The sequence below is a fragment of the Carcharhinus amblyrhynchos genome, chromosome 26, assembly GCF_965287045.1.
Source record: "Carcharhinus amblyrhynchos chromosome 26, sCarAmb.v2.hapA, whole genome shotgun sequence".
NCBI classification, from domain to species: Eukaryota; Metazoa; Chordata; class Chondrichthyes; order Carcharhiniformes; family Carcharhinidae; genus Carcharhinus; species Carcharhinus amblyrhynchos.
In genome coordinates this window covers 9,821,668-9,893,756 of record NC_137349.1, presented here as the reverse complement: position 1 = coordinate 9,893,756, position 72,089 = coordinate 9,821,668, and the positions used below count along the sequence as shown (strand labels likewise).

Genomic DNA, 72,089 nt, shown 5'->3' with positions numbered 1-72,089 from the left:
GATGTCACTGGCTGGCCAGCATTTTTTATCCATCCCTTAGTGCTCTTGTTTAGAGGCAGTTGAGTGTCAACCGCATTGCTGTGGTTCTGGAGTTACATGTAGACCAGACCGGGTAAAGACGGCAGATTTCCTTCCCTAAAGGACATTAGTGAACTAGGTGTGTTTTTCTGACAATCAACAATGGTTTCATGATCATCAGCAGATTCTAAATTCTAGAGTTTTTTTATTGAATTCAAATTCCTCCATCTGCCACGGCGGGATTCGAACCCAGGACCTAGAACAATAGATCAATGAAGAGAAACAATTTTCTTTGGCGAGGGTAGGCGATGGGTGCTGGCAAGAGCCCTGCATCACCTATTTTCATGGAAGTGGAAATCGGGCATCTCATTGGACAGCCACAGGCCTTGCCTGGGATCAAGGACCCCAGGTGTAGAAGTCCCGCTAACTGAGACGTGCTAGCCAATTAGAGCCCGACAAAGCTATATTGCTCAGCAGCGCCACTGGGAGGCAGTGGCTGTTGACAATAGTGTAAGAGCATGAGATATAGAAACAGAATTAGGCCATTCGGTCCATCAAGTCTTCTCCACCATTCAGTCATGGCTGATATGTTTCTCAGCCTGATTTTCCTCCCATTTCCCCATAACCTTTGATTCCCCTACCAATAGGGGAGGAGATGGCCTTGCGGTGTTATCGCTAGACTATTAACCCAGAAATTCAGCTCATGTTCTGGGGACCCTGGCTCGAATCCCGCCACGGCAGGTGGTGGAGTTTGAATTTAATAAAAAATATTTGGAATTAAGAATCTACTGATGACCGTGAAACCATTGTCAATTGTCTGAAAAACCCATCTGGTTCACTAATGGGCTGATTCACTTAAATCCTTTAGGGAAGAAAATTTGCCATCCTTACCTGGTCTGGCCTATACGTGACTCCAAAGCCACAGCAATTTGGTCGACTCTCAACTGCCCCCGAAAGGGCAACAGGGGATGGGCAATAAATGCTGGACAGCGACTGACGTCCATGTCCCACGAGAGAATTTAAAAAAATCAAAAACCTATCTATCCCACACATCTTTGGAGTGTTGTAGGAAACCAGAGCACCCAGAGGAAACCCAAGCAGACACAGGGAGAACGTGCAGATTCCGCACAGACAGTGACCCGAGTCTGGAATTGAACCCAGATCCCTGGTGCTGTGAGGCAGCAGCGGTAACCACTGTGTCACTGTGCTGTCCCTGGTATTGACATGTCAGGAATGCATTCTTCATAAAAATGAAGTGTTAATCTGGAGCTCCCACCCCCTCCCCCACTAACTCCCCGACAAGCCTGCTGAGGCAAGTAGGGCCAATTGAAAGTTTCATAAACTGTAATTGTTAGATTTGTGTTAGATAAAGGTGGAATTTGCAGATGGAATTTAACCCTAAAAAGTGCGACGTGTTGCACTTTGGAAGGAATAATTTGACAAGGAAGTATACTATGAAAGGTCTGACACTGGGAAGTTCCGAGATACAAAGGGACCTCAATGTATCTGTCCATAGACCTCTGAAGAAGGAAAGGCAGATTAATACGGAGATAAACAAGGCACATGGCACACTCGCCTTTATCAATCAGGGTATAGACTACAAAAGCAGAGAGGTCATGATGGAGTTGTATCAAACTTTGGTGAGGCCACAGCTGGAATACTGTGTGCAATTCTGGTCACCACATTGTCAGAAGTATGTGATCACACTGGAGAGGGTGCAGAGGAGATTCTCCAGGGTGTTGTGTGGGATGGAACATTTAAGTATTCCATCCCACGGTAGCACGATGGTTAGCGCTGTTGCCTCGCAGCTCCAGGGACCTGGGTTCAATTCCTGGCTTGGGTCACTGTCTGTGTAGAGTTTGCTCATTCTCCTCGTGTCTGCATGGGTTTCCTCCAGGTGCTCTGGTTTCCTTCCACAGTCCAAAAGTGTGTGGGTTAGGTTGATTGGCCATGCTAAAATTGCCCCTTAGTGTTCTGAGATGCATAGGTTAGAGGGATTAGTGGGTAAATATGTAAGGATATTGGGGTAGGACCTGGGTGGGATTGTGGTTGGTGCAGACTCAGTGGGCCAAATGGCCTCTTTTTGCACTGTAGGATTTCTATGACTCTAAATTATAAGTAGAGGTTGGGTAGGCTTAGGTTGTTTCTCTGGAAGTAGAGAAGACTGAGACAACCTCACTGAGATGTTCAAGATTATGAGGGGCATGGACAGGGTGGATAGGAAGCAGCCATTTCCCTTAGCTGAAGGGTCAGTTACAAGGGGACACAAATTAAAAGTGAACATGAGAGGTTTAGGGGTATTTGAGGAAAACTTTTTTTACCCAGAGGGTGGTGACGGGCTGGAATGTACTGCCTGGGAGGGTGGTGGAGGTGGGATGCCTCACATTGAAGTAAAAAGTACCTGGATGAACAATTGTCACGCAATAACATTCAAGACCATGGGCAAGTGGGATTAGACGGGCAGGTCAGGACATTTCTTGTGTTGGTGCAAACTCGATGGGCCGAAGGGTCTCTTCTGCACTATAGTATTCTGAAATTTGGTGAAAGGTTTTAAAGGTTACACAACAAAAGCTTATAAATGAGGTTGCAATGCCAATAATCTAACGTATTGGCAAAACATGCTTTGGGGGCTGAATGGTCTCCTGTTCCTCCGAGATATTTTAAAAGAGATGGAACTTGCATTTATTATCCCACTTTTTACAAAAGAGGAGGTAAATAGGATGGATAACCAGATAAGAACAGACCAACTGTTGCAAAATGGAATTCGAATAGATTGGTACTTGGCGGGCCGGTGCAGACATGATGGGCTGAAGGGCCTCCGTCTGTGCTGTAAAATTCTATGACTCTATCGTCAAAAGTATAGGTTTTCAGAAGTAACTTAGGGGAGAGATGGAGGAAGGTTGAGAAATTTAGTGGGGGGGATTTCCAGAACTTTCTGCCCAAGCAGCTTGAGGGCACAGCCCCCAGGAACAAAACTCAGGAACGTGAAAGAGGCAATGATTGGAGGAGGACATATCCTGGAGGATTGGAGGGTTAGGGGAGGTTACGGAGGTAGGGAATATTGGAATTTGAGAATGAGAATCAGAATGTACATATACTGAAAGAGCTTGATTGGCCACTCGTAACAAAGCACTAACATCCCTCATCTCGACAGGCAGAAGAAATTGGTTTCTCCAATGCCGTGACTGGTCTGTTCCTGAGCTCAACACAGAATGTATTAGATCATCAACAAAGATGATGGAGGAGAGCTAACTCCCTGTTTGAGAAGTCTCACAACACCAGGTCCAACAGGTTTATTTGGCAGCGCAGACTTTCAGAGTGTCGCTCCTTCCTCAGGTGAGTGGGGTGTTGTGTTTCACAAACAGGGCATATACAGACACAAACTCAATTTACAAGATAATGGTTGGAATGTGAGTCTTTACAGGTAATCAAGTCTTAAAGGTACAATGTGAGTGGAGAGAGGGTTAAGCACAGGTTAAAGAGGTGTGCATTGTCTCCAGCCAGGACAGTTAGTGAGATTTTGCAAACCCAGGCAAGCTGTGGGGGTTACAGACAGTGTGACAAGAACCCAAGATCCCCAAGATCCACACACATGAGGAGCCCAAGTTCCTCATGTGTACGGTACTTGGCTATCAGTTTCTGCTCAGCGATTCTGCATTGTCGTGTGTCATGAAGGCCGTCTTGGAGAACGCTTACCCGAAGATCAGAAGCTGAATGCCTGTAACTGCTGAAGTTTTCCCCAACTGGATGAATGAAAACCGCTCGACAATCACCAGGCAGGAGTGTTCTCCATCTGAGAGCAGCAGGGGACAGGGAATCAGCTTTCACTAGGATGAAGGGGAGGAAATTCAGCCAGAATTCCCACCTATTGTGTCAACTTGTGATGCCTGATGTTGGCTGTGTGTGAGAGTGTGTATGTGTGATTCAGTGCATGTGTGATGAGTGTGTATGTGTGATTGAGTGTGTGTATGTGTATGTGTGTGTGTCCATGTGTTTGCTTGTTTTTGCAGGCGTGCAGAGTGACTGTGTGAGTGTGTGTGTATATGGAGTGAGTGTGTACTTAAATGTGTTTGCATGTGTAACTGTATGTGTGTGAGTGTGAGTGCGTGCATGTTTGTGTGAGTGCATGTATGTGCATGTGTGTGTGTGTGAGTGTGAGTGCTTGCATGTTTGTGTGTGTGCGTGTGTGTGAGTGTTTATGAGTGTGTGCATGCAATCTCAGTTTGTGACAGTGATGTCACCAGATTCAATACTCTGTCCACACCAAGTCTGGACTCGTGCAGAAAAGTAAGAGTTTAAAATAAAGTGCCTTCACGTGTGTTCCTCACATGTTCCTCAGCTGACACTGCACAGTGAATGATGACAATTAATCCCACACCCCTGCTTTTCCCCATGTCTCTGCAACTTTTCTTCACCTATTATTGATGACAATGTGAAGTGTTTTACTGCTGGGGAGTGTGAGGACTCGCGGCTGGGTGAGGTTTGTAGAAGCACACAACAAAAGGAAGGCAGTGGTATCTGTGTTCAGCTCCCTGAAAAGCTACCCACATAATCCCATTCTTACAGCGATAGAATCATAAAGAAGTACTACATACATAGTGAAGCCATTCCGCCCATCAAGTCTATGCCAGCATTTTCAAAGACCAATCTTATTAATGCTACACCTCTGCTTTTCCCCATGTCTCTGCAACTTTCCTTCACCTATTATTTATCCAATTTCCTTTTGAAGGCTGCTACTGAGATTGTATTTACCTCCCGACTGTCAGGTATGATCAATAGGGAGCTGGGGGCTTGGCGGTAATGTTAGGGGACTTGTAGTCCCAGGGATATGGGATCAATTTGTCTTGGGCAGTTACTTGGGGTCAAGGATGACTTGTTTCCGTTGTGATGTTCTCGGGTAAGTGAGGAGACCAATGCATGTCACAGGCAGGACAGACGGTGGTTTGAGGAGTGGGTGGGGGGGCTGCCTGGGGGCCAGGCGGTGGGGGTGGGGGTGGGGGGGTGTCTGTAGGGAGTGGGTGGAATAACTGATTGGTTTCAGTTTGCTCTTGGCGACGAATCTCAAGGTGCTCAGTTGCTTCCTGGATGTTTTTTCTCCACTTTGGGCAGTCCTGGGCCGGGGATTCCCAGGTCTCAGTGGGGGATGTTGCACTTTCTTCAAGGAGGTTTTGAGGGCATCCTCAAAGCATTTCCTCTGCCCTCCTGGGGCTCGCTTGCCGTGTAGAAGCTCCAAGTAGAGCGCTCGTTTCAGGATTCCTGTGTCAGGCATGTGGGCGATGTGGCCTGGCCCAGCGGAACTGTTCGAGTGCGACCAGAGCTTTGATGCTGGGGATGTCAGCCTGAGCGAGAACACTGGCGTTGGTGTGCCTATCCAGCCAATGGATTTGCAGGATCTTGTGGAGGCAGCATTGGTAGAACTTCTCCAGGGTTTTGAGGTTCCTGTTCATAATCCACATCCCTGAGCCATATAGGAGGGTGGGTGACACTGCTACTCTGGAGACCATGAGCTTGGTGCTGGGTCTGAGGTCCTGTTCTTCAAATGCTCTCTTCCTCAGGTGAAAGCGCGAACAAAGTGGTGTTGAACCTCATTCTTGATGTCTTATCTGATCAAATCCCACCTTAGCTATTGGAGAAATTTCAGTTCAATTAAAATAAGTCTGTAATTGTAAAAATTGCCTCAGTAATGATGACCTTGAACTATCATTGATTTTTTTGTTGTATAAATCATCTGGTTCACTAATGCCCTTTAGGGACGGACATCTGCTGTCCTTACCCAGCCTGGCCTACATGTGACTCCAGAGCCATAGCAATGTGATTGACTCTTAACTGCCCTCTGAAAGGGATGAGCGAGGTACTCGGTTCTGAGGCAGTTAGAGATGGACAATAAATGCTGGCCTTGCCAATGACGCCTATTTCATAAAAGAAAAAAGAAAAATAAATCTGTAACAATTTGTTGTGTTAAAAAAATAGATTTCCCTCACATTGCCTCAAGTTCTTTAGCCAATCACTCCCAATCTGTACCTTCGGGATTATCAATCCTTCAACTTTGAAGAACCATCCAAAACAGAAGGTTAACTCTGTTTCCCTCTCTGCAGGAGCTGTCAGACCTGCTGAGATTTTCTAGAATTTTCTGTTTTTACTTCAACAATTGGAAACAGTTTCTCTCTATGTCTTTCTATTAAATGTCCTTTTAGCTTCTCTGGAGAACAGTCTCAATATTTCCTGTCTAAACCACGTAAACCTTTTCCCTTCTCCTTGAACCACTCCAGTAAATCTCTTCTGTACCGTCTCCAAAGCCATCATCCTCTTTCGAATGTTCGGTGTCCGTTCACACACATGCTTTTCTCATTGTCTATCTAACCGTTTCAGCTTGAGACTCCACACAGAAAGGATTCGAAGGTCAGACCAGCCTTTAATACTGCTGCCTCACAGCACCAATGACATGGGTTCAATTCCAGCCTTGGCTCACTGCCTGTGTAGAGTTTGCATGTTCTCCCTGTGCCTGCGTGTGTTTCTTCTGGATTCCCCGGTTTCCTCCCACACTCCAAACATATGCAGTTTGGGTGGATTGGCCATGGTAACTTGTTCCTATGTGTCCCAAGTTGTGTAGGTTAGGTGGTTTGGCTGTGCTAAATTGCTCCTTGGTGTCCCAAGATATCTAGGTTAGGTAGATTGTCATGCTAAATTGTTCCTTAATGTCCAAAGATGTGCAGTTTCGGTGGATTGGCCATGCTAAGTTGCCCTTCAGTGTCCAAAATTGAGCAGGTTATGTCAATTGGCCGTGCTAAATTACCCCTTATGTCCAGAGATGTGTAGGTTAGGTGGATTAGCTGAGGTAAACATGCAGGGTTGCGGGGTTAGGGTGGGGGGGGCAGATCTGGGTGAGATGCTCTTTTGGAGAGTTGATGCAGACTTGATGGGCTGAATGGCCTTTTTCTGCACTGTCGAGTTTCGATGATTTTGTGTTAGTTAACTAGAGAGGGGAAGCTTGTTGACAAGGCAATAACATGTGAAAGATTAGTTTTCAAATTTCACAGTATTGTCTCAGGGGAATATCACCATTTAGCACTTGGTGAAATGAAACACAAGTAATTGCGTGTGGTACACGAGGGTTTGGATCTTAATCATTAATGACAGTAAATGGAAGGAATAAGTGTGACTCGTTTGTTTGAACTGTACTCTGTTTTGTCTCAGTTAATCTCTCGTGTCCTGGTACCATTCACTCATCTCTTGATTTGTTTCTGATGTTTAAACCTTCCACTCTTTTCACTGGGCATTATTTACTCCAACTGTATTTCAAATTCTATAAAGTTTATTAAAGTTTATTTATTAGTGTCACAAGTAAGGCTTACAGTAACACTGCAATGACGTTACTGTGAAAATCCCCTAGTCACCACACTCTAGCACTTGTTTGGGTATGCTGAGGGAGAATTTAGCATGGCCAAACAGCAAGTCTTTTGGACTGCAAGAGGAAACCAGAGCACCCAGAGGAAACCCATGTAGGCACGGGGAGAATGTACAGTCTCTAAACAGACAGTGACCCAAGCCAAGAATTGAACCTGGGTCCCTGGAGCTGTAAGGCAGTAATGCTAACCACAATTCTCATGCAATCTCATCCTTGCTTTCAAATACCTTCATTGCCTCACTCCTTCTGATTTGTATCATCTACCTACAACCCTCTGAGATCTCTGTGCTCCTCTATTTCTGCTGTCTTGCGAATCCTCCAATCTCGCCCAACTACCAATGGCTGTGCTTTCAGTTGTCGAAGGCTTTAAAAGATTCCCTCAACCGCTCCAGCTCTATCCCACTTTCTTCCTTTAAGATACCCTTCAAAATCTTGGACAAGATTTTTGTTGGCAGTTCAATCTCCCCAGTCCAAAGATGTGCGGAGTTATGTTGATTGGCCATAGTTAATTGCCCCATAGTGTCAGGGGGACTAGCAGGGTAAATATGTGGGGCTAAGCGGATAGGGGCTGAGTAGAATTAATGTCTGTGAATGGAAGGAATAAGTGTGACGGGGGTGGGGTGGGGGTGTGGGTCTGGGTGAGATGCTGTTTTGGAGAGTCGGTACAGACTTGATGGGTTGAATGGCCTCCTTTTGCACTATAGGGATTCTCTGATGCGATGATCTCACTTGCTGTCAAATTCTCAAGTTTAAAAGTTTAAAGTTTATTTATTAGTGTCACAAGTAGGTTAACATTAACATTGCAATGAAGTTTCTGTGAAAATCCCCTAGTTACCAAACTCCGGTACCTGTTCGGCTGCTGAGGGAGAATTTAGCATGGCCAATGCACCTAACCAGCATGTCTTATTTGACATATGTGTGATAATCCCCCAGACCCACATTGACCTCCTGGTGGGATCTGTGTGAGAAAATAGAGTATCAATAAAGAGTTAACTCAGAAAGGATGGCTTAGCATGACTTGACAGGGGTTACGGAGGATAACATGACTCGAATAAAATGAAGACAAATAAAGAAAGGAATATTCTCGGGTGAGAAAGCTAAAACCACATAAGTGATGTAACTATGGGTGTAATTGTATTCTGGTAAAGACCTATTGGTAAACAAGATAGGAAATCCATTGTATTAAGGAATATGATTGGATCTGTAGAGAATTGAATACACTTGTATGATTTATCTATATAAAAGTTGGCTGATGTGATTAGATCCGTACAGAATTAAATATACATGTTACATATGATCTGTATAAAAGATGGCTGTAACAGAACAACTGGGAGTGGATTCTTCTGATCATCCCCAGTGGCCATCATAAGCGCAAAGTAAAGTAACATTGTGTGGATTTGCTATGATGTAGGTTGTTCTTTAAAATTTTCTTTAACACATGGAATATAAGTTCCCATGTTGATAGACAACTGCCTAACCAGGTACAACTTGTGTCTTGAGCCCTTGTTAAGGCAGACCCCTGAGCGGGTCTGGTGTTCTATTGTCTGGGATGGGATCTTTGTAAATGTACCACGGAGTTTGTGGTTTAACTTTTACTTTGATGAATAAAACATCAATCCTTTCCAGTTGGCTTCCTGAATTATTACAACATGCTTCTATGAAGTGCCTTGGGGTGTTTGATGTTAAAGGCACCAAATCAATGCAATTTTATAGTTGTTGCATCCTGCCAACCTCTCTTGAAGCACTTGTATATGATTTCTATCCAGTTTTGCTGCGGTAAATATTGATCTTGCAATGTCTATCGTGATTGCAGTGGGGCCTCAGACTAAGGTTGGGCTAGTGCAGGGGGGTTTAATTTATGAGTTTTGATTATTTAAGTTAAAGTTTATTTATTAGTGTCACAAATAGGCTTACATCAACACTGCAATGAAGTTACTGTGAAAATCCCCTAGTCACCACACTGTGGCACCTGTTGGGGTACACTGAGGGAGAATATAGCACTTAACCAGCACATCTTTTGGACTGTGGGAGGAAACCGGAGCACCCGGAGGAAACCCATGCAGACATAGGGAGAATGTGCAGACTCCGCATAGACAGTGACCCGAGCCAGGAATTGAACCCAGGTCCATGGCGCTGTGAGGCACCAGCGCTAACCACTGTGCCACCGTGCCGTCTATGAACTAGATTCTTGGTGCATTAAAAAACTAGATGGATTGGGAGGGTTGATGGGTGGGGGCAAGAGGAAGAGGGGAGATAGGAAAGAAGGAGCATAGTCTGACTCAACACAGTTTACCCGTTGGTTAATTAGTCCTTGCTGGAAGTGAAGGATTGCGGTTACTGACAATGTGCAGGAGTGGCGCGGGACTAGGGAACATGCAGGCAGGCTGCAGCTAATGATGCAGGATTTCAGAAAACCGCTCTCTGCTCATTGATCAATGGTGATGTTGGTCAGAGAGTCAGCAATTAAAAAGGGAGAAGGGCTTGCATTTTTTATGTAATTGGCGAAAGAGCCAGAGGTGAGATATCAGGGGGATCTTATTTAACACACGGACTTCTTATGATGTGGATTCACTACCTGGAAGGGTGGTGAGATATCAAAACAAGATTGAGGATTTTTTAATTGAAGTTAAAGAAACCTATCAGACCAGGCACCAAAATAGCTTGTATTTTGCTGACTATCTGATGGCCACACTCATTAATTATTGTCCTGTTGCAGGTAGTGAGGAAGCAACACTTAACTTGACAGCTGTTCTGTGGAAAAACACATAGAATCCCTACTGTGCAGGAAAAGACCATTCGGCCCATTGAGTCTGCACCATAACCCCACATTTTTACCATGACCAATCCACTTAACCTGCACATCTTTAGATACTAAGGGGCAATTTAGCATGGCCAATCAACCTAACCTGCACATCTTTGGATACTAAGGGGCTATTTAGCATGGCCAATCCACCCGACCTGCACATCTTTGAACTATGGGAGGAATTCAGATCACCAGGAGGAAACCCACGCAGACATGGGGAGAAGGGGCAAACTCTGCACAAGCAGTCACCCGAGGCTGGATTCAAACCCAGGTCCCTGGTACTGTGTGACAGCAGTGCCAACCACTGTGCTGCCATGTCGCCTCATGAGGCAAAGGAAAGATGGATATTTATATAGAATGGCACAGTGGCACAAAGGTTAGCTTTGCTGCCTCACAGCGCCAGGGACCTGGGTCTGATTCCTGGCTTTGGTCACTGTCTGTGTGGAGTTTGTACGTTTTCCCTGTGGGTTTCCTCCGGTTGTTCCGGTTTCCTCCCACAGTCGAAAAATGTGCAGGTTACGTGGATTGGCCATGCTGAATTGTTCCTTAATGTCCTGGAGATTAGCAGGATAAATATGTGAGGCTCCAGGGCTAGGGTCTGGGTGGGAGCATTGTCAGTGCCCACTCAGAGATGACTTACTAATTAATCAGCACCCTTTCCTCCTGTGGTAGAAAATATTGAGCTTGTTTGAAATTGAATACTCTTGCACTTGTCCTGATGAGTGCATGTTGAAAAACTTCAGCAACACCTCTCTCTTTTCAGCAATATCTAACGTAATTGAAAAATCTTTGTCGGAGCTCAGAATCATTGGCTGGAATTTTCCAGCTGTTCATGCCTGGATAATTTTCCAGTCCTGCTGACAGCGTACCCCCCCCCTACCGTGGATTTCCTGGGAAACCTCGTTGACAATGACGGGACCAGAAGATCCTGTCGGCAGCCAACGGTGTGCCACATCTGCTGCCACAGGACATGCGGCGGAGGGCATGAAAAATTCCGATCTAGAAGTTGTCGTCTCTGCCCCCCCCTCCGCCTCGGGGAGAGATGATGTTTTCAGGAGAGGGAAAATGAAGGACAGATCATGTTGACGGTTTTGTGGTGTTGCTCAGATGGAGAGGATATGTTGGAATGTGTCTGAGATAAACGCTCGCTCCTTCCAGCTGGGAAAGTCTTTGGTGTCTCTCCAACAATCCCTCCACAGTGACACACCTTGGCTTAGAGGCCCAGGCAGACTCAGAACAACCTGGGTTGACCAAATGGCAGCTTAATGTCACTGAGAGTCGCACCATCATTCATAAACAGCTGCTGGGCTGTACATTTTATTTTACACGGCGTTTTTAACAGTCACCCTTAATATTTATCAGATTTCAGCGGGTGTTCATTCTGTTTTACATACTGAATATATACACCAAGCATTACAGAAATCCAGTCAACCTTCATTTACAGTTGCCAAATAACCGGATCTGCGCGATACCCTGCGAGACCTTCACTTAATAAAGATTTGCATTTATATAGCGCCTTTCATGACCTCAGAATGCCCCAAAGCACCATGCAGCCTGTGAAACACTTCTGTAATAAAAGAAACACAGCAGCCAATTTGAGCGCAGCAAACTCCCACAAGGATGATCTATTCCTGTGATATTGATTGAGGGATCATTATTGGTCAGGACACCGCAAACGAACACCAGGAGGGAAAAACTAGAACCAGAGGGCACAACCTCAGGCTAAAGGGACGCTCCTTTAAAACAGAGATGAGGAGGAATTTCTTCAGCCAGAGAGTGGTGAATTTGTGGAACTTTTTGCCGCAGAAGGCTGTGGAGACCGGGTCATCGAGTGTCTTTAAAACAGAGATAGATAGGTTCTTGATTAATAAGGGGCTCAGGGGTTATGGGGAAAAGGCAAGAGAATGGGGATGAGTGAAATATCAGCCATGATTGACTAGCGGAGCAGACTTGATGGGCTGAACGGCCAAATCCTGCTCCCATGTCTTATGATCTTATAGTCTTATGGTCTAACTCCTCCTCTCTATCACAACTAATGCAAAATACCTCTTGCGCATCCTCCTGTTTAATGGGAGTGTTGAGCACTGCCCCCCCTTATCCCTTCACCATGGCTGGTTTTCCCCAGGTGGAGAGAGGGGTTGCCAATGCTGGCATGTTTCTCTGTGGTGTTGTGGGTGAGCAACACAAATGGCCATAGCCTATGGCAGGACTGGAAGATCCATCCAGCAGCCAGTGGCGGGCCACCTCTGGAAAACCTGGCCTGTGGGCGGCAGGGGTGTAATGGTGGAAGATTCCAGCCAACATTTGTTTCTAGAAGATTCCATGAGTCCTGCGGCGGGAGGTGTCAGCCCAGATTTCTGCGCTTAATTTTCTAGAGTGGGGCTTGAACCTGCAGCCTTTTGGGGTGAGCGTATTACCCTGAGCGGACATTTGAATGACACCAGATTTGATGCAGTCATCTAAGAATCACATGACATCTGGAAATTATTAGAGTCCAATTCAAAACTAGCCAGCCCTTCCACCTAACTGATGTTGGCACTGTGGTGTGGTCACTTTCTCTCTTCCCCAAGACTAACTTGTTTGTGTTGAGGTGAAGGTTTCCACCCAGACCCCGTTCAACACCTTACAATGCCACTGTGGCCACCATCTTACAATCTCGTCCACCCATCAACTGGTGTGGTAAGGTGGTTGGTAAGATTGCGCGCTGAGCGAGAAAGTTGGTTTAGTGTACGTTTTGAATGGCTGTGAATTGGGAGAGGGGAGTGCGCAGCGGGACCTTGGGTGTCCTTGTGCTCCAGTCACTGAAGGTAAGCGTGCAGGTTCAGCAGGCGGTAAAGAAGGCAAATGGCACGTTGGCCTTCATTGCGAGAGGGTTCGAGAACAGGAGCAGGGATGTGTTGTTGCAATTATGCAGGGCTTTGGTGAGGCAACACTTAAAGTATTGTGCGCAGTTTTGGTCTCCTTTTCTGAGGAAGGATGTTCTTTCTCTCAAGGGGGTGCAATGAAGATTTACCAGGCTGATTCCAGGGATGGTGGGACTGATGTATGAGGAGAGATTGACTTGGTCAGGATTGTTTTCACTGGAGTTCAGACGAATGAGGGGAATCTCATAGAGACTTATAATATCCTAACAGGACTAGACAGGGTAGATGCAGGGAGGATATTCCCATTGGTGGGGAAGTCCAGAACCAGGGGTCAGGGTCTGAGGATTCGGTGTAGACACAATAAGAAATCTCACAACATCAGGTTAAAGTCCAAAAGTCTCACAACATCAAGTTAAAGTCCAACACGTTTATTTGATAGTAAGCCCACAAGCTTTCGGAATGCTGTTCCTTCATCAGGTGAGTGGGTTTACTATCAAATAAACGTGTTGGACTTTAACCTGGTGTTGTGAGACTTCTTACCGTGTTTACCCCAGTCCAACGCCAGCAATCATGATTCGGGGTAGACCATTTAGGACAGAGATGAGGAGACATTTCTTCACCCAAAGAGTGGTGAGCCTGTGGAATTCATCGCCACAGGGAATAGTTGATGCCAAAACATTGAATGTATTCAAGAGGCAGCTGGATATAGCACTTGGGGTGAATGGGATCAAATGTTATGGGGAGAAAGCAGGATTAGGCTATTGAGTTGGATGATCAGCCACGATTGTGATGGATGGCGGAGCAGTCTCAAAGGGCCGAATGGCCTCCTCCTGCTCCTATCTTCTATGTTTCTATGTTTTCGTACCTGATGCAATTGTACCCAGCACTGTTTTGCATGACATTAAAGCACGATCGTTTACAGATTCATCGACACATCACCTTGCTGCTCGGACCTCATACCGATGAGAACCTCTGCTGTTCTCCACCAGTGGAGAGTGGATGCAATGGTCTTGCTGGAGGTATCAGAAACCATTAAGACCCCTAGGATAGTCAGGGGCATTGCCAATTGGGCAGTGATTGCCCACTAGGCACCATAACTGTGCCAAGGCAGTGCCAAGAGGGTAGTGCCTGATTGCGGGTGGGGCTATGGCAGGGTGAGGCAAGGGGGGAACTCTGCGGGGGGTGGGGGTGATCAGCAGGCCAGGAATGTGCGCAGCAGCAGGGGGGAGGAGGCAGGGGGAGCTCTGTGTGGGGTGGGGTAGTGATAAGCAGATTAGGAGTGTGTGCACTGGTGCGGGGGAAGCTCTGCAGATGGGAGGTGTTCGGCGAGGGGGAGTGATTGGCAGAAAAGCAGCTTATGCAGAGGGGGCTACAGAATCGGTCATGACTGGGAGCTCAATGAGAGGGTCCCAAAGCCCCAATGTTGTGTTGCCAATGGCGGGGGAGGGGGTGGTTACACTGCCACCGATGATGGTGGAGGGAGAGGGAGGAGGGGAGTGATGCCGTGTGGAGATAGAGGTTAGCGGGGATGGGCGTTGGCAGGTGGGGGCTGGGTAGTCTGTCACCAACTACACTGGCAACTTAAGGCTTCTCCCCCAACTGGTGTGAATCAGACTTCTGTCCAAAACAGTGAGAGTGACGTCAGTTTGCATCATTGCACTCACCCTAAAACCAGGTCTGAAACACACCTGTTATCTCGCCTTGTCGAGAGATTTCTTTTCTGAAGATCATGACCTGTGACCTCTTTCTCTTTGACCTTTCTCCATGATACAACAAACACTGGCCAACATCTGGAAGGGCCAAGTGTTCTGAGCGCCAGTTAGCGCCACAGTGTTGGTGACCTTAATGTGCCTTCTCTCATCCCATTGGATGAAGACCCAGTGTCAATACATATTTCCCCGGACAAAATTAATCATTCTGTAAACAGTGTCTACTTGAAGAGTCAGCTGTTTGTCAATGAACATTTTGCCATGTTGTTCACATTTTTAACATGTGGCTTTGGTGAGGCCACACCTAGATTATCGCGTGCGGTTTTCGTCTCCTTTTCCGAGAAAGGATACTCTTGCTCTCGGGGGAGCGCAGGGAAGGTTTACCAGGCTGATTCCAGGGATGATGGGACTGATGGATGAGGAGAGATTGACTAGATTAGGATTGTTTTCACTGGGGTTCGGATGAATGAGCTAGGTGGGTGGGGGGGGGGGGGGGGGGGGGGTGGGGTGGGGGGTGGTATCTCATAGAGACTTATAAAAAATTCTAACAGGGCTACAGAGGTTGGATGCAGGGAGGATGTTCCCGATGGTGGGGCAGTCCGGAACCAGGGGTCACGGTCTGAGGATTCAGGGTAGACCATTCAGGACAGGGATGAAGAGGCATTTCTTCGCCCAAAGAGTGGTGAGTCTGTGGAATTCATTACCACAGGGAATAGATGATGCCAAAACATTGAATGTATTCAAGAGGCGGCTGGATATAGCACTCGGGATAAACAGGATCAAAGGCTATGGGGAGAAAGCAGGATTAGGCTATTGATTTGGACAATCAGCCATGATTGTAATGAATGGCAGAGCAGGCTAGAAGGGCTCTATGGCCTTCTCCTGCTCCTATCTTCTATGTTTCTATGTTTTAATAATTCTATCCAGCCCCATCCCTCATTAGAGAAAAAGATTTCAGCAATTTAATCAATCCTCATGATTTACTTTGCTCTGTCCTGTCCTCCTAATAGCTTATCTTCCCATTATGATGGTATCTTTTCACTGTGCAGAAAGACGGCAGTGGGACCAGTGGCATTGTCACTGAACGAGTAATCCAGAGACCCCAGCTAATGCTCTGGGGACCTGGGTTCGAATCCCAGCAGGGCAGATGATGAAATGTGAATCCAATGAAAAATCTGGAATTAAAAGCCTACTGATGACCATGAAACGATTGTCGAAAAAAATCCACCTGGTTCACTAATACTCCTTGGGGAAGGAAATCTGCTGTCCTTACCGGTTCTGGCCTACACGTGACTCCAGACCCACAGCGATGTGGTTGACTCTCAACTGCGGTGGTTGAGGGTCGACCTGATATAAGTCTACAGGGTCATGAGGGGCAGGGACAGAGTGGATGTTCAGAAGTCTGGTTGTGTCACAGCTTGGCATGGTTCCTGCTTTGCCCAAGACCGCAAGAAACTACAAAGGTTGCAAATGCAGCCCAGTGCATCACGCAACCCAGCCTCCCATCCATTGACTCTGTCTACACTTCCCGCTGCCTCAACAAAGCAGCCAATATAATTAACGACCCCACGCACCCCAAACATTCTCTCTTCCACCTTTTTCCATCTGGAGGAAGATATAGAAGTCTGAGGTCGCGTACCAACCGACTCAAGGACAGCTTCTTCCCTGCTGCCATCGGACTTTTGAATGGACTTACCTTGCATTAATTTCATCTGGCTATTTAGCCTTGTGAGGCATCGCGGTCGAGTCTAATCCTTCCACCACTGGATGCTGGGCTACATCTAGCTATGTCGTTAACACTGCATTCTGCACTTCCTCATTTCCTTCTCTATGAAGGGTATGCTTTGTCTGTACAGCATGCAAGAAACAATACTTTTCACTGTATGTCAATACATGACAATAATAAATCAAATCAAATCAAATTAAAAAGCTTTTTTCCCAGGGTGGCAGAATCAATGACTAGGGGGCATAGGTTTAAGATGTGAGGTTTAAAGGAGATGTACGAGGCAGGTTTTTTACACACAGGGTAGTGGGTGCCTGGAATTTGCGGCTGGGGTTGGAGGTGGGGTAGTGGAAGCAGATACGATAGTGAGTTTTAAGGAGCATCTTGACAAATACATGAATAGGAGGGGAATCGAGGGATATGGTCCTCGGAAGAGTTGGGAGTTTTAGTTCAGACGAGCATCATTGTCAGTACAGGTCGAAGGGCCTGTTCCTGTGCTGTAATTTTCTTTGTTCTTTGTCCTTTGCGTCTCTGTGATGGTCCAGCAAGCTATTCAGTTGAAGGAGAGCTAGGGATGGGTAATGAATGTTGGCCCAGCCAGCGACAACCACACCCCACAAAAGGATAAAGAAAATAATGGAAAGCAGAAGTCTCATTTCTGAGTGAACAAGCTGAGGAAGAAAATCATTTTCCATCTTTGGCAACAACTAGCAACATCTAGACGTATAATCAAATCTAGCTGCAGTATAGGGTTCCCTTGTACACTGCTTCCATAATCTGCCTTGATTCCAAAATGAACATGCCTGTCCCCCATGTGATATGTTCTATCCTGCACTATTCTGATTGAACCTGTCAATAGTTGGTGGATCAAAGCTCCCTCGTGTGTTAAGGGTCACACTCGCTATGGGTAGGGTGAAGATTGTGTGTAAAGTACATTCTGTGCTCCTGCAGCTAGTGGACACAAGAGATGCCACCCTGTCAGTCTAGGTTGGATTCAAACCCAGGCTCGATAATTAATGAGACACGAGGTTCTTTTGTTCAGTTCGCTGGGCTTCCATCTCCTAACCCTTCCTTTCCTGAACGGAATTCCCCAAGCCCATTTGGTGACTCAGACCCTCGTGAGTTTAACTCCCTCAAAACCCATTCATTTTCACGGAGTTAAAATCGGCCCATCTGTGTTGGCGTGCACCAGCTGGCTATTTAGCCTTGTGAGGCATCGCGGTCGAGTCTAATCCTTCCACCACTGGATGCTGGGCTACATGGAAGAGTGCTGGGTCGTAGGAATATTGTCACTTATGGCTTGACTGAGAACATCTCGCTTAGCACGCGCCCTGGGGTGCACATGCAGCTCAGTGACGACCAGGGATGACTTTCTGCTGGGGAGTCTGGTGACAGACCTCCAATCATGACACCAGAATGGCCCGTATTTACACCGATGTGTGAAAGTTCAGCCCTTTGAACATCAGTGCTTGCTGAGTTTATACTAAATCCCTTAGTCAACTGAGGTGTTATTTCAAACACTGGGAGATGGTGACCCACTGGTAAATGTCACTAGAAGCCCAATCTCTGGGCACCAATCTTCATATCCCACCCACCACCAAAGCATCTGGTGGAATTTAAATTCAATTAATGAATCTAGAATTGAGAGCTAGCCTCAGTAATGGTGATGATGGAAGTATTATTGATCGTTGTCAAAACTTAACTGGGTTACTAATATCCTTTAGGGAAGGAAATCTGCCATCTTTACATCGTCTGATATGGAGATGCCGGCGTTGGACTGGGGTGGGCACAGTATGGAGTCTCACAACACCAGGCTAAAGTCCAACGGGTTTATTTGATAGCACGAGCTTTCGGAGCTCCTTCATCAGATGAGTGGAGAGTTGGGTTCACAAATAAGGTATACACAGACACAGATCAATTGCAAGATAATGGTTGGAATGTGATTCTTTATATTGTCTGTACCTGCAAAGACTTGATTACCTGTTAAGACTTGCATTCCAACCATTATCTTGCAATTGAGTTTATGTCTATATATGCCCCAGTGAAAGTATTTTTTTATCAGGCATATATAGACATACAGGACAGTGTTGCTGGAATCAGCCTCAAGTACAGAGTGGATGGGAAGCTCTTCAACCTGAGGAGACTCCAAGCTATTACCAAAATGAAGGAGACTGTTCTGAGAGACTTCCTCTTTGCCGATGACTGCGCCCTGTATACTGGCTCAGAGCCAGAGATGCAAGTCAGTATGGACAAATTTTCCACGGCTTGTGACAACTTTGGGCTCACCATCAACATTAAAAAGACTGAAGTCATGCACCAGCCTGCTCCTCATGCACTGTACACGGAACCCATAATCACAATCAAAGGGTAGAAACTACAGGCAATGGACCAGTTCACTTATCTTGGCAGCACCCTCTCCCAAACAGTGACTATTGATACAGAAGTTAATTGCAGAATAGCAAAGACAAGCTCTACTTTCGGTAGACTGCACTCCACTGTATGGGAACATCGAGGAATCAGCCCAGCAACAAAACTGAAGGTCTACAGCGCCGCGGTACTCACTACCCTCCTGTATGCCTGTGAAACGTGGACTGTGTACCGAAGGCATTCAAGACAGCTCAATCATTTCCACATGACTTGTCTTTGCAGAATATTATGCATCCGATGGCAAGACAAAGTACCAGACACTGAAGTTCTCTCTAGAGCAAGTCTATCATCAGTCCACACACTGTGATGAGAGCACAGACCCGGTGGGCAGGTCATGTCATCCGTATGCTAGACAAGCTCATACACAAGCAGCTCCTTTTTGGGGAACTCTCTGCTGGAAGACGCTCAAATGGAAGGCAGAAGAAACATTACAAAGACAGACTCAAGGCCTCCTTGAAGTTGCCTGACGTAGACACGACCACCTGGGAAACGCTGGAACAAAACCGCCCTACCTGGCGCTGCCTCATCCACAAGGGCTGTCAAGCTCACGAAGCAAGGTGCATTGCTGAAGCACAACTTAAGCGCGAGCTGCGCAAGTCCAGAGCCACCAGCGCAACAACTACAGTGTCTACACAAGTCTGTCCAATATGTGCCAGGACATTCCGTGCCTGAATTGGCTTGATCAGTCATCTTCGGACACATGACTAATGGTGTCGAGGTCCTCATTGGTGACAATGGACGAACAACATATATGCCCCATTTGTGAACTCAACTCCCCACGGATGAAGAAGCAGCGCTCCGAAAGCTCGTGACACCAAATAAATCTGTTGGACTTTAACCTGGTGTTGTGAGACTTCTTACTTTACCCGGTCTGGCCTACATGTAACTCCAGAGCCGCAGCAATGAGTTTGACTCTGAATTGTCCTCTGCAATGGCCTAGCAAGCTACTCAAGGGCAATTAGAAATGGGCAATAAACCTCCAGCCAGTGATGGTCACATCCCATAAAGGGGAAAGAAAAGATCTGGTCCTCCTATAAAATAGTGTGTAAAAGGACTTCAATTTAGACAAAAAGTTTAAGAGGTTAATTTCAGAGTAACGGAGCTCCTAATTTTGTGGTGTTGATTCCCATTCTCTCAGGAATGGTGACATTTGGAATTTTGAAAATCATCCCATTGCATTCAAAAGCATGCACGTTAGTCAGAGAATAATTGGATACTGGAAGCGCTCCTAATCTATAAACATAATCACACGTCTTTTGGCCTTGTACATTCATAGTGTTCTAGCTTGAGATTGTGGAGAAAGTGAGTTATTCAAGGATCTCAATCAATTTTTGCTTTAAAGCTTTGACATTCTCAGAGATTTCCAAAGTCCAATCATCTTTCTCCCCTCTCTCTCACACTCTATCTCTCTTTCACTCCCTCTCTCCCTCACTTTCTCCCTGTTCTCTCTCTTTTTCTCCCCCTCTCTTTCTTTCTCTCTCTCTCACACACACACACTTTCCCTCTCCCTTTTCCCCCTCTCTTCCTCTATCTCTTACATTCCTTCTCTCTTTCTCCCTCCACTCTCTAGCACAATCTCCCTCTCTCTTTCACTCCCCTTTCTTTCTCCCCCTCTTTCTCTCCCTCGCATACACTCTCTCTTTCACTGCCCCCCCTCCCTCCTTATCCCCATCTCTTACTCTCACACACACAAACTTTCCCTTCCCCCTCTCTTTCTCCCTCCACTCTCTCACTTTCCCCCTTTCCCTCCCTTGCACTTTCCCCCCTCACACACACTCCCTCTCTCTTTCTCCCCCCTCTCACACACACTCCCTCTCTCTTTCCCCCCTCTCTCACACACATTCCCTCTCTCATGCCCCCTCTCACACTCACTCCCTCCTTCTCTCTCCCCTCTCTTACACATTCCCTCTCTCTCTCTCTCTGCCCCTCTCGCACACATACATTCCTCCCCCTTTTTTTCCTTCTCTCTCTCACTCCCTCTCTCTCTCGCACACACAGACACACACACTCCCCCTTCCCTCTCTCTTCCTCTCTCACACACTCTCTTTCTCCCTCTCTCTCACACTCCCTCTCTCTCTCTCCTCCTCTCTCTCTCACACAGACACACACTCCCCCTTCTCTCTCTCTTCCTCTCTCTCACACTCTCTCTCTCTCTTCCCACCTCCCCCCACACACGCACTCCTCCTTCCCTCTCTCTTCTCACACACTCTCCCTCTCACTCCCTCTCTTCCTCTCTCTCTCTCACACTCTCTCTCCCTCTCTCTCTCTCTCTCACACACACACACACACTCCCCCTCCCTCTCTCTCCCTCTTTCTCACACACACACACTCTCCCCCCCACCTTTCTTTCTCTCATTCCCTCTCTCTCACTCTCTCTCTCTACCCCCCTATCTTTCTCTCATTCCCTCCCTCTCACACACTCTCTCTCTCCTCCCTCTCTCTCTCCCACACACTCTCTCTCTCTCCCTCTCTTTCTCACCCCCCCTCTCTCTCTCTCTCCCTCTCTTTCTCCCTCCCCCCATCTCTCTCTCCCTCCCTGTCTCTCACACACTCTCCCTTTCCCTCATTCCTTCTTTCGGAAACAGTAGACCCCATAGAGTCGGCGTTTCTTGTCCGGGAAGCCGAAACTGCGGATGCCGGGCTCCTTGCCGCCGCACTTGGCTCGGGGGTTAACGATGGGGTAGCGGACACTCCCGTCTGCCAGCCAGCCAGCCTGGCAGCGATCGAGTAGCTGCACCTTCCACGCTGCGTACAGCTGGCCCACCCTGGCGATGGAGGCCCCGTTCCTCTCACACGCCTTCACCGCTTCACCGTAATTCAGCTTCCGATAAGTCCTCAAGAAGTAAACATTCCCTTCACAGAGAGAAGACACCAAGTTACAATAAACATCAGCACCTGCCCAACAGGCTTGCACTTTTCAGGTGATCTCTGCCCTGCAGAGACAGCAACAAAAACTTGCGTTCGTATAGCGCCTTTCACATCCCCAGCGTAGTCACTTCTTTTGAAGTTTCGTCGCTGCTGTAACAGCCAATTCCCGCACAGCAAGCTCCCACAAGCAGCGACAGGAAGACAATAGCCCAGTGATATTATGGCTAGACTATTAATCCAGAAACTCAGCTAATGCCCTGGGGAGCCGGGTTCGAATCCCACCTCGGCAGACGGTGGAATCTGAATTCAATAAAAAATATCTGGAATTAAGAATCTACTGATGACCATGAAACCATTGTCGATAGTCAGAAAAACCCATCTAATTCACTAATATCCTTTTAGGAAGGAAATCTGCCGTCCTTACCCGGTCTGGCCTACATGTGACTCCAGAGCCACAGCAATGTGGTTGACTCTCAACTACCCTCGGGCGACTAGGGATGGGTAATAAATGCTGGCCCAGCCAGCGATGCCCACGTCCCATGAATGAATAAAAAAACAGCAGTGTGACGGTGACCAGGTCCTCTGTTATCGGAGCTGTGGGCTGAGGGCTCAATACTGAGCGAGACACAATGGAAAACCTCCCCGCTCTCCTTCGGAATCGGTGCCTTAGGAACATTGACACCCCCCCTCCCCCCTTCTCTACCCCTCTCCCCCTCCTCCCCTCTCCCCCTCCTCCATGCCCCTCTCCCCATCTCCTCATATCTCCCCTTTCCCTCTCTCCCCCTTCCCCAACCCCCCTGCTCCCCGACGCCCCCTCCTCCCCGCCTCTCCCCCTCCTCTCCCCTCCCCCCCTGCCCAACTCACCCCTCCTCCCCAACTTGCCCCTCCTCCCCCCTCCCCACTCCTCCCAACTCCCCTCCCTCCTTCCCCTCCACTCTCCCCTTCCCCTTCCCCCACTCCGCTACCTTCCCCCCAACTCCCCTTCCCCCCCCCTCTCTCCTCCCCTCCCCCTCCCTCCTCCTTCTCCCCTCCCCTCCCACTCCCCCCACTCTCCCATTCCCCCCTCCCCCCACGCAGACACGGGGAGAACATGCAAACTCCACACAGACAGTGTCCCGAGACCAGGATTGAACGCGGGTCCTTGCGCGCTGTGAGGCAGTGGTGTTAACCTATGTGCCACCGTGTCACCCCACAAGGGAGAGCTTGCAGTTGTTGAGTTCCTGACCCCGCTCCTCAATTTATCTTGCACTGGAGTGTTCCCCTGGGTTTTCTCACCGTGAATAAATGGCCCCTCACCTTTGAGGTTGGAAGTGAAGCAGAAAGCATCGTATCGCTCGGTGTCCTTGTGCCGGTAGCCGTAGTTCCTGATGCCAGCGACCTGGTCTGACCTGCCGCACTTGAAGCGGGGTTTGGAAATGGGGTATTGGACAGAGCCATCGTCCAGCCAGCCTGCGTTACACCAATCCAGGCCTTTCTGCCACGCCTCATGCAGCTGCTCGTACGAGGCCAGTATCCCATCCTGCTCTGCACAGGCCTTTCTGGCGTCTTCAAAGTTTAATGTGTAACGTCCCAAGCGCGGATGGTAGGGAAACACCACACCTTTAATTGAATGAGAGACGCCGTTACGCACAGGGAGGCAGACACAGAGGCCAGGGGCAAGTCCTCCGCACTGGTCACTGAGTAATTCCCATCATCTGAGTGAGGGACATCACCCCTTCGAATATCAAATTGACGTGTAGGATCCCGATGGGACTTGACAGGGTGGATGCTGGGAGGGTGGCCAGAATTTTCCGGCTGTTCACATCCCACCTCCCGTCAGCAAGGATGGAGGATTTGGTGCCCAGCCAAATCCCTGCTCACCGCAGCGGGAGCCAGAGAAAAGTGAGAGCGTTTGCAACTAAAGCCTTCAGGAACTAGAACCATAGAAATGTTACAGCACAGAGGAAGGCCATTTGACCCATCTTGTCAGGATGAGGACAGAATCACAGAATACTACAGTGCAGAAGAGGCCCTTCGGCCCATCAAGTCTGCACTGATGCATGACCTGCCCACCTAATCCCACTTGCCAGCACTTGGCCCATAGCCCTGAATGTTATGGCGTGCCAAGTGCTCATCCAGGTACTTTTTAAAGGATGTGAGGCATCCCACCTCCACCACCCTCCCAGGCAGGGCATTCCAGACCATCACCACCCTCTGGGTATCAAAGCTTTTCCTCAAATCCCCCTAAACCTCTCACTCCTCACTATTAATTTATGCCCCCTCATAACTGACCCTTCAACTCAGGGGAACAGCTGCTCCCTGTTCATGCCCCTCATAACCTTGAGCATCTCATTCAGGTCACCCCTCAGTGTTCTCTCCTCCAGACACGCACAGGTCTAATCCCACCTGTCTGCACCCGGCCCATAGCCCTGTAGCTTATAGCACTTAAGGTGCTGATCCGGGTACCTCTGAAAAGAGTCTAAGGTCTCTGCGTCCACCACCAATTCAGGCAGTGAATTCCAGACACCCAAACACCCTCTGGGTAAAAACGTTCTTCCTCATGTCTCCTTGACACTTTCTGCTACTTATCTTGAATCTATGTCCCCTGATTCTTGAATTCTCTGCCAAGGGAAACAATTTTATTCCGTTCGCTCTTTGTCTTCCCCTCATCATTTTGTACAACTCAATCAATTCACCCTTCAGCCTTCTTTGTTCCAAGGAAAATAATCCCAACCTCCCCCAATCCCTCCTTACACTTCTCTAACCTTGGCGACATTCTTGTAAACCTCCTCTGTACCCTCTCCAGAACGATTACATCCTTTGTGTAATGTGGTGACCAGAACTGCACACAATACTCCACATGTGACCTCACCAGTGTTTGAGTAATTCCAACATTATGGCCAGAATTCTCCCAAAAACATTCCAAGTTCCCAATTCAGAGGAAAATAGGAATAACTCCCACTGATTTTTTAGGGCAATTTTCAGACTGAATCTCCCACACTTAGTGTGTCACAGAGAGCCCCTCGCTGATTCTCTCTGAAAATCAGGGGCAGGGCCTATTCCCGTCCGAGAAGCCGGCAGTGTAGTGCTGAGTGAGCCACTGCGCATCCGCCAATTTGTTGGCACTGAGACTGGAACATGCGCAGTAACTCTACAATGGAAGCCTCCCGATCGCTTGTAGACCATCCCTCCTAACCCCCCCCCACCACTGGCCTCATTGACCTCCACGGGCAAGCCCCAATATCCCACTCTCCCACCCACCCCTCCGGCCAGCCCTGGTCCCCCCAGCAACTCCGACCGGCCCCTAACCAGATAGCCAGCCCTGATCACCATCCTGTCTCCCTCTCCCGGTGATCCTGAATGCTGAGGGATTTAAATCTGAGGCTGAAGGATTTTTGTTGACCAGGGAATGTTGCGGAATGGTGGATACCTGGAGTTTGGCCACAGATCAGCCACGCGGGGCTGACTGATTGCCGATGTATGTACTCTGTGGTTTGGTAAAGGAACAGGGATGGGTAATAAGTATTGGCCGATCCTGTAAAAGCTGCTTTGAATGAATGAAGAGATCAGTGCAGCAAACAGATGTCAATAGAATCATAGAATCAGTGCAGAAAGAGGCCATTCAGCCCATCAGGTCTGCACCAACCACAAGCCCATCCAGGCCCTATCCCCGTAACCCCACATACTTACCCTGCTAATCTCCCTGACACTAAGGGACAATTTAACAAGGCCAATCCACCTAACCCAAACACCTCTGAAATGTGGGAGCAAACAGGAGCACCCAGAGGAAACCCAATGCAGACACGGGGTGAAAGTGCAAACTCCACACAGACTGTGACCCAAGGCTGGAATCGAACCTGGGTCCTTGACGCTGTAGGGCAGCAAGGGGATGGCAAGGTGGCACAGTGGTTAGCACTGCTGCCTCACAGCGCCAGGGACCTGGGTTCAACTCTAGCCTTGGGTCACTGTCTGTGTGGAGTTTGCATGTTCTCCCCGTGTCTGTGTGGGTTTCCTCCGGGTGCTCTGGTTTCTTTCCGCAGTCCAAAGATGTGCAGGTTGGGTGGATTGGTCATGCTAAGTTGTCCCTTAGTGTCAGGGGGATTAGCTAGGGTAAATTCATGGGTTATGGGGGTAGAGCCTGGGTGGAATTGTGGTCAGTGAAGACTTGATGGGCTGAATGGCCTCCTTCTGCACTGTAGGATTCTATGATTCTCTCATTCGATGATCCTATGCTAACTACCCTGCCGCCCATTGTGGTGTCGAATTAAACTGAAGTCGCACCTTCCAAATTCAATTTGACGATTCCTGTGTCATCCTCGAGCTCATCGATGACTTCACATTCATATCTCCCATAATCCTGCAGTGTCACGTCCTGCATGATGAGGGATGCATCGCCCTCTCCGTCCCCTTGGAGCCACACTCGGCCCTTGTATATCCCAAACGCTTTCTGAATCTTGCCTAAGGCCACAAAGACATCGGTGCTCTGCAGTGAGTCAAACTCCTTGGTCCATTTGATGCGGATCTTGTCAGGGTCCTGGCTCTCCGGCTGGTAGTGGTATCTGCAGGGCAGGATGATGGAACCTCCTCGGTGAGTGAGGACCTTCCCCGGGGCCGTCTGAACCACCACGAGCCCACTCTCATCGCCTGCAGCAGGTTTGGAGAATGCAACAACTCTTAATGTCAGCAAACACATCAGAGAAAACCAATCCCAGAGATTATTCCAGCATCCACTTCCCAAAGGCCGCTCCAGCCCACACAACACGACCTCCAGCATGGACAGGGCAAGGAGGCAGGCCGCAAATTTTCTCTCTCTGCCCCCGCTTCCTGCCCCTCTCCCCCTGCCCACCCTCTCCCCTCTCCAACCCCTTCCTCCACCATGCTTCCCCACCTCCACCAGCCCACCTCCCCCTCCCCACCCTCCACTCTCCCTCTCCCTGCCCCACTGCCCCTTCCCCTGACTGGCTCGTCCCCCTTCCCACCTAACATCCTCCTCCTCCCCAAGCCCCTCCCCAAGCCCCACCCCTTCCCCCTCCCCACCCCAACCCCACCACCCTCCCTCTCCTCTCCCCACCTCCCTCCCCATTCCCCCCCCCCCCACCAACACCTCCCCATCATCCTCCCCTCATCACCACCCAACCCCACCTCTCCCCCTCCCCACCATCCTCCCCCTCCCCACCCCCTTTGATCTTTGGTGACTCATTTCAAGGCTGAGGTCTCAGCTCAGGTGATGGGAAAGATAGTTATTCTGGTGTTGATGATTTATGGTATCCTCCTGACCCCATAATGAGAATGCTGATTTCGTAATCCCTCCTGGGAATGCATCACTCTCTGTTTAAGTGAAGGAACTATATGTAAAACTCTTAATATCACCAGGGGAGGCCAAGATATCTGGTGCCTTGCCAAAACGTTTAACGTTTAAGTTTATTTATTTGTGTCACAAGTAAGCTTACATTAACACTGCAATGAAGTTACTGTGAAAATCCCCCAGTCACCACATTGTGGGGAGGTGATAGCCTAGTGGTATTATTGCTGGATGATGAATCCAGAAACTCAGCTAATGTTCTGGGGACCAAAGGAGAAAATGCTGGAAAATCTCAGCAGGTCTGGCCACATCTGCAAGGGGAGAAAAGAGCTGTCGTTTCATGTCCAGATGTCAAAGCTAATGTTCTAGGGACCCAGGTTCAAATCCCACCACAGTAGATGCAGAATTTGAATTCAATAAAAAGTATCTGGAATTAAGAATCTACTGATGACCGTGAAATCATTGTTGATTGTCGGAAAAATGCATCTGGTTCACTGATGTCCTTTAGAGAAGAAAATCTGCCATCCTTACCCAGTCTGGCCTACTTGTGACTCCAGAGTACAGCAATGTGGTTGACTCTCAACTGCCCTCGGGTAACTAGGGATGGGCAATAAATACTGATGTGCAGATGTCGGCGTTGGACCGGGGTAAACACAGTAAGAGGTCTCACAACACCAGGTTAAACTCCAACAGGTTCATTTGGGAGCACAAGCCACAAGGTTGCAAAGGACTGCTCCTTCATCAGGGTGAGTGGGAGTTCTGTTCATAAATAGGGCACATAAAGACACAAACTCCATTTTCAAAATAATGGTTGGAACGCGAGCCTTTACAGGTAATCAAGTCTTAAAGGTGCAGACATGAGTGGAGAGAGGATTAAGTCCAGGTTAAAGAGATGTGTGTTGGCTCCAGCCAGGACAGTTAGTGAGATTTTGCAAGCCCAGGCAAGTCATGGGGATTACAGATAGTGTGACATGAACCCAAGATCCCGGTTGAGGCCATCGTCATGTGTGCAGAATTTGGCTATCAGTCTCTGCTCAGTGATCCTGTGCTGTTGTGTATTGTGAAGGCCGCCTTGGAGAATGCTTGCCCAAGGATCAGAGGCCAAATGCCTGTGACCGCTGAACTGTTCCCCAACAGGAAGAGAACACTCTTGCCTGATTGTTGAACAGTGTTCCTTCACCCGTTGTCATAGTGTCTGCATGGTCTCCCCAATGTACTACACCTCGGGACATCCTTTCCTGCAGCGTATCAGGTAGACAACATTGGCCGAGTTACAAGAGTATGTATCGTGTAGCTGGTGGATGGTATCCTCAAGCAAGATAATGGCATCCGTGTTGATGATCCGACATGTCTTGCAGAGGTTGCTGTGGCAGGGTTGTGTGGTGTCGTGGTCACTGTTCTCCTGAAGGCTGGGTAGTTTGCTGCAGACAATGGTCTGTTTGAGGTTGTGCGATTGTTTGAAGGCAAGAAGTGGGGGTGTGAGGATGGCCTCGGTGAGATGTTTATCTTCATTGATGACATGTTGAAGGCTCCGGGGAAGATGTTGTAGCTTCTTCGTTCCGGGGAAGTACTGGCCGACAAAGGGTATCCTGTCCACTGTGTCCCGTGTTTGTCTTCTGAGGCGGTGGTTGCATTTTTTCGCTGTGGTGCGTCGGAACTGTCGATCGATGAGTTGAGCACCATATCCTGTTCTTATAAGGGCATCTTTCAGCATCTGGAGGTGTCTGTTGTGATCTGCCTCATCTGAGCAAATCCTGTGTATACGGAGGGCTTGTCCGTAGGGGATGGTTTCTTTAACGTGTTTAGGGTGGAAGTTAGAGAAGTGGAGCATCGTGAGGTTATCCGTGGGCTTGCGGTACAGTGAAGTGCTGAGGTGACCGCCCTTGTTCCAGCACACCACAAGGAACAACTGTACTGACCTCCTCAGAAGACAAACACGGGACATGGCAGACAGAGTACCCTTCGTCGTTCGGTACTCCCCCAGAGTGGAGAAGCTATGACATCTTCTCCAGAGCCTTCAACATGTCATTGATGAAGATGAACATCTCGCCAAGGTCATCCCCACTTCTTGCCTTCAAACAACCGCACAACCTCAAACAAACCATTGTCCACAGCAAACTACCCAGCCTTCAGGAGAACAGTGACCACGACACCACACAACCTGCCACAGCAACCTCTGCAAGACATGCCGGATCATCGACACGGATACCATCATCTCGCATGGTAACACCATCCACCAGGTACATGGTACATAGTCTTGCAACTCGGCCAATGTTGTCCACCTGATAAGCTGCAGGAAAGGATGTCCCAAGGCATGGTACATTGGGGAGACCATGCAGACGCTACGACAATGGATGAATGAACACTGCTCAGTAATCACCAGGCAAGAGTGTTGTTTTCTTGTTGGGGAACACTTCAGCAGTCAAGGGCATTCAGCCTCTGATCTTCAGGTAAGTGTTCTCCAAAGCAGCCTTCATGACACACGACAGAATTGCTGAGCAGAGACTGATAGCCAAGTGCCGCACACATGAGGATGGCCTCAACCGGGATCTTGGGTTCATGTCACACTATCTGTAACCCCCACGACTTGCATAGGCTTGCAACATCTCAGTCACTCCCTGTCCTGGCTGGAGACAATACACATCTCTTTAACCTGTGCTTAATCCTCTCTCCACTCAGATTGTCTGTATCTTTAAGACTTGATTACCTGTAAAGATTTGCATTCCAAGCATTATATTGTAAATTGAGTTTGTGTCTTTATTTGCCCTGTTTGTGAACAGAACTCCCATTCACCTGATGAAGGAGCAGTGCTCTGAAAGCTTGTGGCTTGTGCTACCAAATAAACTGTTGGACTTTAACCTGTGAGACTTCTTACAATAAATACTGGTCAACCAGCGACCCCCATGTCCCATGAATGATTAAAAACCTCTGGTGCCTATTTGGGTACACTGAGGGGGAGTTCAGCATGGCCAATGCATCTAACCAGCACATCTTTCGGACTTGGGGGAATTTTCAAAGCTTAAAAAGGCAGAGGAGAATCAACACTCCCAGTTTGGCAGCATATCTGAAATACCTTGCTCACTCGAGCCCCAGAATCGGGGCAGGCAAGCTTCGGGTAACAGAATTCTTCATTGGTTCCAGATGGGGTTTTATGAGCCTTGCCTGAGCAAGGTCATACAATCCTACCCTAAAGGTTAATTTAGCATGGCCAATCCACCTAACCTGCACATCTTTGGACTGTGGGAGGAAATCGGAACATCTGGAGGAAACCCATGCAGACACGAGGAGAATGTGCAAACTCCACACGGATAGTGACCCGAGGCCGGAATTGAACCCGGGTTCTTGGTGCTGTGAGGCAGCAGTGCTAACCACTGTGCCACCATGCTGCCCTTTGGGGCTTAATGTTAAACACTGCTTATTGCTCTACTCTGAAGCTCTTTGGGACATTTGAAGGCACTACATTAGATGCAAGAAGTTGTTAGTATCTCAGCCTTGAGATCAGTGACTATAATTGACCAATGATCAAAGCTGGGATCTTCCTGAATTTATAACAAGCTAATTATCACAGAGCAATATATTAATACATGGTGGTATCAGAGGGCGAGCTGGAGAGATCGCATCCCTCCCCCCACCCCTCCCCCACCCTCCTTCACATAAGGTCACATGGAAGTCCAAACCACCAGGGGCACTGTTCTCCATCTCACCTGACACATGGACACTCTGCTTGGTTCCAATGTCATTGTTCAAGGAGGAGAAAGCCGGAACGAGAAACATCAGGAGAATGGAGTTGCGGCAAAGACAGTTTCTCAGAGACAGCTGAAGAGACAAACAGACATTTTAAATTTAACCAATGACAAGAAGCACGCTGAGTACATGAATCGCCCTGTGTGCTCAGGCTGTGTGCGAAGCGGTTGTGATAAAAATGAATATTCAGACATCTAATCATTGAAAATGTGTTGAATTGAGTGTAGGATTAAATGAGAGGAAACTATTTTTAAATGGGAATTAGTTCAGAAGACAGATTGACTGAGGTGAAGTATTTGAAATGTGGATTAACCCAGCAACACTGCCAGCAGCCTAAGAGCAGTGGATAACAATAGGGCATAGAACTTCTGGAATTAAAGTCAAAATATTACAAGTTTAAAAGAGAATGTGCATTTCACACTTACATTCTAAATGGGTGAACTCATGTAAGAAATGAAACTAAGAGGAACCTCTGAGAGAGGCAATTCAGATAAGAAAAGATCAGAAGGAAAAGCAATATACCAGCGGCAGAGTTCATTCTATGTAGAGAGCTGGTCAAAGACACAGCTATACATGGCAGGAAATGTGTCAGTCCCAAACCAGCAAGTATCAAATAGCTGTTTGAACAGCTATCTCGTCACTATTGTAAGCCAGAAGCAACCCCACAAGAGATATCGAGTGTGGTAACTATTGCTGGATTTAGCTTAAAGCTTAAAACCGGTGGGATGTTGTTTGGGAAGGTTTAGCTCTGAGGACAGGAAAGTAGAGATGATTGGAACAGGGTCAATTTTAAATGTGTTGTGTATAAACATTAGTGTAGTTACATGTATGTTTTTAGTCGCCTTTCTTTTGATTTGATTTGATTTATTTTTGTCACATGTATTAGCACATAGTGAAAAGTACTATTTCTCGCGCACTATACAGACAAAGCATACCGTTCATAGAGAAGGAAAGAAGAGAGTGCAGAATGTAGAGTTACAGTAATAGCTAGGGTGTAGGGAAAGATCAACATAGTGTGAGATAAGTCCATTTAAAAGTCTGATGGCAACAGGGAAGAAGCTGTCCTTGACTGGTTGGTACATGAGCTCAGACTTTTATATTTTTTTCCTGACGGAAGAAGATGGAAGAGGGAATGTTCGGGGTGTGTAGTTTCCTTAATTATACTGGTTGCTTTTCTGAGGCAGTGGGAAGTCAATGGATGGGAGGCTGGTTTATGTGATGGACTGGGCTACATTCTTGCCGTCTATTCTATTGTTTAATAAACATTTATTTTGCTGAATTATTACAAAAAGACAGGAACATTCTTCACTGGTCTTCACATCTTTCCTCGCATGAGAATGATAATAAAATTAGAAATTGGGATTTCAAGTTCCCCTTCTGGGATATGGAGTACTCAAGCATTTAACATCAGCTGGGTTCTTAAAACATGGGAAAATCTATACTGCACATGCCAGTTGATAAAACACAGCATTCAAAGTCCACAGGACTGCTGGTAGGGCTGGCAGCTAAACTTGATGCATCCACCGCTTTCAGACAATGAAGGAGATTAAGCTGCAGTGTAGTGGTAATATCACTTTGAAGTTTCAATTAACTATAGCCCCTGGGGCTCAGCAGATATGGGAGGTAGGGGAGAAATCAGAATATTGAATTCGATGATCAGCCACAATCAAACTGAATGGCGGAGTAGGCTCGAAGGGCCGAATGGCCTGCTCCTGCTTCTGCTTTCCATGTATGTTTCTATGCAGCGTGAGACTAGTGATCCAGAGGCCTATGTTAATACCCCGGGGACACAGGCTCAAATCCCACTACGGCAGCTAGTGAAATTTAAATTTAATTTATAGAATCCAAAATTAAAAGCTAATCTCAGTGACGGTGACCATGACAGCTATTGTCATCGAGCCTGTAATGATAACAATCCCAGCCAGGTCCCATCCCCAGAGCCCCATATATTTACACTGCTAGTCCTCCTGACACTAAGAGTGGAATTTTATCGGCACGTCTGCCCGAGGCTTGTACGATCCCACCCAAGGCCAATGGAAAACACCGTTCCCCAAGCCTCGCCCGCCTCCAGAATCAGAGCGAGCATGCTGGTAAAATTCTGGCCTAAGGGGCAATTTGGCATGGCCAATTCCCCTGACCCATTCACCTTTGGAGTGTGGGAGGAAACTGGAGCACCCGGAGGAAACCCAAGCAGACACAGGGAGAATGTACAGAGTCCGCACAGACAGTCACCCGAAGCTGGAATCTAACCTGGATCCCTGGTGTTGTGAGGCAACGGTGCTAACCACTGTGCCACTGTTGACTTTGATGGGACTGGAAGATCAAGCCCTTTGCTTCCCTGGAATCTTCAAAGGTTATGTCAGGAACTTACTTGAATTTATTTTAAACAAACCCTTATAAAGCTTAACTTCAGGAGTGTAATGAATTGGCTGGAGTTGGATAGCAGAGAAGGAAGTTTACCTTTCTTACGTTTGACATGAAAGGAGGTTGTTTCTTTCATTGAATGTGGGCATCGCTGGTAAGGCCAACATTTGTTGCTCGTCCTGAAAAGCATTTAACTGTGCGACTATAGGCCATTTCTCAGGGCAATTGAGGGTCAATCACATAGCGATAGGCCTGGAGTCACATGTAGGCCAGGCTGGGTAAGGACGGCAGATTTCCTTCCCATGGAAGGAAAAAGGGCGACATTTTAGAACTGAGATGAGGTGGAATTTCTTCAGCCAGAGAGTGGTGAACCTGGCTGTGGAGTCCAGGTTGTCGAGTGTCTTTAAGACAGAGATAGATAGGTTCTTGATTAATAAGGGGATTGGGGAAATGGGGAAAAGGCAGGAGAATGGGGATGAGAAAAATATCAGCCATGATTGAATGGTGGAGCAGACTCGATGGGCCAAATGGCCTAATTCTGCTCCTGTATAATATCATGAGACCATAGGACTTAGGAGCAGAATTAGGCCACTCGGCCCATCGAGTCTGCTCTGCCATTCAATTATGGTTGATATTTTACTCAGCCCCATTCTCTTGCCTTTTCCCCATAACCCCTGATCCTCTTATCAATCAAGAACCTACCTATCTCTGTCGTAAAGACACTCGATGACCTGGACTCCACAGCCTTCTGTGGCAAAGGGTTCCACAGATTCACTACTCTCTGGCTGAAGAAATTCCTCCTTATCTCTGTTTTAGAAGGTTATGCCTTTAGTCTGAGGTTGTGCCCTCTGGTTCTAATTTTCCCTACTAGTGGAAACATCCTCTCTATGTCCACTTATCCAGGCCCTGCAGTACCCTGTAAGTTTCAATAATATCCCCCCTTATCCTTCTAAACTCCAATGAGTACACACCCAGAGTCCTCAACCATTCCTCATACAACAGGCTCTTCATTCCAGGGATTATTCTTGTGAATCTCCTATGGACCTTATCCAAAGCCAATATATCCTTCCTTAGGTATGGGGTCCAAAACTGCTTACAATACTCCAAATGAGGTCTGACCAGAGTCTTATACAGCCTCAGAAGTACACCCCGGCTGTTGTATTCTAGCCCTCTCGACATGAATGCTATCCTTGCCTTCCTAACTGCCGACTGAACCTGCATGTTAACCTTAAGAGAATCTTGTACAAGGACTCTCAAGTCCCTTTGTGCTTCTGATTTCCTAAGCATTTCCCCATTTAGAAAGTAGTCTATGCTTTCCTTCCTCCTTCCAAAGTGCATAACCTCACACTTCTCCACACTGTACTCCGTCTGCCACTTCTTTGCCCACTCTCCTAACATGTCCAAGTCCTTTTGCAACCATCCTGTTCCTCAATACTACCTGTATCTTCTGGTCTTTTGGAAGGAGTGCTCATGTTATTGCCTAGTGACACTGCAAATCTCTCTGCTTCTAAACACTCTCAGGAAAGAACGTATCTACAACCCAGATAACGAGTCACACTTACACTTGTAATCGAGAATCACGAAACAGATGTTTCCAGTAAGAAATTTGGACAAATTTCCCCAGTGTTTGCCATTCGAACATTTTCAATGCAATTTGTTACCATTCCACAGCCTCTGGTTCCCTTGATCCTCTCCATTCATGTTGCCAAGTACAGAATACTTATTGAAATCTGTGTTGGCAGCTTCTAATTATTTTTATTTAATCCTGATATTTAATAATTTCATCTTTAATTAAAGATTCCGATTCTTTCCCTACCACAGATGGTGAAAGCATCGCTCTGTAATTATCTGCCTTTTTTTCTCGCTTTTTGAACTCTGTTGCTACATTGGCCTCTCTCCAAATCTTTTGGGACTTTTTCCATCCTTCATACAATCCTGGAATACCATTTCTACAGCATCTACACTTTCTCCCCCCATTTGCCTCCAGATTTTCAGATCTATTTTGTCAAAAATCCTTGAGCCGTACCAAACCCATGCCTTCTACTGCCCAGCAGGACAATGACAGCAGACACATGGAACAGTCCGATCTGCAACTTTCCCTCCAAGTGAGGGGATATTGAATGGCAGAGCAGCATTTGCTGCTCTTGATTCCAATGTTCTTATGCTCCTCCAATAACAAAAATTAAAGTCTGTCCGTCCACCTGTCCATTTGTCTGCCTACCTTTCTATCTGTCTGTCTGTCTGTTGGTCTGCCTCTCTGTCTCTCTATCTCTCTCTCTATCTCTCTATCTCTCTCTTTATCTCTCTATCTCTCTTTATCTTTCTCCCTCTGTGGCCAGAAATCTCCCATCCCACATGCCACTGGAATTTTAGTGGGTGGGTTGCGGACAATGTGTATCCCCATTGACAGGCAGGCGAGAATTTCTCGCTTTTAGACCAACATGGCCGGAGAATTCTGTCCTATCTCTCATTCCTCTCCCTACTTCTCTCTTTCTCTTTCTTCCTATCTCTCTCTCTCTTTCTCTCTCTCCCTATCTCTATCTCTCGATCTCTTTCTCTCTCTCTATCCCTCCTATCTGTCTCTCTCTCTCTATGACTCAATGACTTTATCTCTCGCTATCTCTCCCTATCATTCTGTCTAACTCTCTCTATCGCTCTGTCTAACTCTTTCTATCGCTCTCTCTCGATATATCTCTCTCTGTCTGTCTCTATCTCTCGCTCTATCTTTCTATATCTCTCCCTCTCTATCTCTATCTCTCTCTTTATCTCTTTTTCTCCCTATCTATCTCTCTATACCTATCTCATTCTATCTCTCTCCAACTCTACCTCTCTCTCTTTCTGTCTCTCTCTATATAACTATCTATCTATCTCTCTCTCTAACTATTTATCTTCCTCTCTCTATTTCTGTCTCTTTACTATCTCTATGTATCTATCTCTCTCTATCTCTATCTCACTCTGTCTCATTCTATCTTTCTCTCTCTCTCTACCTCTCTCTCTTTCTATCTCTCTCTCTCGATCTATCTAGCCACCTGTCCGTCTGTCCATCCATGCATCTATGTCCTGCCTGTGTGTTCTGTATAGGTCTGTATGGAGTTGAAACAGTATCTGTGATTCTCTCTCCAGTTTTATCCAGCATTTCCTGCCTTGCTTTTATCTCCTGTTTATGAGGCTCAATGTGTTTGATCATGCTCCTGTGAAGCACCTTGGGGAGATTTCACTGTGAAAGGTGCTATATAAATTCAAGCTGCAGTTGTTGGAAACATACAAAGTGCTTTTTAAAAAAGGCCTTTTCTTTAATACTCTGCAATTGTCATTCTCCATCGTGCTTTGGGGGCAGTTTAGCATAATTCTGGAAGTTAGCATCAATAAACCGCTTGTGCTTACAACGTGAAGATAAAAGAAAGAAGTGAAATCTGAGGAAGAAGCCCAGTGGGTGGTGGGAACACTCAGTGAGCCTGGCACAGCCTGTGGGGGAGAAACAGAGCTAATGTTTCAGGTCGATGACCCTTCATCAGGAACCATTGAAGACAGATCTTGTTTTATTTAACACAAAACATAAATACAGATGCAAACCCTGGGCTCCCCAGATGTTGGTTTCTCACTCAGCTGGTTTTCCTGACTCCACAATCTGGTTTTGATTTACTGACTGTAACAATGTGTGCAAGTGTATGCGTGTGTGTGTGTGTGTGCAAGTGTGTATGTGCGTGCATGGGTCTGTGTTTGCATGTGTGTGTGTGCAAATGTCTGCGTACATGCATATGTGTGTCAATTTTATGTGCGGGTGCATGTGTGTGCGTGCATGTGTGTGCATGGGTGTGTGCATGCATGTGTGTGTTTAGAATACGTGTGTGCGCGCGTGCACGTGTATGGATGTGTGCATGCGTGTGCACGAATGTGTGTTTGCATGCATGCATCTGCATGAGTGTGTGTGTGTATGTATGCTTGTTTGAGTGTGATTATGAACATATGTACCTATGGGTTGTGTGTGCATGTGTTGTATGTGCGTGTGTGTAAGCATACATTTGTGTGAGTGGATGTGTGTGCATTTGCATGTACGTGTTTCCTGGAATATTTCCAGATGTACTTGGCTGTTACGTTCCTCTCTCAGGGATAGAGGAATCTGCATGGTTTTGCGACACCGTCTTGTCAGTCACTATCGAGATCCCACCAATTACCTTACCTCAAAGATAAATTAACAAATCAGCCTGTTTATACGACATCTCAACCTCTGATGAGTTGGAGAACATTTTGTTCTTGTGTGGGAGGTGAATGGGGATGCTGAGGCACTTTCTGATGGGCAGGATAGTTTATGAAAATCTGGATAATTGCAGATCGTGCCACAGCCCATGCTCCCCACTGAACGGATCTGAATAAAATGTGGGAGCGGCAGCTCACTTTACACGCAGAATGTGAGGTGCTCACACCTGGTTTGCTTTGCGTTTTCAGTGGACGCTCTCAAGTGGACATAAAATGAAGAGATGATGGTGTCATAGAGTCATGGATTCATAGAGGTTTACAGCATGGAAACAGGCCCTTTGACCCAACTTGTCCATGCCACCCTTTTTTTTAAACCCCAAAGTTAATCCTAATTGCCCGCATTTGGCCCATATCCCTCTAACTGTAACTGTCTAAATGCCTTTTAAAACACAAAATTTTACCCGCCTCCAGTACTACCTCTGGCAGCTTATTCCAGACACTCACCACCCCCTGTGTGAAAAATTGCCCATCTGGACACTTTTGCCCCTCTGGACGCTCCAGGTAAAAAAAGTCCCAGTCTATCCAGCCTCTCCTTGTAACTCAAACCATCAAGTCCTGGTAGCATCTAGTAAATCTTTTCTGTGTTCTTTCTTGTTTAATATTATCCTTTCTATAATAGGGTGACTGTACACAGTACTCCAAGTGTGGCCTTACCAATGTCTTGTACAACTTCAACAAGATGTCCCAACTCCTGCATTCAATGTTTTGGCCAATGAAACCAAGCATGCCGGATGCCGTCTTCACCACGCTGCCCACCTGTGACTCCACTTTCGAGGAACCAAGAACTTGTATCCCTAGATCTTTGTTCTGTAACTCTCCCCAACGCCCTACCAGTAACTGAGTCTACTGGTGTTACTTAGAGTTCTCCCCATTTCTTCCTCAGTCAACATCACGAAAAAGAGATAATCTGGTCCTTATCGATTGTTATTTACGGAGTTTGCTGTGTGAAAATTGGCTGTCATATTTCCTATATAATTGCAGCAACTACCCTTCAAATCTCTCGGCCTTTTGGCTGGAATCGAGTGTAGTTTTGTTATGCTGCACTTGGTTAAAGTCATGAGGTTACACTGAGGCTTCACTTGAAGCAATTTTTTAAAGCGACATCTTGGCCTTTTGGCTAAGATGTAAATGAGATTAAGCCTTGGAGGAGGTTCAATGCCTGCTCCAATCAGCTTGGATCATGTAAATCAAGCCCAGGACAGGAAGTGGCCAGCCTGCCTTGTTAGCTTGGATCTGGAATGTCTCACTTGCTGAGACTTTGAATTGGGATTTGTTTGGATTAAATTGGATATAAACAAAAAAAAACTACCCTTCAAATGTACTTCAGTGGATGTGAATGGTTGTCATTGAATGACTGCAGGGCATCCTGGAAGGGGAGGGTGATCAGGCAAAGGTCCTGGTACATTTTGGTGCTGTAATGACCTCAAATGAGATCCATGAGGTGGGCCTCTTGGAATATGAGCTCCCTGATTGAGGTAATGACTGCCTGCCCAATCAGGACTCTCACCTGTGTATATTGAGGAGCGTCAAGGGATACCGACACTCTGGATTCTGACTGTGTACCTGAAGCTCTCTTCGGAGTGGGATTGACTTTGTAAATAAAGGGAATCTGGTGAAGAGAAACCAGCCTCTGAAGAGTTAGTTCAGGCATAGACGGGAAGGAGGATGAGGTCGTGCATCAAGTATTCAGGGAGTTAGAGTAAAAAGCAGAACCTCTCAGGTAGGACCACTCCCAGAGCCGCGTGCTAGCGAGCGCAGAAATAGGAGGATAGTGCAGATGAATGTGTGGCTTAAGGTTTGATGCAGGAGGGAGGGTTTTAGATTCCTGGATCACTGGGGCCGTTTCTGGAAAAGGTGGGACCCTGTACAAGCAGGACACGTCTACATCTGAACCAGAGCGGGACTAACATCCTTGTGACTGGGTTTGCTAGTATCACTGGGAGGAGTTTAAACTAATTTGTCTGAGGGAGGGGACACAGACTGTTAGCAGAATAGAGACACAGCATAATACAATGAAACAATCAGATCAGAGGGAGTGCAGATGTATTAAGTTTCAAGGGAGTAAGGCAAGGTTAGATGGCTTCTACTTTAATGCAAGAAGTATTACATGTAAAATGGATGAATTCAGGGTGAGAATCATAGAACCCATACAATGCAGAAGAAGGCCATTTGGCCCATTGAGTCTGCACCAATCACAATCCCACCCTGGCCCTATCCCCATGCATTTACTCTAGCTAGTCCTCTTGACATTAAGGGGCAATTTAGCATGGCCAATCCACTTAACCCACACATCTTTGGGCTGTGGGAGGAAACCAAAGCATCCAGAGGAAACCCACGCAGACACAGGGAGAATGTGCATACTCCACACAGGCAGTGACCCCAAGCCTGAATCGAACCAAGGCACCTGGCACTGTGAGGTAGGAGTGCTTACCACTGTGTCATCATAAGAACATAAGAAATAGGAGCAGGAGTAGGCCATCTAGCCCTTCGAGCCTCATACCGCTACAATATTAACAGTTGGAATTGTGATGTAGTAGCCATCACAGAGATGTAGTGGAAGGAGGGTTAGGATTGGCAGCTCAACATTCTCGGATGTAGAATCTTCAGGAGGGACAGGAGAGGGGGTAAAAGAGGGGGAGGCACTGCATTATGAGTTGAGGAGGCAGTGAGGAGAGATGATGGCCATGATTTTCTAGCCGTATCACGCCTGAAGCAAGGAATGTTAGAGTGGAGCAGGACTGGAGAATCACGTTTAACACGTGTTGTGCCAGCGTCAAACCTCGTCAGTATCTTTCCACCCTCCACCTGTCCCGGACATAATCTGGTTTCCACCTAGTGACAGCGGGAACTAAATCAGCGTACATAAATGAATATTGAAATATGCTAAGTCCATTCGAGGCTTCCCCACTTCCAGCATTTTCCAAACCTCGGCTGCTGCGAGAATCGCGACTGGTCTCCCCAGACGGGAAGCCGGCATGATGCCCATGCTGGGGGTTGGCTCAGAAGCTACTGAAACCCCTGGTGGTCTGGTACATGGCGAGGCATTTCCCATTTGGCACAGGGAGCACCAGAGGAATCTGTGCTGGGTCCCCAATAATTCATCATTTAGATAAGTGACACAGATGACAATGTTGGGGATCAGTAAGTTTGTGGATGGCACAAAGAATGGCCGGTTAACAGTGAGGTGGAGTGTCTTGGGCTACAGAAAGATATAGACAGAATGGTTAATTGGGCAGGTAAGCGGCAGAGGGAACTTAACCCTGAAAAGTGTGAGGTGATACACTTTGGAAGGAGTAATTTATCAAGGAAGTATTCAATGAATGGTAGGGCATTAGGAAGTTCTGTGGAACAAAGGGACCTTGGCATATTTGTCCATAGATCTCTGAAAATGGAAGGACATGTTAGTAGGTTGGTGGCAAAGACATATGGGCACTTGTCTTTGTCAATCCAGGCATAGATTACAAAAATAGGGAGGTCATGTTGGAGTTATATAGAACCTTGCTGAGGCCTGTGTACAATTCTGGTCACCACATTATTGGAAGGATGTGATCGCGCTGGAGGGGGTGCAGAGGAGATTCACCAGGATGCTGCCTGGGACGGAACATTTACGTTATGAAGAGAGGTTGGATAGGCTTGTGTTGGCTTCATTGGAGCAGAGAAGACTGAGGGGGTGACCTGATCACGGTGTACAAGATCATGAGAGACACGGGCAGAGTGGACAGGGAACAGCTGTTCCCATTAGTTGAAGGGTCAGCCATGAGGGGACATATGTTCAAGGTGAGGTGCAGGAGGTTTAGGGGAGCTTTGAGGAAAAACTTTTTTTCCCAGAGGGTGGTGACGGTCTGGAATGCGCTGCCTGGGAGGGCGGTGGACACAGGTCGCCTCACATCCTTTAAAAACATGGATGAGTGCTTGGCACATCGTAACATTCAGGGCTATGGGCAAAGTGCTGGTAAATGAGATTAGGTAGGAGGTCAGGTGCTTCTTACATGTTGGGCTGAAGGGCCTCTTCTGCACTGTGTGATTCTATAATTAAAGCAGATTGGTGTGTTTTGAGGTTGTGAAAGACATAATAGAGGCTCAAATCATGGTGGCTCAGTGCTTAGCATTGCTGCCTCACAGCGCCAGGGACCCAGGTTCGATTCTGGCCTCGGGTCACTGTCTGTGTGGAGTCTGCAAATTCTCCCCGTGTCTGTGTGGGATTCCTTCACGTGCTCCGGTTTCCTCCCACTGTCTGAAGATGTGCAGGTTAGATGGATTGGCCATGTTAAATTATCCCTTAGTGTCCAAAGATGTGCAGATTAGGTGGAGCATTGGGGTAAATGTGCGGGATTATGAGAATAAGGTGGTGGGAGAGGGCCTGGGTAAGACACTCTGTCAGAGAGTTGGTGCAGATTCAATGGGCCGAATAGCCTCCTCCTGCACTGTCGGGGTTCTGTGATTCTAGTTCCTTCCTTCTTTACATAGATCCTGGTTCAGCTCCCTGCCCGTGAAAGGGTTAACACCTTCATTGCCCGAACGGTGGCAGAGAGGGGAGGGTAACTACCAGTTAAATTGGCAGCATTATTTCCCATCGATAACCGTTCTGCCTCAACAAAGGGTGTGTAAAACATCTGCTTCAATAAAAGCTGCTGCAGAATTATTGAGCAGGGACAATTCGGTCAATTAATGGATGAAAAGCGACCTTTTCAAATCCATAACTCCACATCAGCCACAGTCCAGGATGCTGACTGAGAGCTGTCCCAGTCACCACGCAGTGACGCTCTGTCTGGGTGCCACATTCGCCTGCCTGCCTGCCAGTAAAACGGTAAAACGGTGACTAATTCTAGGTGCTAAAACTCTGAACTCTCCCCGACAGGGGGACTGCTGGATCAGCGGTATTTTCTGTGGGGAAGAGAGAGAGGGGAAGGGATATATTTTCTTATCGCTAACTCAAACAAAGAGTTGACATTTACGCCACACATTTCATGACCTCAGAGTATTCGAAAGAGCTTTAAAAGCCAATGAAGTCATTTTATTTGAAGTGTGGTCCCATAATGTGTAGGAAAACACAACAGCCAATTCATGCACAGGAAGATCCCACGTGGTGAAATCCAGATTATTTGTTTCTGGGGATTTGGTTTGAGAGCGAAGTATTGGCTTGGGCACCAGAGAGAAAACTCTCCTGCTCCTCTTCACACTTGCGGTCACTGGACTCTCGCCTGAGGACCTCAGTTGAATAGCCCTTCTGAAAGACAGCACCCCTGCCAACGCAGCACTCCCGCCGTTGGGATGTGGGTCCCGGGTTGTGCGATCCAATCTCTCAAATTGGACTTGAACCCACCACTTTGTTGACTCTATCCATGAGGGGTGGGGCAGGCTGGGGGTTGATGGGGTTGGGGGGGGTGGGGGGGGAGGGGAGAGGTGGCAGGGCCGGGGGGTTGTAATGAAGGAAAATAGAGAAAGGAGAGAGAGAAATCGGAGGCCTTGGTGTAAGGATCTGACACATGAAGGGTTCACGTGGGATTGAGTACAATACAGCCCACAAAAATCAAATCAAAATGACCCACACTGAGGAGTCAGTGCAGTGATAGAGCCAGGTGTAGAAACAAGTACGGAGACAGCTCCCAGTTTGGACCTTTACTGCACCTTTGTATATAGTTTATAGTAGTTAGTAAATACTGATCGCTGAGCTATTCAAGACTACAAATACCTTAATAAAACCAATCAAAATACATCCAACACCTGACAGCACCCTTTACATTTGCTCCACATAAGATCCCTGCCTTTCCAATTGGTGGTTGGGCCTCCAATCACCACCTGCCATTGTGCCATTCAGCATCTGCTCCCCCCCTTCACTGTTGCAGGAGTGACAGCTCTATGGGCACGGCCAATTCTACAACATGTCCCTTTACAAACCCCCTGGCCTCCCCACCTCCACCGCCCACTCTCTGGGAAGGTTGTGGGCCCCACTTGGCATCACCATGCAGCAATCATCTCTAGATCCATTTACATTCCCTTTACCTTCTTGTCTGTGCCATTGAAAACAAGAGTTGGAACATCTTGTTGAAGTTGTACAAGACATTAGTCAGGCCACACTTGGAATACTGTGTACAGTTCTGGTCATCCTATTAGAGAAAGGGTTTTATTAAACTAGAAAGAGTGGAGAAAAGATTTACTAGGATGCTACCGGGACTTGATGGTTTGAGTTATAAAAAAAGGTTGGATAGATTGGGGGTCTTTTCCTTGGAGCATCAGAGGCTGAGGGGTTACCTTACAGAGGTCTACAAAATAATAAGGAGCATACATCAGCTAGATAGTCAATATCTTTTCCCAAAGGCGAGGGAGTCTAAAACTAGGGTGCAAAGGTTTAAGGTGAGAAGGGAGAGATATAAAAGGATCCAGGGGGACAATTTTTTCATACAAAGGGTGGTGAGTGTCTGGAATAAAATGCCAGAGGCAGTAGTAGCGGTGGGTACAATTTTGTCTAAAAAAAAGCATTTAGACAGATACATGGGTAAGGTGGTATAGAGGGATATGGACCAAATGCAGGCGATTGGGACTGGCTAGAAGTTTAAAAAAGGGCAACATGGACAAGTTGGGCCAAAGGGCTGGTTTCCATGCAGTAAACGTCTATGACTCTATGACTCTATCTCTATCGATTACAGCCCCCTCTTCCCCCTCACCCTCACAGTATAAATCTTGTCCCGGTTTCCTTGTCTTTAGCTCTGACGAAGGGACATCCAGGCTCTAAACGTTGTCTCTATTCTCTCTCCACAGACTCTGTCAGATCTGTTGAGATTTTCCAGCATTTTCTGTTTCTCTCTCAGATCCCAGCATCCACAGTATTTTGCCTTTATCCCTGGAGGCCCATGTCGTTATTCCACACACCCCCTCACCAGCCCCACTCGGATGAGGGTCCCATGAACAAGGTATCATATTGAACCACAAGAAAAGGTTCTCGAGCTGGAGAAGGTTTTGCCCTGTGTCGCCTATAGTCAATCCTCTACTCTAAGACAGTCTAAAGAAGAACAAAGGATTGCTTTGAACCAACAGCATAAAGACAGGCCTGGCTGTTCCATGCTGGTGTGTATGTTCCACACATGCCTCCTCCCCACAGCCTCATCCCATCCCATCAACATCTCTTTGTATTCCACTTTTCCTCATGTATTTATCCAACTTCCCCTGTAGTCCATCTACACCATTCACCCCTACCAGTCCCTCTGGTAGGGAATTCCACATTCTCACTACTCTGGGCAAAGACTGAATTCCTTGTTGGAGTTGTTAATAGCTGCCACGTGTGGAAGACAATGGCCTAATGGTATTATCGCTGGACTATCAACTAATGTTCTGGAGGACCTGGGTTCAAATCCCACCATGGTAGATAGTGGAATCTGAATGCAATAAAAAATATCTGGAATTAAAAATCTATTGATGACCATGAAACCATTGTCAGTTGTTGGGAAAACCCATCTGGTTCACTAACGTTCTTTGGGGAAGGAAATCTGCCGGCCTTACCTGGTCTGGCCTACATGCGAATCCAGGGCCACAGCAATGTGGTTGACTCTCAACAGCCCTCAGGCAACTAAGGATGGGCAGTAAATGCTGGCCAGCCAGCGAAGCCCATGACCCATGAATGATTTGAAAATAAGGCCCCTAACTTAGATCTCCCCCAACATCTTCTCTCACGCATAATCTTACAGCTCTTGATCAGGCCCTGTTTTTCTGGAGAAAGGAGTTCCAGCCTGATCAACCTTTTGCCAAAAGCTGTAACATCTCTGTCAATCTCTACCTCTGTCAACCTTGGAAGAGGAGAATAAGACCAAATGACCATAAGACATAGGAGCAGAATTAGGCCATTCGGCCCATCAAATTTGCTCTGCCATCCAATCATGGCTGATATGTTTCTCAACCCATTCTCCCGCCTTTTCCCCATTAACTTTGATCCCTTTACCAATCAAGAACCTATCTATCTCTGTCCTAAACACATTCAATGACCTGTCCTCCACAGCTTTCTGTGACAATGAATTCCACAGATTCACCACTCTCTGGCTGAAGAAATTCTTCCTCATCTCAGTTCTAAAGGGTCGTCCCTTTACTCTGAGGCTGTGCCCTCAGATCCCAGTCTCTCCGACTAATGGAAACATCTTCTCCATGCCCAGTCTATCCAAGCCTTTCAGTATTCTATAAATTTCAATGACATTCCCCCCTCTTCTTTCTAAACTCCATTGAGTAAAGTTAAAGTTTATTTATTAGTGTTACAAGTAGGCTACTGTGAAAATTCCCTAGTTGCCACACTCCGGTGCCTGTTCGGGTACACTCAGGGAGAATTCAGCATGGCCAATGCGCCTAACCAGCGCGTCTTTCGGACTGTGGGAGGAAACCTGAGCACCAGTAAGAAACCCACGCAGACACAGGGAGAATGTGCAGATTCTGCTCAAGCAGTGAGCCAAGCCTGGAATCGAACCCGGGCCCCTGGCGCTGTGAGGCAGGAGGACTAACCGCTGTGCCACTTTGCTGTCCAGTACAGACCCAGAGCCTTCAAGCGCTGGACCATGGGGAGACCCAATGTTTTATCGAAGCACTCTTTGTGGCATGGGACTGTACATATCTGGCAGGTCCAATCTCCCCTCTATATTAAGCTTGATTAGGACGGAGATGGCAGCCCAGGGCATGGAGGAGAAGGGAAAGGGAGTGGGGCTAGGAGGGAGGGAAAGGAGTGTGTTGCAGCTGGCCTGACTCAAGTGGAGAGGGAAAATGAGGGATATAAAACCCTGTGTGGGTTCACCCCAGCTCACTCTGGCACATCCTTGTCGCCAAGGAGATGGGGCAGAATAAAGGGGGGGCAGTGATGAAGGGGTGGGTGAAGGAGTCGCTGATGTTGGGTGGCTGCATTCGCAAGTGGGTATCATCCATCTATAACTCTATTGGCGGTGCAGTCTCGATGGGCCGAAAGGCCTTATCTGACTCTAACTCACACTAACCACTCCACAGTCAGATAGGGTGCTAACATTACAGGTATTGGCACTGACCCTGGGGCAGGAGCCGGGATGGGGGGGGGGGAGCGGGCGGAGGAGATTGGCGCCTCTGCAGAACAATGCATCCAGCGAGAATCTGTCCATCTCCGGGACAGGGACGGGGGTGGGGGGAAAGCCAAAAACCAATTACATAGAAATGGGAACAAACAAGTCCTGGAATAAACAGAACAAAAGGCACTCAGCATCTTAAACAAGCGCCCAGCAACACTTCAGTGCAGGAATGCAGAACGAGGTGCTCTTTGAGCAACACTGCAGTATGTCCCCATGCAGCTTTTCAAGGTTATTATTACTGTGCCCTCACAGATGATTAATGCAGCAAAATGGTCCCACAGTCTGTAAACATAGACAGTGTCAACTTACCATTTCCCCTTTTAACTGCAAACACAGGAGAACAGCAGGTACAAGCAGTGGAACTAAATGGAACTATAACATGAGCCAGTCTGGATATGTCGTTTAACAGGACAGGCTACCTCTCTTTCTCCTTCTCTCTCTCTCTCTCTGTCTCTTTCTCATTCACTCTCTCTCTCTCTCTCTCTCTCTGTTTCGATCGACTGCACAGTGAAATGCTGACGTGAAATTAAAGGTCTAACCGGAACTTTACGCACTGTCAGCAAATCTGTTTGGCCAATGTAGGGGGAAAAAACTCATTATCCAAACAGAAAGTGGTGCAGTGTAGCAGGGAGAAGGGGCAGTGACAGAGCGAGGAAATCGGGCAGATTTAGAGCTCACTTTAGTCTCAGAGTTGTTGTAGCTGAGACTTAAGGAAGAGATTTGTGATGACAAGATGCAGAGCCGAGGAAAGATGTGGGTTATAAACAGTCCGGAACATTTGTTACAGAGTAATTCCCTGTCCGGAGTTTTTGTTACAGAGTAATTTAAAATCTGGAGTGTGTGTTACAGTGTAATTCACAGTTTGGAGTGTTGTTACAGAGTATTTCTCCATCTGGAGTGAGTGTTACAGAGTATTTCTCTGTCTGGAGAGAGTGTTACAGAGTAATTCACTGTCTGGAGTGAGTGTTATGGAGTGATTCACTGTCTGGAGTGAGTGTTGCAGAGTATTTCTCTGTCTGGAGAGAGTGTTACAGAGTAATTCACTGTCTGGAGTGAGTGTTACGGAGTGATTCACTGTCTGGAGTGAGTGTTACAGAGTAATTCACTGTCTGGAGTGTGTGTTACAGAGTGATTCACTGTCTGGAGTGTGTGTTACAGAGTAATTCACTGTCTGGAGTGAGGGTTACAGAGTATTTCTCTGTCTGGAGAGAGTGTTACAGAGTAATTCACTGTCTGGAGTGAGTGTTACAGAGTAATTCACTGTCTGGAGTGAGTGTTACGGAGTGATTCACTGTCTGGAGTGACTGTTACAGAGTAATTCACTGTCTGGAGTGAGTGTTACAGAGTAATTCACTGTCTGGAGTGAGTGTTATGGAGTATTTCACTGTCTGGAGTGGGTGTTCCAGTGTAATTCACTGTCTTCAATGAGTGTTACAGAGCAATTTACAATCTGGAGTGACTGTTACAGAGTAATTCACTGCCTGGAGTGAGTGTCACAGAGTATTTCATTGTCTGGAGTGAGTGTCACAGAGTATTTCATTGTCTGGAGTGAGTGTTACAGAGTAATTCACTGTCTGGAGTGAGTGTCACAGAGTAATTTACAATCTGGAGTGACTGTTATGGAGTATTTCACTGCTTGGAGTGAGTGTTACAGAGTAATTCACTGCCTGGAGTGAGTGTTACAGAGCAATTCGCTGTCTGGAGTGAGTGTTACAGAGTAATTCACTGTCAAGAGTGAGTGTTACAGAGTAATTCACTGTCGAGAGTGAGTGTTACAGAGTAATTTACTGTCTGGAGTGAGCATTACAGAGTAATTCACTGTCTGGAGTGAGTGTTACAGAGTAATTTACTGTCTGGAGTGAGTGTTACAGAGTAATTCACTGTCTGGAGTGACTGTTATGGAGTATTTCACTGTTTGGAGTGAGTGTTACAGAGTAATTCACTGTCTGGAGTGAGTGTTACAGAGTAATTCGCTGTCTGGAGTTAGTGTTACAGAGTAATTCACAGTCTGGAGTGAGTGTTACAGAGTAATTCACTGTCTGGAGTGAGTGTTACAGAGTAATTTACTGTCTGGAGTGAGCATTACAGAGTAATTCACTGTCTGGAGTGAGTGTTACAGAGTAATTTACTGTCTGGAGTGAGCATTACAGAGTAATTCACTGTCTGGAGTGAGTGTTACAGAGTAATTCACTGTCTGGAGTGAGTGTCACAGAGTAATTCACTGTCTGGAGTGAGTGTTACAGAGTAATTCACTGTCTGGAGTGAGTGTTACTGAGTAATTCTCTGTCTGGAGTGAGTGTTACAGAGTAATTCACTGTCTGGAGTGAGTGTTACGGAGTGATTCACTGTCTGGAGTTAGTGTCACAGAGTAATTCACTGTCTGGAGTGAGTGTTACAGAGTAATTCACTGTCTGGAGTTAGTGTTACAGAGTAATTCACTGTCTAGAGTGAGTGTTACAGAGTATCACTGTCTGGAGTGAGCGTTACAGAGTAATTCTCTGTCTGGATTCAGTATCACAGAGTAATTCACAGTTTTAAATATGTTACAGAGTAACAGGCTGCCTGCTGCATATCAATAATACTCTGATTGTAGAATGTTAGTGCTATCGACAATCATGCATACAGAGCTTTCTAATGTTTAATCAAAATAGTTATGAATAGACTAAAATCTGAGGCCTCAGCACAAATGCTTGGGGGTCATATTCACCCCACCCTGCCTTTCTGAGGTCAAACCCTTTCCACCTGATCATTCCAAAACAATTCTCTAATCATGTCGACCTCCAGTTGCAGCTCCTGTGATTTTTATCAAATGCCATCTGATGGTCCATTTAAGTAATGTCCATGGACTCTCCTTTATCTGCCATATAGGTTACCTCCACAAAACCGTTCACCCCGGGTTCCTCGACATGAGCTACCCTTTACAAATCCATGCTGACTCTCTGATCAGCTGCAACTTTCCCTCAGGCTTTCATATCAGCGGCCCACACAATCCTTTCACTCGTACGGATGGCTCGGAGTGTTTTGCCATTGTCTCAGAGACCTCGTGAGGCCTTTGGTGTCACTTGTAGCACGCAGGGAGGAGAATGTTGAATAGGTATCATGGGCAGCAGGTTTCAGAGCGCAGGCTGACAACTTTCGCTGCAAATCAGGCAGTTCCTTCACAAACACTTCACACAGTAATTCTCCAGCTGTGCCCAAGCCTCCCTTTGCTTCAACATTTCCCTGTCTCTTCCTCTCGCTCCGTGACCGGCTCTCTTTCCACACAGTGATCAGCAGGATATAACTGAAAAAGAACAACTACTGCTCACCCTAGCAGTGGCTTCACTGAGGCCAGACCAGCCTTCTGTATATTTACAAGGTAGCCCCTGAGAAAACAGCAATTTTCTCAGGAAAAAGGACACAGTTTATTCCTTGAAAATCATTCCGAATTTCCTGGGGGTTTGGAGGAACCATGTTCAACACAAATTATAATTGATGCACAGAACGATGGAATGATACATCACAGAAAAGGCCATTTGGCCCTTTGAGGTAGTTCTGGCCCTTTGAATGAGTCATGTAGTATGTTTAACTCCTTTTCCCATCATTGCGCTGCTGTCAGATTCAAACGACAAGAAGATTGAATGGTTTTTTTATAGCGGTAGATCCAAATCTGTCAGCTTGAGATCTGACTGAATTCAATTTACCTTCACCCAATCACCTCTGTCATAGCATCAAGGTTCCTATATCAATGGGTGGACATAGTGGTTAGCACTGCTGCCGCACAGCACCAGGGGCCCGGGTTCAATTCCGGCCTCGGGTCACTGTCTGTGCGGAGTCTGCATGTCCTCCCTGTGTCTGCATGGGTTTCCTCCCACAGTCCAAAGACTGGATTGGCCATGCTAAATTGCTCCTTAGTGTCAGGGGGATTAATAGGTAAAATACGTGGGGCTATGGGGAGAGGGCTTGGGTGGGATTGTAGTTGGTACAGACTCGATGGACAGAATAGCCTCCTCCTGCACTGTATGGATTCTATGATTCATCTTGTTTGACTTCACATTTTGTGCAGTTTAAGCCACAGTGCCGGTTTCTAGGTGATAATATCTATGACTGCAGCTTTTCAGGTTTTTGGGAGAGGTGGTGGCATCATGGAAATGTCACCAGGTGGTAACGCAGAGGCCTAGGCAAATGCTCTGAGGACACAGGTCCAAACCCCACCATCGGCGAAATTTAAATTCAATGAATAAACTCTGGAATGTAAAGTTATCTTCAGTAATGGTCACTATAGCAATTGTCGCCAACTGTTGTCAGATTAGGGAAGGAAATCTGCCATCCTTAGCCGGTCTGGCCTACATCTATCCTGTCTAGACCTGTTGGAATGTTAAAAGTCTCGATGAAATCCCCCCTCATTCATCTGAACTCCCAGCAACAACAATCCTAACCTAGTCAGTCTCTTCTCATACATCAGTCCTGCCATCCCCAGAATCAGCCTGGTAAACCTTCGCCGTACTTCCTCAGAGCAAGAACTTCCTTCCTTAGAAAAGGAGACCAAAACTGCACACAATACTCTAGGTATGGCCTCACCAAGCCCGTGTGTAATTGCAACAACACATCCCTCCTCCTGTGTTCAAAACCTCTCGCAATGAAAGCCAAAATGCCATTTGCCTTCTTCAGCGCCTGCTGCACCTGCACGCTTACCTTCAGTGACTGGTGCACAAGGAAACCCAAGCCTTACTGCACACTCCCCCCTCCCAATTTATAACCATTCAGATAGTAATCTGCCTCCTTGTTTTTGTGTCCAAAGTGAATAACCTCACACTTCTCCAAATTATACTGCATCTGCCATTGCTTTACCCACTCACCCAACCTGTCCAGATTATTCTGAAGGATTTCTGCATTCTCTTCACAGTTTACCCTCCTGCCCAACTTAGTATCATCTACAAACTTTGTTCCCTCATCCAAATCATTAATATACATTGTGAATAGCTGGGATCCCAGCAACAATCCCTGTGACACCCCACTAGTTACTGCCTGCCAATTTGAAAAGCACCCATTAATTCCTACTCTTTGTTTCCGTTCTTCCAACCAGTTTTCTATCCATTACAATACACTTCCCCCAATCCCATGCACTTTAATCTTGCACTCTTGTGCGGGACTCTGTTAAATGCTTTCTGAAAGTCCAAATAGCCACATCAACTGGTTCCACCTTGTCAACTCTACTAGTTACATATTCAAAGAATTCCAACAGATTTGTCAAGCATGATTTCACCTTCATAAATCCATGCTGACTCTGTCTGATTGTGCCATTGCTTTCTAACTGATCTTCTATAAAGTCCTTGATAATGGATTTGAGAATTTTCCTCATTACCGATGTTAAGCTTACTGGTCTGTAATTCCCTGATTCCTCTCTACCTCCCTTTTTGAATACTGGAGTGACATTCACTACCTTCCAATCTGTAGGGACTGTTCCAGAGTGTATAGAATCCTGGAAGATGATCCACTATTTCTAGGGCCACTTCCTTAAGTATTCTGGGATGTAGATTATCAGGCCCTGGGGATTTATCCGCCTCCAATCCCATCAACTTTCCGAGTACCATTCCTCTACTAATATTGATCTCCCTCAGTTCTTCCCTCTCACTAAGTCTTGCATTCTCCAACATTTCTGGCAGTTGATTTATGTCCTCTTTTTTGAAGACAGAGCAAAAGTATGTATTCGGTTGCTTGGCCATTTCTGTGTCCACTATTATACATTTCCTCTGTTTCTATCTATAGGGGACCTACATTGTCTTCACCAACCTATGGAAACATATCTATGGAAACTCTTCATGTCAGTCTTTATGCTCCTTGCAAGTTTACTTTCATACTGTATTTTCCCTTTCTTAATCGATCCCTTGTTTTTCTTTGTTGAATTCTAAACTGCTCCCAATCCTCAGACCGACTATTTTTCTTGGCCAATCTGTATGCTTCTTCCTCAGATTGAATAGAACATACGAAATAGGAGCAGGAGTAGGCCATCTGGCCCTTTGAGCCTGCCCCGCCATTCAATAAGATCATGGCTGATCTGAAGTGGATCAGTTCTACTTTCCCACTCTCTCCATAAACCTTAATTCCCTTGTCTATCAGAAATCTATCTACCTGTGACTTAAATACATTCAACGAGGTAGCCTCCACCACTTCAACGGGCAGAGAATTCCAGAGACTCACCACCCTTTGGGAGAAAAAGTTCCTCCTCAACTCTGTTCTAAACTGCATCCCCCCACTCATTTTGAGGCTGTGCCCTCTAGTTCTGTTTTCCTTTCTAAGCAGAAAGAATCTCTCTACCTCTACCCTATCTAGCCCCTTCATTATACTCTGTCTAATTTCCATTGTAAGCCATGGATTGACCCTCTTACCCAGTTTACTTTTGTGCCAGACAGGAATAAACATTTGCTGCAGTTCCCCCATGCATTCTTTGAATGTTTGCCATTTTCTATCCACTGTCATCCCTTGAAGTAACTCTCCTCAATTTATCAAGGCCAACTCACACCTCATATCCTCATAGTTTCCTTTATTAAGATTCAGCACCTCGTCTCCAAATCAACAAGCAGACTGTTCATTGTTAATAAATATTATCACACTTCCTTCCACATTTCACCACAGGAATCTGTTCATCTAATGCATCTATCCTTCATCATCCACAGATATTTCATAGGATCATGGAATCCTTACAGTGCAGAAGGAGGCCATTCAGCCCATTGAGCTTAATCTTGCTCTCGAGGGAGCGCAGCAAAGGTTTACCAGGCTGCTTCGGGGGATGGCGGGACTGATATATGAGGAGAGATTGACTAGGTTAGGAGTCCAGATGAATGAGGGGGGATCTCAAGAGACTTACAAAGTTTTAACAGGACTAGGCATGCAGGGAGGATGTTCCCAATGGTGGGGGTGTCCAGAACCAGTCTGAGTATTCGGGGTAGAACATTTAGAATGGAGGTGAGGAGACATTTCTTCACCCAAAGAGTGGTGAGGCTATGGGATTTATTACCAGAGGAAGTAGTTGATGCCAAAACATTGAATATGTTCAAGAGGCAGCTAGATATGGTACTTTGGGTGAATGGGATCAAAGGTTATGGGGAGAAAGCAGGATTAGGCTATTGAGTTGGACGATCTGTTACGATCGCGATTAATGGCCTCCTCCTGCTCCTATCTTCTATGTTTCTATGAGTCTACACCAACAACAATCCCACCTAGGCCCTATCCCCATAATCCCACATATTTGCCCTTGCTAATCCCTTGATACCAAGGGACAATTTAGCATGGCCATTCAGCCTAACATGCACATCTTTGGATTGTTGGTGGAAACTGGAGTATCCGGAGGAAATCCATGCAGATACGGGGAGAATGTGCAGTCTCCACACAGACAGTGACCCAAGCCGGGAATTGAACCCAGGTCCCTGACACTGTGGCCAGAATTTTGCCGGCATGCCGGCACCGATTCCGGGGGCTGGCAAGGCTCGGAGACCGGCATTCTCCTTTGGTTTTGGGCTGGGTTGCATGGGCCACAGGCAGATGTGCCAGTAAAGTTCTGCCCTGTGAGTCAGAAGTGCTAACCACTTTGACACTGTGCCACTTTACTTAGAGTCATAGAGTCATGGATGCTTATAGCATGGAAACAGGCCCCTCAGCTCCAACTTGTCCATGCTGCCCATTTTTTTAACTCCGAAGCTAGTCCCAATTACTCACATTTGGCCCATATCCCTGTATACACATCTTACCCATGTAGCTGTCGAAAAGCTTTTCAAAACACAGAATCATACCCGCCTCTATTACTACCTCTGGCAACTTGTTCCAAACACTCCCCACCTTCTGTGTGAAAAAATTGCCCCTCTGGACCCTTTTGTATCTCTCCCCTTTCACCTTAAATGTATGCCCTCTAGTTTTAGACTCCCTTACCTTTAGGAAAAGATATTGACTATCTAGCTGATCTTTTCCCCTCATTATTTTATTGACCTCTATAAGGTCACCCCTCGGCCTCCTATGCTGCAGAGAAAAAGGTACCCAGTCTATCCAACCTCTCCTCATAACTCAAACCATCAAGTCCCAGTATCATCCTAGTGAATCTTTTCTGCACTCTTTCTAGTTTAATAATATCCTTTCTGTAATAGGGTGATCAGAACTGTGCACAGTATTCCAAGTGTGGCCTTACCAATGCCTTCTACAACTTTAACAAGACGTCCCAACTCCTGTATTCAATGTTCTGACCGATGAAACCAAACATGCCAAAAGCCTTCTTCTCCACTCTGTCCACCTGTGACTTCACTTTCAAGGAGTCATGAACATGTACCCCAAAATCTCTTTGTTCTATAACATTCCCCAACACCCGACCATTAACTGACTAAGTCCTGCCCTGGTTCGATCGACCAAAACGCATCATCTTGCATTTGTCTAAATTAAACTCCATTCATCAGCCCACTGGCCCAATTGATCAAGATCCCATTGCAATCCTAGATAACCTTCTTTGCTGCCCCCTATGCCACAAATCTTATTACTGAGGCATATTTCAGAAGCCAGCTGGTTAATATGCCTGGCTACATTTCAGAAATAAACTAATAATTTTTCAAAGTAACCTTGATCAGATATTTGAGTGCAATTCTTTGCAACATTGTACGTTACACCAGATCAATCATTATCTCCTTAAGTGATTACTAAACATCAATAATATGCTCAGGGTTCAGGCATGTGGGCGCTGGTAGTCCAGAGAAGGTTCACTCAGTTGACCCCAGGTATGCAAAGATTCTCTTATGAGCAGAGGTTGAGTTGGTTGGGTGCTGGACTCATTAAAGTTTAGAAGAATGAGAGGCATATTGGGTTCTCAGGGGACTTGACAGGGTAGAAGCTGAGAGGTTGTTATCCCTTGTGGGACAGTCTTGGGCCAGAGGGCATAATCTCAGAGTAAAGGGGTCGCCCATTTAGGACAGAGATGAAGAGGAATTTCTTCTCTCGTAGAGGATTGAATCTAAAGTTTAAAGTTTATTAGTCAAAAGTAGGCTTACGTTAACATTGCAATGAAGTTACTGTGCAAATCTCCTAGCTGCCACACTCTGGCACTTGTTCGGGTACACTGAGGGAGAATTTAGCATGGCCAATGCACCTAACCAGCATGTCTTTCGGACTGTGGGAAGAAACTGGAGCACCCAGAGGAAACACATGCAGACATGGGGAGAAGGTGCAAATTCCACACAGACAGTGATGCAAGCCGGGAATTGAACCGTGGTCCCTAGCGCAACAGTGCTGCCCCAATAATCTGTGGAATTTTTTACCGCAGTAGGTTGTAGAGGCTGGATTATTAAGTTTGTTTAAGCTGAGTTGAAAGATTTTTAATCAGTAAGGGAATCGAGGGTTATGGGGATAAGGCGGGAAAGTGGAGTTGAGGATTATCACATCAGATCAGTCATCATCTCATTGAATAGTGGAACAGGCTTAATGGGCAAAATGGCCTGCTTCTGCTCCTACTTCTTATGGCGTTATGGGCTACGTATAGTGACACCACTATTCCAAACCAAATAGGAAGTGATTGGTATGTCCCCACCGATCTTACCCGGAAACCACACTGTGACTGGTATTGGTAATACATCCATTATCTGTATTGTGAAACTGTCCTCCACTCACTGCATTCTACTGGAGGAAGCACTTTGCTTTATTTTGCTGTAATTTTGGTCATGTGTTTTATTTGCTGTAGTTCATAGAGTCCCTTTTCCAAACCACTCAGATCACAGGAACACTGAGAGGTAATTCCAGGATATAAACCCGGATAAGACGGGGTAAGTGTCAGAGTATGCTTGCCACCTCTTGTGTCAGAAGGGAGGTAGGTGAGGCCGTCATGCAAATCCTGCAATTCATGATTGTTTTCATAAAACCATGCTTAGAAGAGAGAGATACAAATCCAGAAAGTGTTCCAGACGTGAGCATTATTGAAGAAAGGTCATATTTCCAATGACCCCTGTTTGTATCTTACTCGAGAGCAACTAAATTCTGTAATGATTTACTTCACTATTCCTGAGTGAGTCTTGTAATATTGGAACAACATTCTATTGGGATTTTATTCAGTTTTCTAATTGTTTTAATAAGGTTGTCACCAGTTTTGAATAATAAAACTGTTCATGATAGACAGTGCCAGACCCTGCTTTCATTCACCAAAACCAATAACTTCTTATGACCTCACGCACACTCGTACAAGATTATGAGGTGAGATCGATCCCTTTGAGTGTTTCTAAAATCAAACAGAGGGAAAAAAAAATCACCGCCACATTGTAACACTATATAAATAGACTCTGTAGACTGTTTGCTGCATGAATGGACTCTGTACACTGTTTTCATATAAATAGACTCTGTAGATTGTTTGCTATATAAATAGGCTCTGTGGACCATTTCCTATATGAACAGACTCTGTAGACTGTTTGTTGTACTAACAGACTCTGTAGATTGCTTGCTGTATACATAGACTGTAGATTGCTGTATTAACAGACTCTGTAGACTGTTTCTTATATGAGCAGACACTGTAAACCATTTGCTATATAAACAGACCCAAAGCTGGGACTTGAACCCGAGTCCCTGGCGCTGTGGGGCAGCAGTGCTAACCACTATTCCACGTGCTACCTTAACCTAAGGCACTGTCTGTGCTACCAGGTTATTGTACATCCCATGGTAGTATCTAACGATGTGCAGGCCAACTCTCCCCAGTGTCCTGGACAATATCTATCCCTTAAACAACACAAGAAAATTTTTAAAAGGTACACAATTATGAGGGACACAGATAGGGTAGATAGGCAGAAACTTTTCCCCTTAGTAAAAGGGCCAGTGACCAGGGGTGTAAATTTAAGGTAAGGAGCAGGAGATTTTGAGGAGATTTGCAAAAACATGTTTTCACCTAGAGGCTGGTGGGAATCTAGAACTCGCTGCCTGAAAGGGTGGGAGAGGCGGGAACCTGAATGACATTTAGGAAGTTTTGAGATGAGTGCTTGAAACTCTGCAGCATCCGAGGCTGTGGAGTAAGTGCTCGAACATGGGACTGGAATAGGGAGGTGTTTGATGGGGGGGCTGTATACTATGGGGGAAGTGAGTTTCCCCAAAAAAAGCCAAGTGCCCAACGGGCAGGAAAACGGGAGATTTTTCCGCCTTTTTATTGGGCGAACTTTAATCAGTTGAATTTCTGGCACTCTGTTCCTCAGGGAGTCCACCTGGGGATTCATGGTGGTAATGGGCAAGGATGGGGGGGGAGTGCCTAATCCCACCCTAGAGGCCAGCATCAGTGCATTGAGCGGGCCACTGAGCATTTGCATGTTCTCCCTGTGTCTGCATGGGTTTGGTCCGGGTGCTCCAGTCTCCTCCCACAGCCCAAAGATGTGCGGGTTAGGTTGATTGGCCATGTTAAATTGCCATTTTGTGTCAGGGGACTGACAGGGTGGGATTACGGGGATAGGGGATGGGTGGTATTGTGGTCGTTGCAGAATCAGTGGGCCAAATGGCCTCCTTCTGCACTGTAGGAATTCAATGGTTTCTATGAAATATTACCTGCCTCTCAGTGCCAGGGACCCGGGTACAATTTGAGCCATGGGTCACTGCCTGTGCGGAGTTTGCACATTCTCCCCGTGTCTGCGTGGGTTTCCTCCGGGTGTTCCTGTTTCCTCCTGCAGTCCAAAAGACGTGGTCATCTGGACTTGAAACGTCAGCTCTTTTCTCCACTTACAAATGCTGCCAGACCTGCTGAGACTTTCCTGCATTTTCTCTCTCTCTGGGTGCTGGTTAGGTGCATTGGCCGTGCTAAATTCTCCCTCAGTGTATCCGAACAGGTGCCAGAGTGTGGCGGCCAGTGTGGATTTTCACAGAAACTTCATTGCACTGTTAATGTAAGCCTTACGTGCGATACGTGTAAATGAAGTAGAACTAAACTCGGTTCATGTCATCCAGCAGCTCAGGTAGTGTGGCACTCCACCACGCCGGTCCCTGTATTGGCACTGGGAATCGTTACCATTAATGATCTAATGAGAAGGGAGATTGGGAAGAGTGAGGGTAATGGACGGGGAGGGCTATTAGTTTCAAATCTGTAATCAGTAGGTGATAAAGTGGCACCATTATCCTCTGTGCCAGCCTTGGCACTGTGACAGTAAGCAAGAGGCTTGAGTTGGCATCCGACACTCAGCGAGTGAATATGCTTCAAAGTGTCGGGGGCCATTCCCTGAGCCTTGGCGATTAAATGATGTCCCCGTCTGGCCCCCCTCCCATCCTGAACATCTCCGAATCCATATGGATGTCTCCGAGAACCATCAGTGTTAACAACTCAACTAATGAGGCATTAATTGAAGGCAGCGAGAGGACATTCTTTGGCCATCACTGCAGGGGAAACAAAGAAAGCTCTTTACAAGCAATCTCGTGCAGTTCTGAAGAATCAGATTTCTTTCTGCCCCTTCCCCCTCCCCTGGAGATGAGAGGCGGCAGTTCTGGAGGCCGCAGATGCTTCTGCAGTAACTCACCGGCTGTGAACATCACAGGATATTTGGCCACATGAGTTACACAGCTGAGTTGATGCTTTTTTGACTTTAATGTCACGTTACACACAAACACTAACACATGCACATATAAACCAACACTGACAGACGTAATACACAAACACTAACACATGCACATACAAACCCCAACACTGACAACAGACGCTAACACACAAATGCTAACACATGCACATATAAACCAACACTGACCCACAGATGCTTACACAGTAAACACATATAGACACACATTCACTGATACACACTGACACACACACACACACACACACACACACACACACACACACACACACACACACACACACACACACACACACACACAGGCAAACGCTTACACTCACACACTGACACGCATACACTGACACACACTCACACACGTGCTTATACACATGCACACACTCACACACGCACACTCACACAGAAACTCGCAGACACACACCCACACACCCTGACACATTCTCACACACACACACAAATATAAACTCACGCATATACACTCATACATGCTTACACTCACACACACGCTTACACACACTCACACACTTACACACAAACACACACTCTCACACACAGACACATGTTTATACACACACACACACACACACACACACACACAGGCACAGGCACACACACAGTGACACACACTCACGCACATACACTCACACACATGCTTATACACACGCACACACTCACAGACACACACTGACACACACTCACGCACACACATGCTTATACACACGCACACACTCACAGACACACACTCACACACACTCACATACACAGACACTTGCACACACACACACACACACACACACACACACTGACACACACTCTCTCTCACACACACTGACACACACTTGCAAAACAGACACACACTTACACACACACACTGACACGCATGCACTGACACACACGCACACATACTCACACATGCTTACACACACACACAATCACACACACATTGACACACACTGACAGACGCACACACTGACACACACTCACACACACACACTAACACACACACACACACACACACACACAGACCCACACTGATGCACACTTACAGGCACACACACTGACACACACTCATGCACACACACACACACAGATACACACTGACACACACTCACACACGCTTACACACACTCACACACATATACACACTGATACGCACACTCACACACACTTACAGATACACACACTGACACACACTCGCACACACACACACAAACCATTCCTTACTTTCATTGGTTATGGGATAATGGCAGTGTTTTGTTCAGTAAATAATGCGAAGTGTATTTTGCTTCTAGCTTCCCCATTGGGTAATATCATTGTTAACATTGTGTGAACGCAAGGTGCCTTTTACCAAAGTTAATGTCTGTCGATCAACTAGAGTCACCATGGCAACACACGTGACTGGTTGGCGCTGGACATGAAGGGCACCTTTCAGATCAGATGCTGAAACCAAGGCTCCAGTTTCCCTCTCAGATGGGGGTAAAAGATGGGGCAGTATATCGAGGAGGAGCTGGGGGAGCTCTCCCTGGACTCTGGGCGAGTATGAACATCGCTGAAAAGTAGACTAGCTGGTCATTGGCACAGCCTGTGGGATCTTGCTGTGTGCAATTTTGGCTGCCACATTTCCCACATTACGGGAGTGATATACTTCTGGAATTCCTGCAGAGCCAATGGGGAAAGAGAACATGACATAACATAAGAACTAGGAGCAGGAGTCGGCCATCTGGCCCCTCGAGCCTGCTCTGCCATTCAATAAGGTCATGGCTGATCTTTCTGTAGACTCAGCTCCACAAAAGGAGAAGGGGGTACAGTCCAAAGATGTGCTGGTTAGGTGCACTGGCCATGCTAAATTGCCTCTTAGGGGGACTAGCTAGGGTAAATGCATGGGGTTACGGGGATAGGGTCTGGTTGGGATTGTGCAGACGCAATGGATCAAATGGCCTCCTTCTGTATTGTAGGAATTTATGATTTGGCATTAAAAAAATATTCTTTCAGGGGCAGTTAGGGTGAGTTTACTCAATATCTTCAAACTTGTAGTTTCATCTAATCTTCAGTGAAGCTATCAGACTTTTGAATGGACCCACCTCACATTAAGTTGCTCTTTCTCTACACCCTAGCTATGCCTGTAACACTACATTCTGCACTCTCTCCTTTCCTTCTCTATGAACGGTATGCTCTGTCTGTATAGCGCGCAGGAAACAAAACTTTTCACTGCGTGTTAACACATGTGACAATAATAAATCGAATCGAAGGCAAGGAGGCTAAGCTGAATAAATCACTGGCTGAGTCAAAGATGTGTGGGTTAAGTTGATTGTAAGAAGTCTCACAACACCAGGTTAAAGTCCAACAGGTTTATTTGGTAGCAGACGCCACTAGCTTTTGGGGCTCTGCCTCTTCGTCTGGTGAGTGGGGAATTCTGATCGCAAACACGGCATATAAAGACACACACTCGGATTACAAAATACTGATCAGAATGTGAGTCTTCGCAGCTAATCAAGTTTTAAAGGTGTAGACAATGTTTACCCCCATCCAACGCCAGCATCTCCACATCATAAGTTGATTGGCAATGCTATATTGCCCCTTAGTGTCGGGGGTTTGGCAGGGTAAATACATTGGGTTATGGTGAGATGGCCTGGGTGGGATTGTGGTTGGTGTAGACAAGATGGGCCAAATGGCCTCTTTCTGCATTGTAGAGCTCCTATAATTCTATGAGTATGACTAATGTCATATTTGCCCCAAAGAGCCCACGCAGGCATGATGGGCCAAATGGCCTCCTTCTGTGCTGTCCCATTTGACGATTTCAGTTCTTTGGCCGTGGCTGTAGTTTGGGGTGAGACGAGGTAGTGAAAGATGCTGTGGAGAAGCAAGTTATTTTCCTTCTCATGATTGCGCAGTCTGAATTGACTCAAATCCTCCTGCGGTCCTCTGCAGAATGGGCGCATTGCGACTGATTAATATGTGGCACCATCATGTGGAGAAACTGGTTAACAGCACCCTGCCAGAACAGCAGCCGGTGAGTTACAGAAAGAACAAGCCTGGCGATAGCTCCTTCAGGGAAGCCCCATGCTCAGCCTGTGAGGCACTTCCCTGAATTGTAACTGCTTTGTAACTGTGGCACGTATGGCAGACAATGCACAGCAAGCTCCCGCAAATGGCACTGTGGCAATAATGATGCGGAGACGCCGGCGTTGGACTGGGGTAAACACAATAAGAAGTCTCACAACACCAGGTTAAAGTCACCTGATGAAGGGGCAAAACCCAAAAGCTAGTGGGTTTACTATCAGATAAACTTGTTGGACTTTAACCTGGTGTTGTGAGACTTCTTACTGTGTATTAATAGCCAGGGTGGCACAGTGGCACAGTGGTTAGCGCAGCTGCCTCACAGTGCCAGAGTTTGATTTCAGCTTCGGGTCACTATCTGTGCAGAGTCTGCACGTTCTCCCCGTGTCTACGTGGGTTTCCTCCTGGTGCTCCAGTTCCCTCCCACTGTCCGAAAGACATGCAGGTTAGATGGATTAGCCATGCTAAACGCACAGGGTTACGGGGATAGGGCGGAGGGGAGGGCTTGGCGAGTCAGTACAGACTCGATGGGCAGAATGGCCTCTTACTGCATTGATCCCATGGGGTCATCTGTTTCATCTGGACGCTGGTGGACAGATCCATATTGACCGGGGGGGATGGGGGGAGAGGGGTGCCTGGAGGAGGGGGGAGGGAGGGGAGTGCGGCTGGGTGAAGCAGCCCCCGTTCTAGTGGCTGTGGGATTGGCTGGTTTGACCCGAGAGGGCAGAGAGTGACACGCTTTAATATCTGATCTGAGAAACAGCACCTCTGTTGGGGTGGCGCTCCCTCAGTACTGTACGGGAGTGTCAGAATCAACTTTTTAAAATTTATTTGTGGGACATGGGGCTTCGCTGGGTGTGTTAAATGCTTTTGAATGTGCTAGCATCAATACAACAGACTGAATGACTTTCTTAAGGACTGTACCTTCCTGAGAGCGGCCAATGTGCAGTAAACCCCAGCTGCTGGGATCTTACCTACTGTCACGACTGAGGCAGATGCTTTCAAGTTAGTTCCCCCTCTAATGACACCACTTACCCCAGTAAAGCTCTGCCCCCCTCCTTTGCTGGCCTTTTTAATGATTCCACTTTCTCTTCATCTACAGTCAGTGTGATTGTCCAGTGATTATCTTTCTAGTTTTTTTTTAAAGTTTATTTATCGGCCACAGATAGGCTTACATTAACACTGCAATGAAGTTACTGTGAAAATCCCCTAGTCACCACACTGCCTGTCTCCGTCTTAAGTATACTCAATGACCTGGCCCCCAAAGCTTTCTGTAGCAATGAATTCCATAGATACACAACCCTCTGGCTGAAGAAGTTCCTCCTCATCTCAGTTCTAAACAGTCATTCCTTTATTCTGAGGCTGCGCTCTCAGATCCGAGTCTGTCCGATTAATGGAAACATCTTCCCTACGTCCACTCTATCCAGGCCTTTCAGTGCTCTGTAAGTATCAATGAGACCCCCCCCATCATCCTTCCAAATTCCATTAAGTAAAGTTAAAGTTAATTTGTTAGTGTCACAAGTAAGGCTTACATTAACACTGCAATGAAGTTACTGTGACAATCCCCGAGCTGCCACACTCCAGTGCCTGTTCGGGTACAGTGAATTTAGAACGGCTAATGCGCCTAACCAGCACTTCTTTCGGACTGTGAGAGGAAATCGGAGCACTCGGAGGAAACCCACGCAGACACGGGGAGAATGTGCAACTCCACACACGCAGTGACCCGAGGCCAGGAATTGAATCCGGGTCACTGGCGCTGTGAGACAACAGTGTTAAACACTATGGCACTGTGCCACCCAGGATAGTACCCCAGAGCCTTGGTAAATGGCTTGGAGTTCAAATCCTACTGTCACATTTGAGAAAGTTTAATGATCAGGCCTGGAGTTAAACAAAGCTCATTATTATTGTCATCATGCAAATAAATAGTCACCAACAAAAATCTCCCATGCCTTCCCAGAAAGAAAATACTTACCAACCACGAATGCAGACCCAGGCAATGCTGGTGACTCGCAAATCACTCAGTTGGACTCAAGTTTGCTTTCCTTCTCTCCCTATTGTTTTGTGGGACATTGGCACCACTGACAAGGTCAGCGTTTGCTCTTCATCCCTAATTGCTGTTGCTCAGAGTGGCACGTTCAGGCATTGCATGGGGTGATGAAGAGCCACGGACACGTCCAACCCAGGTATGAAAATGTCACAGGTTTCAAAGCTGCATTTTAAAGGTGGCCTGGTGGTTAGCACTGCTGTCTCACAGCGCCAGGAACCCCGGTTCGATTCCGGTTTCGGGTGGCTGTGACTGGAATTTTACTGGCACGCCTGGCTCGATTCCGGGAGCGTGCGGGACTCAGAGAACGACATTCTCCATTGGCCTCAGGTGGGGTTGTATGAATCTTGGGTGAACGTCCCGGTAAAATTCCACCCTGTCTGTGTGGAGTTTGCATTTTTTCCCCATGTCTGCAAGGGTTTCCTCCAGGTGCTCCGGTTTCCTCCCACACTCCAAAGAGTTAGGTGGATTGGCCATGCTAAATTGACCCTTAGTGTCAGGGGGATTGGCAGTGGGATTACAGGTCTGCCTCAGAACAGACTGAAATCACTTCCATTTGTATCCATAGAATGCTACAGTGCGGAAAGAGGCCCTTCAGCCCATCGAGTCTGCACCAAACACAATCCCAGCCAGGCCCTACCCCCAGATCCCTACATATTATACCCAATAATCCCTCTAACCTCCACAACCCTGGACACTAAGGGGCAATTTCTTGGTACGGCCAATCAACCTAACCCGCACATCTTTGGGCTGCGGGAGGAAACGGAGGAAACCCACGCAGACACGGGGAGAATGTGCAAACTCCACACAGGCAGAGACCCGAGCCGGGAATCGAACCCAGGGCCCTGGAGCTGTGAAGCAGCAGTGCTAACCATTGTGCTACCGTGCCGCCCACATTTGTAGTATTGTGATTTTTTTTCCTCATCTGTATCTGTTCTCTGTGTGGGGGATAATGTGTGCGACACGCTGTTAAAGCCTCTGGGGAAAGATTGTGATAATAAATTATCTTTATTTTTAACTTCACAAAAACTTGCTGCTGGAAATTATTTAAATTGGGACAAATAACTCTGCGGGGAATAATACACAGATATAAAAACTTTGATCATGGACAATAATAAATAAATAGGGTGGGATTTTAAGGCCTCGCCCATCCTGAAACTAAAATCCCACCCGTGGTCAATGGACATTTCCATCGTCCACCCCTCACCCTCTCCGAATCCCATGGTGGGCGGGACTTAAAATTCTGCCATTAAACTCTGTCTGTGATAGTCGACCACATCATTGTGGGTCTAGAGTCACATGTAGGCCAGACTGGATAAGGACAGCAGATTCCCTTCCCTAAAGGATATTAATGGACCAGATGAATTTTTACAACAATTGGCTATTCCTGGTCACCATTAATGAGGCTACTTTTCAATTCCAGGTTTTATTAATTAATTTCATCAGCTGCCAACTAAACAGACACACACACACAAACATGTACATTGACACGCACACGGGTATGCACATGTGAAACTGAACTGGGCAACGTCTACCCAGGAATGTGCGAATGAGCTTCTCCCTGACCTGAGATACCACCCATTGTTGGCGTGTAGCTGGACAGTGGTTTGGTCAGCCAATCAATCCCATACTGGGAGACCTGTTGACGGACTGACCACCTGGGATGGACCCTAAACCATGGGATCCCTAAGCAACCAGTGTCATTGCGATCAGGTAATGTTGCTTGGAGTTCAACAATGCCGTTGCAACATTTAGTGAAATGGTCTCCAATTTGTGGTGTGCCATCAATATCAAGAATAGAGAAAGAGCCTTTGGATCTGAGAGAAGGAGGTCTGACACACATTATCCTCCACATTCTGGTCTCTACCTTCTCAACGGCAAATAAAGATGGATAATAAATGTTGCTCTGAGCAGTCACCCTACATCCAGAATCAGAGAATCCCTACAGTGCAGAAGGAAGCCACTCAGCCCATCCAGTCCATACTGACCACATCCCACCTAGGCCCTATTCCCATAACCCCACATATTTACCCTGCTAATGCCCCTCACAGCTAAGGGGCAATTTAGCATGGCCAATCCCCCTAACCTGCACAATTTTCAGACTGTGGGAGGAAACCAGAGCACCCAGAGGAATCCCGTGCAGACACGGGGAGAACATGCAGACTCTGCACAGACAGTGGCTCAAGGCCGGAATTGAACCCGGGTCCCTGGCGCTGTGAGGCAGCATTGCTAACCATTGTGCCACCGGGTTGCCCGTTATATGTTCTTTATGCGGGAACTTGACTTCATTGACCAGGTTATTTGTTTGGCCCTGCTGATACCATCTGCTGGTTCAGTGACAATGTGGCTGGCTGGCCCAAGCGTGATGTTGTCTCGTGCCTGAACAGAAATGCCATGTTAAATTCCCCCTCAGTGTACTCGAACAGGAGCAGGAGTGCGGCGACTCAGGGACTTTCACAGTAACTTCATTGCAGTGTTAATATAAGCTGACTTGCAACTAATAAATAAATTTTAAATGTTGCCCCAGATGCAGTCTTATTGCAATACAGTAATTACACTGTGCAGTGGTCAGTAATAGTCTTTATTCTTTATCGAACTCTCAGATTCTCTGGTGTCCTAACAATAACTCTGGTTCTTTTCCAAATAGAAACATTTTTTATGCTAAAATGTTAATGCCATTTGTTAGCCCACAAACTAATATCCTGACTGGTTCCACAAACCACAGAATAATTAGGGTGACAATTAATACGTTCACTGAAGCACCAAATAATGTTACCACAGCAACAGATAACAATGTTAGCCCAACAATCACTTCATCTCCCAGTGATAATGCCACTTGCTGCCTCACTGATTCAGTTGCGTCTGACAAAGGGTCATGTTGAGGACAATTTTTTGGAGCCTGTGAGAGTGGCTGTCATGATGTGTGGGGTGGCTGTTTGCATGTCTATGCGTGTGTCTGTGTGCAAGTCTGTTTGCGTGTCTGTGTAGGGACCCGGGTTCAATTCCAGCCTTGGAAACCATTGTCGATTGTCAGAAAAACCCATCAGGTTCATTAGCGCCCCCTTTAGGGAAGGAAATCTGCTGTTCTTACCCGGTCTGGTCTGCACGTGACTCCAGAGTCACAGCAATATGGACTGGCGAGCCATTTAGTTGAAGGGTAATTAGTGATGGACAATAAATGTTGGCCAGCCAGTGGCACCCATATCTCATGAATGACCAAACAGCAGCTGAGCCTTCAAGTCCAGCCAAGTCCCCAATGTCACCAGTACAATACCGGACGCTAACAGAATAACAAACAGCAAATAACGGAACGCAACATTGTTTCTCCCACAATAAGGAAAATGTCCCTAGCTCCCCTTGTAACCATCAGTGTTTGTTAACAGTATGGTGCATCAGTACATTTGTACACTTCGGTCTCTGTTTAAACTAGCTTCACTAAAAAACAAGTTAAAGTTTATATTATTAGTGTCACAAGTAGGCTTATATTAACACTGCAATGAAGTTACTGTGAAAATCCCCTAGTTGCCACACTCCGGCGCCTGTTCGGGTACACCAAGGAAGAACTTAGCACAGCTAATGCACCTAACCAATATGTCTTTCGGACTGCGGGAAGAAACAGGAGCAACTGGAGGAAACCCACGCAGACATGGGGAGAATGTGCAGACTCCGCACAGAGAGTGACCCAAGCCAGGAATTGAACCTGGGTCCCTGGCATTGTGAGGTAGCAGTGCTAACCATTGTGCCACCGTGCTGTATTACTGTAAACACTACCATATGAATAAATATTTTACATATTAGCGAAATGCAAAAGAAGCGTTGCTTTTCTGGCTAACAATTTCCATTCTATTTGTACAATAGTTATTAAGATCAAACACTCAGAGGAATACAATTAATTGCATAGCTCTACAAGAGACAACACTGGCATGATGGGTTAAATGGCCTCCACCTGTGCCAATGGTGATAAAAATATGGGTAACGTGAAGCCAATATAATGCAGAATTTATCTTATTTATTAGTCACAAGCCGGTTTACATTAACACTGCAATGAAGTTACTGAGAAAATCCCCTAGTCTCCACATCCTGGTGCCTGTTTGGGTACACTGAGAGAGAATTTAGCATGGCCAATGCACCTAACCAGCACGCCTTTCGGACTGTGGGAGGAAACCGGAGCACCCGGAGGAAACCCACGCAGACATGGGGAGCACCTGAAATTTAAGTTTCAAAAGCACCTTCCACCAGTGTGATCTCAAAAAGTCTGATAATAAGCACAATGCAGTTGGTTGGGAAAGTTCTGTGATTGGAGGTCCCTCCTTCTTACTCCGCCATCCCTGTCTCATTGTCAGCTGATGGTGAGCTTCCCCAGTGAGATTTTTCCCCTGCCCCGTACCTCCCAGTGCACACTGCAACACCATAAATTGTAATCAGGATCGTAACAGAACTTGCACAAAGCCAGAGAGCGGAGGGGGTGCCCAATTCCTGTTCCGCCGCTGGGAATGGCGCACCACAGTTAATATTCCGCCCATTCACCCTCCTTCTCTCTCCGCAGATGCTGCCTGACCTGCTAAGTATTTTCAGTAAATGTGATGTGGGGGCACCAACATCTGGAAATTGCCCTCTGATCACTTCTGATGTGGAAATCTATCAGCCGTTCCTTCACCATCACTGAGTCAAGATCCTGGAACTCCTTTCCTAACAGCACTGTGGGTTCAAGAAGGCAGTTCACCAACACCTGCTCAAGGGGCACCACCCACATCTGATGAATGGTGGTCGGAGTCTGGAGTGATCTGCCTGGAAGTGTGGTCGAGGCGTTCAAGGGGGCATTAGATGATTATTTGAATAGAAACAATGTGCTGGGATACAGGGAAAAGGCAGGGGAATGACACTAAGCCATGATGCTTATTTGGAGAGCCAGTGCAGACACGATAAGCCAATGGCCTCCTTCTGCGCTTAACAATTCTGTGATTTTTTTGTTCTGTTTTTATATCAAATTTCCATTATCTGCAGCATTTTATTTGTTGAATTTGCCTGGGGGATCCAGGCCAGAATTCTCCGGCTGTTCACATCCTTGCTGCCAGGGAGAATGGAGAATTCGGCACTCAGTCAAACTGAGGGTGGCACAGTGACACAGTGGTTAGCACTGCTGCCTCACAGCGCTAGGGAACCAGGTTCAATTCCTGGCTTGGGTCACTCTCAGTGTAGAGTTTGCACATTCTCTCTGTGGGTTTTCTCTGGGTGTTCCAGTTTCCTCCCACAGTCCAAAGATGTGGGGATTAGGTTGATTGGCCATGCTTAATTGCCCCTTAATGTTCTGGGATGAGTAGGTTAGAGGGATTTGTGGGGTAAATGTGTGGGATTATGGGGATAGGGCTTGGGTGGGATTGTTGTCGGTGCAGACACAATGGGCCAAATGGCCTCCTTCTGCACCATAGGTATTCTATGATTCTATCTCCATTCACTGCAGTGGGACTGGAGAATCCCATCCCCAACATCAAGAAGGTGATGCCTTCTGCTGGTTCCTTGCTTATTGGTAGCACTCTAAAACCTCACGCCTGTAGCCATTCTTCAGGTGTGAACTTGGATCTAAAGGTCTCAGAGACTTCAGGTAGAATCTTAAGAAAAAAATGGGTCTAACTGAAGACTGGGGTGATTCTCTCCAGGAAACAGACTGGTTTTGTCTCCAGATCTCATGGCACCAGGGGAGGGGGTGCAGTTAATGCCATCATGTTGAGGGGCAGAGCCTAAACATGGCAGCAAAGCCTGGCTGTCACTGAGAATGGGGCACCATTCAGAGAAAAAAATAACCTCCCCTCCCTGTAAGCGGAAATCCTTATGGGATGGTAAGATAGTAGACTGACAGAACTAGCAACATTCAATTGAATGACTTTTAAAATAAGTTTATGAGCCAGCTTTTGATTTGGTTTGATTTATTATTGTCACACGTTTTAACATACTATGAAAAGTATTATTTCTTGCCTACTATACAGACGAAGTATACTGTTCATAGAGAAGGAAAGGACAGAGTATTTAATAATGTTACAATCATGGCTAGGGTGTAGAGAAAGGTCAAATTAATGCAAGATAGGTTCATTCAGAAGTCTGATGGCAGTAGGGAAGAAGCTGTTCTTGAGTCAGTTGGTACATATCCTTAGACTTTTGTACTTTTTTTCCTGACGGAAGAAGGTGGAAAAGAATATGTTCGGGATGCATGGGATCCTTAATTATGCTGGTTACTACAAGAAGCAATTTACACATATGAGATGCAGTAATTGGTTCAAACAAGTGATCATGATTGTAAAACATGCATACACTGATATTTTGAACATATTATTGTTGATTTTAAGGAATATTGTTCGCTTTCGTCAAAAAGCATTTTACCGCAAGACATCATGGTAGAAGTCATTTGGGTGAAGCCACATTTTGAGAGAATATTTGAACCTTGGGAATATACAAGTTTGATCAGGGAAGTTTTGGACAGGAGAACATTTAGAACACTTTATCATATTTCATGAACAGGGTTTATTCACTGTCCAGACAAAATGGACTGGTGTCCAGACGTGGTGTCACAAATTAGTCCGGTTAGACAGCGACCTTTAAGAGAATGCATGAGAATATTCATTTGAACTCTGGGCCAAGCGTCTCAGACTGCTGGGCAATCAGGGTGGGGGGTCAGCCAAGAGAGGAATCAGCTTCCGGATTTCACTGAATAATAAAAAACCATTAAGCTGAGGGGTGGAAATCAATTGGCTAAAGTATTTGACAGGTATCATTGTTAATTTGTACATTCTGAAGATGATTGTTTTAAAATTACTGAAAAGTTGGAATGTCTCATAAGAAAAACACTATAATCGATCTGTTTTTGATTGTATATGTTAAATTCATTGGAGAGGTTCTGCTGCTAGAGCTACTTAACCCTTTGATGAATTCCTGGCAGCCGCTGGTTTAAATAAAGTTACGCCTTTATACAGAGATACCAGTCTTCTACTGTCTAAACTTTGGGCAGTATCTCGAGTACTCCACAACAACCCTACCCCACCATGGAGGCCTCAGGGCCCCCCCCGATCATGATCAATGGCAGCAAGGTGCCAATCTAACAGTGCCAACCTGTGCCAAGGGACAGTGCTGTGGGGCTTTAATGGGATACTGCCTCTCTCCTGGGGGCTATGCACAATTATGCCTGGGGACGGTGGAACCATGACAGGTTCACATCAGGGTGAACATGTTGTAAGCTGCACCGACGAGATGTCACATCGGCAAAGGTTGAAAATACAATGAGGGATCATATCTGGTTGGGATTGGATAATGATATTTCAATTTATTAAAATACATTAAGGACATGGTGGCACAATGACTAGCGCTGCTACCTTGCAGCACCAGGGACCCAGGTTCATTTCTGGCCTCAGATCACTGTCTGTGTGGAGTTTGCATGTTCTCCCCGTGTCTGCATGGGTTTCCTCCGGGTGCTCCGGTTTCCTTCCACAGTCCAAAGGTGTGTGGGTTAGGTGGATTGGCTGTGATAAATTGTCCCTTAGTGTCAGGGGGATTAGCTAGGATAAATGTGTGGGGTTATGGGGATAGGACCTGGGTGGGATTGTGGTTGGTGCAGATGTGATGGGCTGAATGGCCTCCTTCTGCACTGTAGGAATTCTATGATTCTATGAAAAAGAGGTTCTTGCCCTCTGTGGACGTGAATCTAATTAATCGGCCAGCAAGGGGTGGTAAAAATTGGAAATTGCCGGCGAGATTGATGATTTGTGAGTTTTGCTGGATCTTGAGCTCTTGCTGCTGCTTCCATGGACGGAGAACATGTCTCAAAATAACTCCCCAGATCAGAATGAAGCTCAATTCTTAGCTTATTCCACAGTCCAATCATTTCTGATTTGCCCAGGATCTTGCCTACATAAGTGGCACCGTGGTTAGCACAGCT

At 46.6% G+C, this 72,089-nt stretch overlaps 1 protein-coding gene across 1 annotated transcript; it reads right to left on the bottom strand.

Moving 5' to 3' along the window:
* Positions 1-21,512: 21,512 nt before the first annotated feature.
* Positions 21,513-46,948, bottom strand: hapln4 (hyaluronan and proteoglycan link protein 4). Its single transcript, XM_080212707.1, has 5 exons — positions 46,841-46,948; positions 30,803-30,914; positions 26,078-26,440; positions 23,114-23,416; positions 21,513-21,802 (listed from the first exon to the last, which is right to left on the bottom strand). The coding sequence occupies exons 1-5, from the start codon at positions 46,841-46,843 to the stop codon at positions 21,513-21,515; spliced, it is 1,071 nt and encodes a 356-aa protein (XP_080068833.1). The 5' UTR covers positions 46,844-46,948.
* Positions 46,949-72,089: the final 25,141 nt, after the last annotated feature.

Coding starts and splice junctions, on each gene's coding strand:
- hapln4 (XM_080212707.1), bottom strand. Junction 26,441..30,802: donor GCAGAGTGTCCATGTGTCAG/GTGAGATGGAGA, acceptor AACCTGCTGCAG/GCGATGAGAGTGGGCTCGTG. Junction 21,803..23,113: donor CTTCACTTCCAACCTCAAAG/GTGAGGGGCCAT, acceptor CTCTCTGTGAAG/GGAATGTTTACTTCTTGAGG.